The following is a 72,089-nucleotide window of genomic DNA, read 5'->3' as shown; positions in this document are numbered from 1 at the left end:
AATAAGTACTCTTAAGTTTGCACAGAGAGTGTCCACTGTAGAGCTTGGTGCTGCTCAAGTTAACAAAGAAAGCAGTGAAATTCGTGATCTTAGAGAACAGGTAAAGCTTTAACCTAGGTTTTATTTAGGACGATTTTTTTACTGCTTCTTAAAGCAGCTTTCTAGTACAAAAATTTTAATTTTTGTGCTACAAAGATGTTTTTAGAAGCAAGAAAAAAAGCTGTTCCAAATGAAGCCTTAGTCTTCATTTGAGATAATTTTCTTACTGCTTTTTAAAGCAGCTTTCAAGTACAAAAATTTTTTGAAAGCAACAAAAAAAATAGTGGCAAAAAATTGTTCCAAACGAAGCTTTAATAAACTGATTTGATTTATTAGATTATCTGCATGATTAGTTAGTAAAGCAACTTTGGGATCCATCCTGACAAATTTCAGGTAGATAATCTCAAGAAAGAGCTGGCAAGCAGGGAGCGAGAGAAGGCTTTACATTTGCATAAAATGAAGGAAAACACTTCATTTTCAGAGAGAAAACTGCCGATCAAATCCCCTCTTCCAAGATCAAAATTCAGCACAGAAAATTCTGTAATGCGTCTACGGAGATTGAGTCTGGAAGGTTGCGGGCATGATGACAAAAGTCAACATCAAAACAAAAACTCGGAGTCAGATGTAAGAATTCATAGCTAAAGCTGTTTTCATTGGCAAACTTCATCCTGATCACTTCTCTTTTTTTGAAGCAGCTGCAACAAAAATCACAAATAGAAGAAGAGCAATTAAAAGAAGTTGCTCATGAAGAAATCAAAGCGAATGAAACCATTGAAAAGTTGGTTCAAGTAAATGAAATAGAGGGGGGATTGCCTAGTTGTTCTGCTATTTCAAATTCTTCTTCTGTAAACCAGTTGACTACTCTTGGGAGCAGATGTAGGCAATTGGGAGAGGTGGAGACCCCTGATACTAACAAAATTAAGCTGAATTCTAATTCTTTCTCGAGCTCGAAAGGATCACATATACGGAAATCGCTGAAGACAATTGGCAAGTTGATAAATGGATCTGAGAAGAGGTAAATTGACTCTTGAGTCCTAATTTTCATTTTTCATGTATTAGTTTATTTGATTTAACTAAATCTTTTTGCAACTGACCATGCAGGAACTATCAAGTGTCATCTGTAATGCCATGCAAGCAAGATAAAGACTTGAAGGCCTTAAAGAAATCACCAGCAACAGTGGAAAGCAGGTATAAGAGGAGGCAATCTTTAACCAATGTGCAAGCATTTGAAATCAAGGGATCTAGGAGAAGCTCCCTTGGAGGAAAATCTGTTGAATCATGTGAGTTTTTCTGATTAATTTGGCCAAATTTTGTCGTACTTTAATTTAGTTATTTTTTGCTAGGACATTGAAATTCAGAAGCAGCCAGTAATACTAACTTAACTATTTAAACATGCATCATGATCATATTTTATGCACGACAACTTATAGCTTCCTTAGGGTGATCTGGAAAATGTTTTAGTTGATCCTATCAATGACTAAGAAAATGATCTTCACTTAGGATTCAAAGCAACTAAATAAATTAAGTGAATTGAAATCTTCAGCAAATTACTTAATAATTGAGAGTTAAAGACAGATGATTTTAGACTAGTTTCAACTTTAAGCAATGCAAGTTCAAAATATCACAAGATTGCAGCGTATGTAAATTATTTTTTAAGTGATGTCTAAGGCTTCGTTTGTGATGGCTTTCTTACTGCTTCTTAAATCAACTTTTTTTGTAAAAAATTAAATTTTTTGTACTAGAAAGTTGTTTTAAGAAGCAATATGAAAGCCGTCTCAAACGAAGCCTAAATGTGAAAGATTCTAACACAATGCTAAGCTAATCACTATGACACTTTGGTAGAAGGTCTCAAGTATGAGATCTAGAGAGCAAGCAATTGTAAATACTGAAATATGAGTGTCGAGATAACTAGAAGATAGTTGCCACAAGCTGTCTTTTGTTTTGAAACTCGGTGCTGCATGAGCACACAAGAGCAAGAACAAATGGAAGAAACTAAAACTTTTATTTTAAACAATCGAAGTTTCTCATTACAAATGACCCACCACTATTAATAGCCATGGAGAGGGGGGTGACTGAAAGACAATGAAAACATAAATAAAAATAATAAAATAAGGGGGAGGGTGGCTGGCCACATAAATGAGGGAGAGGGAATCAAAAAGGCATGAAAAAATACTATTATACATAGAGAAATCACATATATATTGCAAAAAATAAAGAAAAGTAGTAAATGAATGTAGAAGACAAATGGTGACACATAGATTCAAGAAAGAGGAGACGATGAATGGTAAAGCTGACTAGAACCCAATAGCATATAAGATCTCAAATACGTCACAAAGTACTCAAAATATATGAAAATGACGTGATAATCTCACCATACATGAAAAACACTCGGTGCATAATACTCCCATATCCCATAAGTACAAGCAGTACCTATTTATTCATGGGAAAATTTTGTGTTGCAAGTTCCTGGAACAAATACTGTTAGAAGTGGCTTCTTATTGCAGTTCTTTTAGAAATAATGAAGACAATCACAATAATTTTGAAGGGAAAAAAATTGAAAGATATTGATATGATATGCACAGACAAAACTAACTACAATGTTTTTAAGCATCTTTTTTTAATAGCATGTGCTTCATTATGTGTCATAACAAAAAGTCACTCATGATAGCATATATGTAATAAGCCCTTCATGTTTTTTCCCTTTATTCAGAGCATAGCACTAAGGTTTCATTGAGACAGCTTTCTTAATGCTTCTTAAAGCAGCTTTGTATTACAAAAATTAAAATTTTTGTACTAATAAGCTGCTTTAAGAATAGTAAAAAAGCTGTCCCAAACGAAGCCTAAATTTATAAGCTTGATAAGATTCACAACCATCCAGAGCGCTTCTAATGAAAGACGATTTGGGGAGCTCCTAACACATTTTTTTCTCTTATCCTTGCCTGGACTCTTGAATAAGGTGTGAAAAACATTAAAAATATGACTTTCTATGACAGTAAAATCATAATCATCGACTTTAGAATCATCCAATAACATTAAGAAACATTGCAACTAAAACATGAATCATGAACATATTAAGAAAGACACTTATCTGCTACGTATGCTGCGTTTTGATGAAGATTTTCTATGTTATTTCTTAAGAACATAATAGTTTATTTCATTCTAACATATGAGCCATAACAGATTCAACAGTGGGTATCCCAGGCCCAAAGACTCCTCCAGCTTTTCCTGCACCGGCAAAGAACACAAACAGATGGCTGTGAATCTTATTAACTTGATGATGCTCCCCATGACTAGGATTGAAGCTGTGACTTTGACGCAAGCATTTGCTTCTTTTCCTTGCGAGGTTCAATAATGTATTATTCTTTAGATGACTTTACAGCAGCAGTTATTCGCTGCAGCACTCTTTCATTTTTGTTTTTCTACTTCATTACCAATGAATAAAAAGGCATGTATACCTTGCAGCAGAAACCAATATATGCTTCCTTTTATATTAGCGTTATATTCTCAGAAATAGGTGAAGACGATGGATCTTAATTGTATTGTCAAAAGTCCATTCTTGAATGTCGTCATGGTTAGATCTTTCTCTGCTTAGACAAACTTGAACTATGCATATAGAAATGTATGAGTTATTTGATTGGATGCAAATATAAAATCTAAAATTTTTTTATTTGTTATGATACAATTTAAATGCATTAAAATGTGGATAAAGATGTGTGTGGGTGATGCAAGCGGATGCGGGTGGGTGGTTTATTCCCGTAAATTTTAATTTGTTTTTCCTTTAAATTAGACAACAAAAATTTAAAATGCATGAAAATAAAATTCAACATCGCACTAATACTGTCAATCAAAAGCCCCTAAAATATAATTAGGTCTCTTCCTAGTTTTTGAGTTTTTTTTTTTTCTAAAAAGATGAAAGTTTCTAAAGGAAGAGGTGGCTAAATTTTTCTAATCATTGCAAATATGGGCACCTAAGACTATACTACTAGATTACTTAAACCTTTTTTCTTGGCGTTTTTAGATTACTACAACATTGTGTGAATTATAGAGGAATTAAGTTAACCATATTTTTAAACTATGGAAGAGAGTTATGGAGCATAGGTTGCGGCGTGATATTAATGTTTCATAAAATCAATTTTGATTCATGTCGGGTAGGTCAATTATTGAAGATATACATTTATTGAGCGGTTTGATGGAGAAGTATAGAGAGAATAAGGAGGATCTACATTTGATATTTATTGATTTAGAGAAAGCATATGATAAAGTTCCAAGAGAAGTGTTATGGCTAGAAAAGAAAGGGATTTATAATGCTTATATTCAACTCATTAAGGATATGTATGCATGAGTTGTTACTTGTGTTCAAACACAAGGTGGTTTTACTAAGTATTTTCCTATTTCAATTGGATTACATCAAGGATTAGCCTTAAGCCTACATAATTTTGCTTTATACATAGATGTTCTTGTGCGCTCTGAAATATTCCATTTTGCATTCCCTGCCTCTTCACATCAGTCTATTTCTTTTCTTTGTTTATTTGCGATGGCAGAGTTTTAACGGATTTATGTTCCAGGTGAATTTTCAGAAGGCATATTGGGTTTTAGATAAGACACTACCAGAGATTTAGCCCTAATTTTGCGAGTACTTTATGATATGAGTTCTGGTTTATTAAAGGCGCAAGCCCTATAATTAATTACCCCTCCTGATAACAAGAGAGAACTTTCGATTAAAGCTAGTCGTTAAAGAGGTCGTATAGGTTATAAATCTAGTGTATATAATTTTAGGGTTTGAATTTGATTTTATGATTTGAAATTTATCATCATGAACTTAAAACTAGTGCTGGGGGAATGAAAACAAGCCCGATCAAGATCCCATGGTTTCGTCATCCCCGGTTGTCATGATCCCTGGCCTACTTAATCAGAGGAGGTTGTCGACCCAACCTGATAGAAGGCACCTGGCCTTATCGGCAATCATGGGTTGGTTCGTCTAAGAATACATTGTAGATCTAGGTTGGTGTTGATTTAAGGGGATATATCTAAATCCACCTTAGCTAACAGAGAGCTTTGTGCCTATTGAATATACCATATGATTCATTACTCAAGGGTTTGACGCCGTTGGGGAACATACGAGCTTTGGCCGTGATCGTAATATAATTGTGCCATTTTGCAGCAAAACTACCCCAATCAAAGGGCGCATGTCACGTCCCTGCTGGCAAGAGGCTATCTGTGGATAAAGCTTAGTGATACACCCAAAAGAACATTCGCTCTTTGTGAGATGAGGTTAATTTTAAAGTTATCGCCCTTGACAAACAGTTGCGGGAGGTGAATAGGTTTTAGTTTTAAGTTTTTTAGGTGTTAGATTTTATTTCAAGAATTTGGGCTTTTATTGGATTTAAGATTTGATCCCTTCGGTTGAAATTTAATGTCAACACGACCATCATCAGGGTGGAGTTTGAAGTCACTTGTATTCTCATAGAAATATGGGAGGCATTTTATGATTTAAATCAGGTCGACACCAGTCGTTTCATAGATGAGGATAAAACTTGAATATTTAACTAGCGGAGCATTCTCAATCATTGGCATTTGCAAATATATCACATTTGTCAAAGCATATAACAGTTTTGTTTACTTTGAAAATAAAATGAGTATTTGACCATGTGTAGCATTCTCGGATATTTGTATTTATAATTTTAACACTTTTGTCAGAGCACATTAAGGATATGTTGCACTTCAGTTTAGTGGGACCATATTTATTACATAAAGGGGTATTTTAAATATTTGAATATGATTCATTGTGCCAGTGATTTCATTTAAAAATGTCCAAGATTTCATTCAGAAAGGTCTACAAACGTCTTATGTCCTCTTGTAAAAGTATCTTGCGGATTCAGTGACTTTACTCTAAATTAGGTTTTAATTCTAACACATAGAAGATATCCCTTTGTCATTATTATCCCACTCAATATAGCTTGCAGGGAATGCTTATTCAATAGGCATTAGGAGATCGTGCTCTTGTTCATGGGAGAATTATCTTGCTTGTTATAAGTTTTCCTATTCTCTTTTAGGGTTTAGGGTTTAGGGTTTAGCCCTTGGGTCAACTCAAGTTAGGAATTGGGCTAACCCAAAGTGGTCAAAATGACTATGGGTTGAGTCATTTCCCAACCTAGACCTCCCCATACCCAACAAACACCTCCATTTGGTGGTCCAAGGTCCAACACACCTACCCTAGTCATCCTAGCCCTTGAGTTAACTTGGGTCAACCCCTAGGCTAGCCCAAAGTTGTTAAAACCTCTTTGACCTGAGCCATCTTATATTACACACCCAATTGACACTTGCATTGGGTAGTACTTGACTCATCACACCTCCCACATCAATCCCATGACTTGGCTTGACCCATGTTGCACCCAACCTGATCCATCCATACAGGTTTCGATCAACTTGAGCCATCCAAGTGAATTGGCTTGCCTCCTACCCAATTGAGTCCATGGTTGAGTTCACCATACCCCCAATTAGCTTTCCACCTAAGATTGACCAAGCTAGTGGCCAGTTGCTGACGGAACGAATGAAAACCAACTCTTATGGTCCCCCCTTCACGAGCTTTAGCCAAAGCTTCCCAAAGGCCTAAACTCATCCCCATTAAGCTTAAAATGACTCCCCAGGTTGTCTCCTTGCACCTGATAGCCATCCAATGGCTTGCCCGGGCCATCCAATGGCTTGCACGAGCCATCCCAACTGTCCATGGCCACGGGGGTCACTTGAATAGGGCAACTTTATGCAGCTGAATTCATTCACTCTCAGCATTTCAAAAACTCTCCCTATAGTTTCCCACGTCCTCCTCTCTCATTTCCCTGCTCTTCCAGGCTATCAGTTCGAGTGTACTTTGGTGAAAACTTTCCTCCACCCACTCAAAGTCATATCTTTGGTCATCCTCTGGTTGAGACGTCTAAAGGAGAAGTGTTGCTCTTCATCCCCTGAAGCTTCTTGATAGAAAATCACATACATTGGGGCTTTCTATGTTGTAAAATCCTATTCTCGAGCTTCTATCTTGGTTGTGTTGGCCAAGTGTGAAACAAACCGTCAAGCCATTGGAATCTGACAATTGGATTGATGGTTTGTAGCATCTTAATCCTTCCCATGAAGTTTGATTGAGATTTGCCAACGGGATCTCTCAGATCACATCAGAAATATTATATGGCTTCAGCCACCTCTGAGAGGTTGAAGATGTAATCCCAGTCATTGATCTCGATCAACGACCTAGATTAAATCTTGTTGTTTCGGAGTAGCATTAATCATAGCTGTCATGTCAATGATCTGACGGCTATAGTCGTTTCCATGTTTACATAGTCAATGCCAATGATTAGCTTCCTAATCAGAGCGCACCCGCATGTAAAAGTCTGCTAACTATGTAATTTCGAATCAAATAAATCTAAAAACCATGAGAAACTTTAAATTTTATTATCTCCCAATCCACTTGACCAAATTAGGTATTCTTAGGTTCATTGGAAATATCTCGTGGAGATATTTAAAAGCCTTATAGTCTCAGGTTGTGAAATTGCATGAAACTCGGTGAATTCTAGTAGTTATCCTAGGGCTATTTTTGGTATTTCTCCTAAAATTGAACTCACCAAAACTTGAGACTTTGGCGAATTGAATTTAGGCATGTCTATGACATGTCCAAATTTTCTTCCCCCTATTTGATTTTTCTAAGGGCATGTTTGATTCAATTTAAACTTAGGGGTCTTGGTTTGACTCCTAAGTTCAAATTGGCTTAATAATCTTTCCAATGAGAATTAGGATTTGATTGTTTGTCTATTGATTGTGCATAGGATAGAGAGTTTAAAGCCACTAATTTCATCTCTCCCTTTCCCTAAATAGCGAGTTAAGATTTTTCTAAGGTAACCCTATTATTACCTTGGATGGTTTGGTTAACCACCTTAGGGGATTCAATTTGGACCTAAACCCAGTGGGCATGGGCCTTGAGTTTAGGTGAACTCATGACCCAAATTTCACTGAAAATAGAGCCCATTTGTTCCACCAACAAGGGAATCCAAAATTCTCTCATAGATTTTATCTAGAGCTTTAATTAAATCATAATTAATTCATATAAAATCTAAAAAATCTATATAATACACCAAATTGCTCATAATTTAACTATTAATTCAATAAAAATAAAAGCCCTTTGATCAGATCATTAATTTAGGGCTAATCTAATTTTTAATGAAATTTGACCTTTAATTATTTTAATTAAATAAATATTTTTAAAAATTCCAAATACCATTGGACTCTTGGGACTACCCCCTAAGTATCAAAATCCCCAAATCTTTTCTAATTAAATAATTTTAAAAATTCAATTAATATCCAAACTTTGAAAATTCATAATTAATTTTAAAATTTTCAAATTGAACAAATTTAAAGTCATTTAACTCTAATTAAAATCTAATATTATTTAAAAATGTCAAACCTCCAAAGTTAAGTCAAAGTTAACTCTCTAATCAACCTTAGTTCAAATCTAGTCAAACTTAAAAATTCATAACTCGATGTAGAAAATTTTAAATTTGGCAAACTTAGAGTCTAATTACTTATTTTAAAGTCTAGTATTTAGAAAAAAACATTAAAATTCTAGAAATCACTTAAATTTTAAAAGTCATTTTTTTGCCCCTTAATTAATGCAATTAAATAATTCAAATAATTTCAAAAATTTACTTAAAATTTTAGAAATTTCTTATTTACACATTCAAACCAGTAATTAATCAATTGGTTTAAAAATTTATCAGCCTTAATCCTCAACAAATTAAATTAACTTAATCAATATCAATTAATATTAGGTAACTCGACCCTACGAGATTATTAAATTAGCCCCAATGATGGAGAAATAAACTTCACGGCCCCAGTAAGGAACAAATGTAGTAGTTAATTAACCTTTAAAATACATTTTAAAATGAACTATAATATATTAATACTTAAACTTAAACTAAATTTTTCTTTTTGACCTTTTAACAATCCCGAACACTAGACAATATTAACAAACTACCCAGCCTAGGACATATCAAAGTCACATAATCTTTTACACACACTTTAGATGGTTTGCTAGGATAACCTACTCTATATCTAGTATAGGCTGATTTTTACTTTTTTTGCTACTTGTGAGCCATATTTTTTGAGTTTTTACTACATTTGAGTATTTATTTACTTGATGCAATATATAAATTGATATGATGGGCATTAGATTTCCCTTATGTTAGGAAAGATATGATTGCTCATGAAGTTTTCTGTAGGTGTCCATGCTCATGCATGGCTATAAAGCAAGGGGGCAAATTCAAAAGCTTTTAAATTAATATTTTTTTATACATGTGCTAAAAAAATGCTCAAGACCCCCTTGAGATTAAAAGAACATGACCAAGTGTGTTTATTTATTTAATTTAATGTGTGTGTGTGTGTGTGTGTATATATATAACTGCTTGGGATATGCTTATTTTAATTTATTAGGATAATCGTGTAGAGAGTCTAGTTTTTGGTTTTAAATTTGATGTAATGTATTTGATTGAGTTGCAAGTTAAGAGTTGTGAAAGTGAGTCTTCGAGTTGGGATACTACATCCAAGTTGCAATCTAAAGTGGAGATAACATCCCTTAGGGGAGAGTCCTGATCTTTCGTTTAGAGATCTAAGTTAGGATGACTTTGATAGTCAAAGGTAACGAAAACACTCCTTTGGAGAAGAGTTTATTTTCATTTGGATAGCCTGAATCGATGGATCCAGGGAGCTTGAGGAAGGATAAGGAAATGAAGATAGAGCGGTATCTCACTCAAGGTCATTTGTATCAATCCTAGAATTAAAATATGGGTTATTGTCAATGGTACCCGATCACCTTTAGTTTCTTTAGACACCGAGTTGTAATTAAATGGCACTTGCCAATGGACATTTTCTATATTTAATTTATTTAATTGATGGACTTACATTGCTTATGCTTAGAACTGCCTTCTTTCTCTAGATTTTTTTATTGCATGTCGTATTTGATTTAGCCTGGATACGCGGAGGCTCGTGAGGATATGCTAAAAATTATTTCAATCTAAATAAAATTTTCAGGCTAATATAACAACTCCAATGATCTAAGAAGTAAGTCCGGGATCACCGGGAGTTCTCATTTATTCATATTTTTACATTCTCTTCCTTATTAGGTTTAATAACCCATATTTTGACCCAGATAAATAATTTTTTTTAGAGTAAATATAACTCTAAATTACAAACCGTCTTTGCTATAACATTAGTAGCATCTACTGGTAGCTATGGTGAGTGCATTCATTGCGGTCGACGACATACATGTCAGTGCTACTTATTGACAGGGTGATATTTTTTCTATGGATAACATAGTCATAAGGTAGTAGACTGTCCTCATAGGGGATTTGGAGGAAGAATTGATTCTGGTACAGGATAGTCCATACATGCTGTAAGATAGAGGACTGTCGGCTAAAGAGCATATAGTGAAAGATAAATAAATAAGATAGATGAAAGAGCTATTAGTGGTAATCATAGGGATACTGTTGCACCATGACCGACTACACCTACTCCAGTGATATCACATGTGTATAACTTATAGCATATAAAAGATCAACAACAACCTGAAAGGTCTAATGGTAAGAGATTTATTTTAATGATTAAATGACATAACATATCATGCATAATTAAATGATATGTGATATAATGAACTTTATAACTTGATTTGATTTTATTTTTGATTGTATGGATTTGATTTATCTCGATTTTATGCTCGAATCCTTAAGTGGATGACATTTTCTTAAGATGTGTAGATTGTAATAACCCGTATTTTGACTTAGATAAATAAATTTTTTTATAGTCAATATAACTCCAAATCATAAACCATCTTTGTCATAGAACTTATATTATAGTATTTTAATTATACAATTTTTTTCATAATTTTTGGGTACTGGTGAAAATCTTTAAGAAATTGACACCTATTGGTGCAAGTGAGGACTTTGGGACCGTCAGGTGTCCATTTTGCAAACTGATTTCATCAATATTTTTTAAATATTATGATTTATTTTAAGGATATTTTTTTTTTTAAATTTTTAAATCCCTAAAAAGATTTTTATGAATTTTATACTAAAAAATTGATTAATTAAATAATTATATTATATTATATTAAAATATCTTAAAGCATTAATAAGATTTTTTATCTAAAATCCCATTTCCCATTTGATTTTGTAGAGATTGAGATTTTGAACATATTGAGTATTTATTTGAGATTTTTTATAGAATGATTTTGAAAATATAGCAATTTTTGTTTACTTAAAAATTTATTTTGACGTCTAAAAATAATGCTTCAGTTCAACTAAATATTCATAATGTTATTTTATACAATATTTTGTAATTTGGTTAAATTTTAAAAATGTGAATTTTTATTGAGTTTTCATTTGGACATTTTGGCATTTTTTGAATTATGCTTAATTATGCATTAATTACTACAATATATTATAAATGAATGTGGATATGTGTTTGATATTAGTGTTATAGTTTTGCGATAATAATGTTTGTGTAAAAGACAAGTAAATACTAGTTGATCCGTTAGTTGGACATTGATTTACCTATACAAGATGGTGGGTCAGCGAGCTTTCATTTAAATATTGTGATTTGGTATTATCCTCTACTGATTCATGTGATATTAATTAGGACATATAAGGAGATGATTACTGTGCCGATGGATAAAGAGTGACGACTATGTTTATTATGCTAACGGTTTACTAATATTGATACAATATTAAAAAACACCGTAATAGCCAGGACTTCTTACTTGTTTATTGTGACTATATAAATGCATGTTCTTGAGGTATTATTCTTATTATTGTACGAATTTATTATTATTGCACGAATTTACTATTATTGCAATATTCTATTACTTCTATCATTGGATTATTGTTATTGCTAATTTAGATACTGATGCTAAACATGTGATATATTAAGCATGTGATATAGAATAACTATATAACATGTGTATATTTCTATATAATTTTACTGTAATGATTCGATTTCAGTAGTCTTTTATGATGTTTTGATTTAATGGTTTATCTAATTTATGTAATGATTAGTATTATGGATACGATGATTGCCTTAAGATTTGCACTTATATTAGTTTATTGCTTTACTTGCTTTTACTATATTATTTTACTATTTATAAATTCTATTACAATTGTATGTGAATTTTACTATTTCTGTACTAATTCAATGATCATATGAATGTAACTACTATAATATATATGTTAATATGCATATTTCTCATTTGTCGTGCTTAAAATTCAGTTGTAAGATTTGATGACCTATTAAGCTTTTAAAGCTCATTATATCTGGTTAAATGATTTCAGGTTGGGGCAGGGGAGCAAGAGTGTGAGGCTAGTTAGGATTTTTCAGGTTCTATTTCTTTTTATTTTTCTTTTGTACTCAAGACATAATAGTTATGATATAATTGTATAGGTCCTCAGTATTATATATGATCTTTGGGACTGAATATATATGTGTATATTGATGTTTTAAGTTATAGAATTTATTTTGCTATTTATTATTTATAAATGATATTAAATAGGTCTGATTGTTATTTATTAAAAGATAAATGAATAATTCTTTCAAATTAGATTCCGAGCGTCACATTAGGCACCTCCCCGCTTGTGAGTTCTGGTAGGCCACTTGACCTATTAAGGTATAGTCATGTCAAAGGGATGTTGTGCAATCTTTATGATAAAAATATTTTTAAGTCTGATTTTAAAATTACTTCATATAAATTCTTGCATTTATCGAGTCAATTAACATGTATTACATTAGAAACAAAATCAAAATGGTCTAAAATTTTAATTGCATTTTCAAGCATATTCACACTATATAAAGTCAATGGGCCTTAGGCACCTCTTATGATGTAATTAACAACGAGAGCTTATGATCGTAGGAAATTTAGAGCCCACATCTAGTTTTCAGAATTGATTTTTCAAACTCAATTAGTCTTCTTTGGGAAAAATTGAAATCAACGATGATCATTATCATCATGTTCAGATGATCGATAATAGGTGATTTCTTCTTCTCTTGAGGAGATATATCATTTATCGTAGTAATTTCTTATATGAAAATAATGATGTTTCATCTAGATTATAATAATTAAATACTAGTAGAATTTTATTTTGACCCTTTGAGGTTAATATAGTTCTTCCTTGTATTTGATTATTACAATTCGGGTGAAATTTTCAGCTTCATTATCTGAACTCATTAAGGAATGATGTCTTTGCCTCTTGGGGTAATATATCATTCATAATGATGTGTTCGACTTTGAGAATGAAATTCTGAATTAAAATTCCAAAAGAAACTAAACTTTTAAAAACCATTTTTTCAAAAACTTTCAACCCAAACATGATTATTTATATAAAACTTTGGTATCTCTTACAAACTTATCTATATGTGTGATGGATCTTTGTATAATGCTAAGATATTAAAATCTCACTCTATCATCATGAATATTCTAGTACATGATAATTTGACATAATCTATGAGAAATGATCTTAGGCTAAGGACAACTTTTACTATAACCTCAAAAGATCATTCACATCAATATCCTTGGAACATTTATAGTTGGACAATCTCTTTTCAATTCATTTGATTATTAAATTTGAAAGAAGTGGGTCAAGACTAGGGAAACTCTGGTTGCAAACCTAGAATAGATATTCATGTTAAAATCCTAGGCATGATTATAGTAATATGAATCCAATCAAACCCTACTTCTAATTATCCTTCTCAAAGCTTCCTATAAATATAAACAAAAAAATTACAAATAAATTTTCATATTAATTTTAAATTATACATATAATCATCAATTGGACTTCTACTCCTTAGGCAAAGTTTTAGTCATCACCTTGAAATGATAGTAGAAACCTAAAGATAGATCAACTTTCACTTTTGATTTAGGATGCTCCTTGTATTTACCCCATCCTAATAAAGGTGCATTCAATTCCTACAGGATTTAGGCTTTGTTTGGGATGGTTTTTTTTACCGCTTCCTAAAACAGTTTTCAAGTACAAAAATTTTACATCTTACATATAAGCTCTTACATATAAGCTAATTATAATGCCCCAAGAGAAAGCAAATTGGAAGAATTACATTTTTTCTATCTTATAAATATCTACTCAATCCTATTACTTTCATTGCATTAATGTAGACAATTAAAAACATAAATATATTCAATATTTGCACGTTGATCCGAGCCCAAAATAACATATCAATAGCCATGATACTATATACAAAATAACCCATCACTATAATTACATCATGATTATAAAAAAGAGAAAGACCAATAGATTCAATAAAAAAAAAAACTTAAGCCTACAACCCAAATCAACTTCACTCCTCTAGTTCCTTACTCTTACCTAAAAATATGTAAAAATCACAAAATGAACACAAGTAAGTCACCAAAATATACAATTGAAACTAATACAAGATAATAAAAATAAAGTTCATGTAATAATTCAATCCACAACAGTGTAACATATAATTATAAGAATATAGTCATCAATATGAGTAGTAGCATGTGTATCCAAGGTTTTTAAAACCAACCATAAAAAGTTGGTTCAACCGGTTGAACTGTGAACTAACCGGTCGGTTAATTCGATTAATTCCCGAAACTGGGATAGCAGAAAATCAGGGTTGAACCGGTCGACCTGATGGTCGGACTGTGAAACCGATGAATCGACGTTGATTTTAAAAAAATCATTCGGTTCAGTTAAAATGCGATCTCAGTTGTAGGAAAGATATTGAGCTAAGTTTGAGGAAAAATTAAGAAGTAAAAAACCTAATATTCCTATTCCTATCACATTCTATTATGTTCGCTGCTTATCATTCGCATGAATAGGCGACGCTCGGTTCTCATTCTCGGCTGCTCGACATCGCTTTTCGTTTTTTAACTGACTCGATGAGTGGCTACAACGAAGTCATTATTCCTCTTCGGTATCACACTTCCTTCTCCTATTTACTTCAAATCCTATGATGTAAGTTTTTTGAACCCTAAATTTTCTAGTTTTGTTTGTTTTTTTTTAAATGTTTGTGAAGGATTTCTGCCAAGGATTTAATAATTCCTTTACTGTCTTAATGCCCTTAAGAACGATCAAGCTGGATGCTTGTTTTGCACTCTCTCAGATGTGTTATTTAGTATTTACTATTAAAATATTAAAGAAGATCAAGATTGAAGCTTGTTCCCTACTTTCTCTATGGTGTATTAGTTTTCGTTATTCTTAGAGAAGATCTAAGCTCTTCTTATTTGGTTTCATGTAGGATTTATGAGTTGTTAGTTTAGTTGTGAGTGTATTTAGAAGTTAAAAGTGGGCACAATATGACCAAAAACTTTAAAGTTACTAATTACATAGTTTCTTCTTACTCAGTTATTACGTTAATTTTATTAATTTTTTTAAATATTATTATTTGTTACGCCATCCAATTCGACCTCGGCTCGGGAGGCATGTGCCCCCCCCCCCCCAAAAATTTTAAAAGAACCGCACCTAATTTTCATAAGCGAAAAAACTGCTTTAATTAAAAAAAAAAAGCCTAATTTCTATTGCTTCGCTAAACTCGAAGACATAATTTATATTTTCTCTCATGGTTCGCTGCTCGCTTGACGCCGACTTTGAGGAAGATTTGTTTGTGGTTCTTTACTTCGCCTGCTCCGCTCGACTGTACGACGTTTGTGAAGAAGACTGGTCGAATCGATCACCTGCTCGGTCTCCCCAAACTGAGGCTAGCTTCCCGTCGCATCCTAAGGTATGGTCACGTATGACATTGATGACTTCAATGCTGTCTGCGTCCATAAAAGGCTATGGCTAGCTTTCAGAAGGTATCTGTTTGCCTTCTATTGATGCTTTGTTTTGTTGATGTATACTCTAGATGTTGCTATGTGATTTTTGATTTTTGATTTTTTTGTTGTTTGATGCATTGATCACAAAATCCCATAAATAATCATATGGTTGCATATTTATATAAAAGCTTGAATGGCAGGGGAGAAAACATCCATTAAAGATCTTAAATCATTGCTAAAGCATGCTCATTTCGCATATATTCTGATATAGGAATATATTGAATAGTGAATAAAAAGATTAAAAAAACGTTTAAAATCTGTTGGAATTATTTTGAAAATTTTATAATGCACGATGAATTGATACTGTACTCATCTCAAAATGAATTTAACAGCTTCAAAATCAAAATCGTATCAAAATATCTGATCCATTGAGTATATATATACTTAATCCATTTTATAGAAATCGATTTTTAGCACAATGCTATCTAATTATTTGATTAGTATTATATAGAATTTATGCTCCTCTAACTAAATTCCAATTCAACTACGCTTCTTTTTATAATTTCCTCAAATATAAATTGCTTCAGCCGCCGCTAATAGACCCGTAACGCAATGCGCCATAGATTCGACTAACGAATTCAAGTTCCATTTTTCTACTCAACCGGGACGTTCCATTTTCGACTCACGGCGATAAGAGAAGAAATTACGCCACGTGTCCCTTACCCCGGAATAACTCATTTGCTATAAAACCTGCGTGCTGCTTACCAGTCTGTAGCTGATGCTGCGGCGAGCTCCGAATGATTACGTCCGTCGCGGGAGGCGGCCATGGAATCTCGATGCCGCCTCCTTTTTTTGTTTTGTTTTAATAGTGGAAGGGTCTCTCTCCTTTTTTTGTTTTTTTGGGACTTATGATCTCTCTCCTTTCACTTGCAATACTTTAATACCTCTACCTTTAGTACAGCGATAGCGCACTCTCAGTCTTTTTCGGAACAGCGAAAGACAATAATTTCCACATTTTTCATGATCTCGGCGAAGATCCAATCATTTCAGTCATTTGATCCGTTTTTTTTTACGATTTTCTCTGATCTTCCTGCCTTGTCTCGATGTCCGCTTGCTGTCGATCGTCTCCAGATCTCACTCTGCTGTATGAGGATCGGCTACGGCGACATCGCCGCCGGACGGTCGCGGTTCATGCGCCGGCAGCGCATCGATCGCGACTTCCGGCGGCGGATGCGGTGGGTGGATTGCTGGTCCTGGAAGCTGTATGGCTGCGCTGTTCTGAGCATAAATGGGGGAGGAGACGGGGCCATGTACGGGATCGAGCGTTTACAGAAGTACGATTAAATGCTGTTGGGGAGAGGATTGGGGATTTTGATGGGCAGGGGCTTCCTATGGTGGCGGAGGCGGAGGAGGAGGAGGAGCGGAGGAGGCGTGCCGGAGTGGTCGCGGCTGCTGTAATGACGGCGGTGCTTGGGACTGGGAATCGGGTGTTCTATAAGCTCGCACTCGTCCCCCTAAAGCGGTATCCCTTCTTTCTAGCGCAGCTCGCCACGTTCGGGTCAGTGCCTCCTTCCTCATCGTTTCTTCTCTATTCTTTTTCTTCTTGTGAAATCAATCATGGGAACGCTATCTGATGCTACGAATCATTGCTACTTTGGTACAAAAATGAACGTGGAAGGAAAATCTTCTTTAACAAATTTACTTGTCCCATAAAAAACTCGTATTCACTTGCTGGTAGTTGAAGTTTTCTTTTATATATTTATTTACAGAAAGTAAAATTTCAATAATCCCCCAAAATAGGAAAATTACTGTAATCTTGGTTTTATAAGATGTCCATACCTCGTAATGGTGTAAGGCTTGTGTCCCGTTTAGTTATGTTGTTAGGTAAATGTTTGGGCGGCTGAGATCGTTGTGGGGTTTGATTTTTGTCAACTACAATGTTAGGATTCTGAGTGTATTCTGGAATGTTCTGCTTTTTGGGCGTGGCAGATGCTCCATTAGTTGTCTTACGTGACCGTGGATCCCATCTCCTTTCAGTTGCTATATAGATTTTAGAAACTATTTCATTCTGAGGAAATTTTGATACTGCTCCACCTTTGCTCTTATTGGAAGAATTTTGGTATATAATTTATGCGGAGAATTTGGTGTTTGGTGAAGTAAGTTGATAAGGTATTTTTCTATAGCATAAACATACAATTGGTTGAATCCAAAATACACCAAAACCTACCTGAACTAGTAAGTAATTGTGGGGAAAGATTTTAGAGCAATATTAATTGGGAAGGTGATACATCTCAATACATATTAATTGGGAAGGTGATACATCTCAGATAATCCTTGAATGGACGGTTTTCTATTGTTTTTGTGTGTCTAGAGAGATGAAAAAAAAAACCAATTTTCTAGTATCTCTATTGCAGGTATGTGGTGGTATACTTCTCTATCCTTTACGGCCGCTATCATGCTGGTATTGTTACGGATGAGATGCTTTCTCTACCAAAGATTCCATTCATGGTTGTAGGTTTGTTAGAGGCTCTCGGAGCAGCATCAGGCATGGCGGCTGGTGGTATGTTTATTATGATGTTTGTTTTGCAGCAGAAATGTTCATTTCCATTGTTAAATTTGTCAAGTTTCTGCATTGCTGGTTATTGGTTAGTTTATCTTATTGCGTTAAGTTTCTAGAAAAAATAAACACACTGGACTTGGAACTTTATAATAGTAGTTTAATTCATCACATTTTTTTTTTTACAACAATCATGCTTGCCTTGAAAATTTATATTAGCATTGTCTGAGAAAATGTCATTGATACACTGGTAAGTGGTTTTCTTAGTATTAGTCAGAGAAAGCTCTTGTGACGTAAGGGCTGTTTGGTTGGATGTTCTTAAAATGTTTGCATTTTAGAAATGCAAAGTAAAAATAATGTAATGTAATTTGATTTTAAGGTGTTGTTTCTTTGGATGCAAATCAAATGCAATGAAACATTTTTTGTTTGTTAGTTAGATCCAATTTAAATATAATGAAAAGGTTCTCTCTCTCTCTCTTTCTCTCTCTCTCTCTCTCTCTTTATATGTATAATATGATGGGGAAGTTTAAGGAGGTTGGGTGGATGAAGGTATAGGATGACACCATAACTGATGGGGATGATGGCATCATGACTAGATTGGGATCATAGGGTCGGGATGGCTTGTTTGGGGACAATAGTAGTGGGATCAAGTTCAAAAAATCAGGATGGTAGGGCCGGGGATGATAGTAGTAGGAGGGGTGAAAGCTAAGTGACGTTAGACGATGGTGGCGGGGCTGGATTGGGGACATCACAGCTCGTGTCATAGGGCAGGTCAAGGATCACAACTTTTTTGGAATTCACCTAATTGAGTTGAATTTGAAATTCACAAAAACATGAGGATTTTAGGGATTGCAAATCCCTGAAAAAATAGTTTGCAATAATTTTACTTCATATCAAACACCTCAAAAATAAAAAATCATGTATTTCTTTTACTTCACACCTCTTGATAAGAGTTGGAGAAATATTTATTTTGGCTGGTAATATTTCAATTGGTACGCAATTTATACAATCCTATGTAAGCTTCTAATACAAAACATACACAATTAGGGATTAAAATTATTTGCATGTAGGCTTTATCCAACTTAGTGTATGCTTTTTTGTTGATGATATTCTTCTTGTTGATAAGACTAGAGAGGGAGTTGAAGGTAAACTTGAATTATGGAGGTCAACCTTAGAGTCTAAAGGTTTTCGCTTTAGTAGATCTAAAGCTGAATATATGGAGTGTAATTTTAGTAGTAATAGATCTAGTGGGGGATTATTACTTTGGGCAGTCAAGTTATTAATAAAAGTACACGTTTTAGATATCTTAGATATATTGTTCAGAGTGATGGTGAAATAGATGGGGATATTATCAGTAGAATTCATGTTGGATTGTTGAAGTGGAGGAATGCATCGGGCTTATTGTGTGATAGAAAAGTCCCCCTCAAACTTAAGGGATAATTCTATAAGATGGTGTCGAGACCTGCAATGCTTTATGGTGCAAAATGTTGGCCATTAAAAGAGAATCATAATACTAAGTTAAGTGTTACAGAGATGAGGATGCTCAGGTGGATGAGTGGATTTACCCTTAGAGATAAGATACAAAATGAGCATATACGTGAAAAGGTTGGAGTAGCTTTAGTGGAAGATAAGATTAGAGAGAGACGCCTTAAATGGTTTGGTCACATAAAACGACGGTCTTTCGATGATCCGATTAGGAAATTAGAGGTATTATATTTGACTTATATTAAGAAAGATAGAGGTAGACCTAAAAAGATTTGGTTAGAAAATATTATAAATGATATATCTTTATTAGATTTAAACGATAATTTGACTTTTAACATGACATAATGAAGAAAAAGGATTCATGTAGCCGACCCCACATAGTTGGACAAATGCTTGATGTTGTTGTTGTTGTGGTACGAACGAACACTCATAGGTGAGACTACTTCCTTCAAGATGATAGCATGCTCGTGTTCCCGCGGAGGAGACAATCCCTGAATTGGATGGAACACCTCTTGATACTGTTGTAGGAGTTGCTGAACCATGTATAGTGCTTTTATATTCTTCCCATCTTCTTCGCCTTCTAAACTCTACAGCTCCACCAAAAATCTCATTCCTTCGCCATTTCCTCTCTTTGGAAGTGGCTCCAAAATCACAACCATGTCATCTATCAATGTAACCATTAATGTTGAGTTGACAGGAGCCAGATTCTCCATAGGTGAGATCAGTGAATTCTTGTTCACTTGAGATTGAAAAACTATATAGGCTTTGGAATCTTGCCTGGTATAAGCAGGATTTATTAAACAAAACTTTTCATCAGATTCAGCTACTCTAGTAAATTTGTTCATACCTGCTTGATAGGAATTGAATGCTATTGATGTTGATAATATCCTTTAATATGAAGATCCAACATCTTATTTATCAATTCTTCTAGGTTGGAAAACTTTTCCTCCATCAATGACATTCTGTCCTCAAACGCTGATTTGAATTGACCAACATTTTCTTTAAGATGCTTTTCCAATGCATCAACTTTCCTTTCCACCATGGGTCCCAAATAGTGTTTTGATACCAATTTGATTGGAAGTGCTTGCAGAAATTTAGAAAAAAGCTTTAGCTGAAATTTGATTTTAGCAATTTCAGAAAAACCTACGACAAACAATCAGGGGTCTAACACACAAGAACACTTTTTTGATTGAAAGTTTTATGAAAGAAAAGAGAAGATACAAGCAGATCTTCAATTGGAGAGGAAGATCCAGCTCTCTCAAATCTCTAGCTGCCGGCTATAGCCTAAACAACCTAAGAACAATCTAAATTTAGTAAACAACACATAACCCTAATCTTAGGAAAAACACCCTACTTAAAGCAAACAATAAACATCAAATACCCAAACAACCCTCCCCCAATTGCCTCTTATTTCCTTAATTATTTCCCTCCAAAATCTGTCCCCAAATTTGCCCTCTTCAATTAGAAAACATTTCCTAATTAATCGCCTTCAAATCTGCCCTTATATATGTTTTCTTCAATTAGGAAACATCTCCTAATTAATCCCCTCCAAATTAGCCCCCAAATCTTCCCTCTTCAATTAAGAAATATTTCCTAATTAATCCCCTCTAAATCAGCCCCCAAATATGCTCTCTTCAATTATAAAATATATCCTAATTAATCCCCTTTAATTAAGAACTATTTTAAACAACTCCCTATTGATTAGGAAACTTCTTATTTTCCTCCCAATCAAATCAGCCTGTCCTTCACAATTCTCCTAAATTTTAATGATCAACCTAATTGCTATTTCATTATGATTCATTTTTTTCTAAAATAATACTTTTTTTTATACTACTTTTGTTATGACTTAGCTGAGTACCTCAAATGCCAAGTTTGGAACAAAAAATTGGATGATAGTAAATTTCTTTTTAACAATAATTAAAACCTAATTCTCTATCATAATTTAAACATGTATAATTCAAATTTATTAAAAATTTTAAAAAATCATTAAATTGGAATCTAAAGCATTGGAGCTTTGCATCTATAATCATTTATGCCTCTTTTTCTATATACAAAATCTTCTCTTATGTTAGTCATCTACTCTATAGGAGTCTTATCTAAAATTATTTCATTTTAATGGGCTGAGTTCAATCATCAAATTCAGTGGCTAATTATAGTTCTATGATATAACAATTTAAAGTATTACAACAAGAACAACAACAACATCAAGCCTTTATCCTACTACGTGGGATAAGCTATATGAATCTTTTTTCATATGAGTCATACTAACTAATCATTAAACTTTCACTTATGAGAATTCATACACGCCATATTTGGTAAAATAAATGTATCATTTTATGAGAAATAATATTTTATATTATATTTATTGATAAATGCATCACTTGCAGAGGACTTCTAAAGTTTGTACCAATTAAGGCCTGGTTATTTCCATTTTTATTTTCTTTTCCAACATTTTTCATTTTATGTGCATAGATCACATCCCATCTAGTATTATGAGTGAGTGAACTCTTTTATTTAACAAGCATTTATATATATTTCTGATGTGAAACAAAACATGCGATGGAGTTACTTTAAGAAATTAAAGAGAGCAATTTAAACAAAATAATCCAAATAAAATTTTCACTTATGGCAAAAGTTTGATCCTTGGAATTCGTGGTTTTTAACTTGCTTAGGCTAAGAAGAGAGGAGTCGATTAACCAAACAATTTAAGAAAATGCAAAGATCAACTGTAAAAACTACGACGATAAACAAGAATCCATGATTTAATAATGAGAACTTTCACCTTTGAAGCCCAAACGCTCAACTAGTCTAGGCTTTAGCGGAAGAAGAGTCTCCACATTAGAACCGAGGTCACTCCGAGGAAGGAGCCTAAGATTGTCGTTCTTGGATTGGTGGTCGGAGTGGTTGAGGATGACGGTCGTCCAAGGATGATCCAACGTCCCTTTGATCTTTGCTCGTCGATCACATCAACTAATGTGCACTGGATGCGGTCGATGTAATCTTCAACAGTGTCGTCGAAATAGAAGCCCACGTCAAAGAACGGTGATTGGAGGATGTCAACTTGATCTTGGTCGTCATGCACAAACCCAAAGTTCCACTCGGGTTCCGCCATACATTCTTGCCGGGCGGGAAGATGCACAAAAGAATTGGGAAAGAGAGGAAGAAGGCGGCGGGTTGGTGGATGAAGGCTAGATGGGCTAAGGAAATAATTTCAGCAAACTGAAATTATTTCATGTTGTAGTACATGGGAAGGAATAATTTGAAAATATAAAATTAATTCCAAAGGAAGAGGGGGCGGTAATGAGAGGAGGGAGTTGGGGCTGATTTTGTGGAGCTATTAAGGTGATTAGGAGAGAGAGGGGCCCAATGAAGGGGCCGGCCAAGAGAGAGAAGAGGGAGGGGGTAAATTTATGCGAGTGGGGACCACAAGATTGATTTCAGAATTTAAACAAAATCTGAAATTAAAATTTCAGTTTTAATTGAGGGGAGGGGAAGGGGCGGCGTCAAGGATCCAGGGAGGGAAGAAAATTGCAATTCTTCTAGGGATTAATATGCCACGGCTTCACCTTGATTTCCCACAGCACTTGATCACAAAGATAATGGAGAAGGCCTAGAACTCACAAAGAGATCTAGCTCTTCTCAAAACTCACTAAGAGATTTGAGAGAGAGGTGCACTCACAAAGAGAATAAAGGAAGATAATTTTTTCATTCATCAAAAACTAACTATTACACGAGAAAAGGGCCTTATAAATAGGCCTCAAAATGACAAAGAAGCAAAATACTAAAATACCCCTTGGGCTACAATAGCTACCAAATACCCATGAGGGCAAAAATGGAAAAACATAAAATAAAAATAAACTACTACATAAAATGATGAAAATAGAGATCATGATCGTGGTCGTCGATCTCCGGCATCTCCTGAAGGTACATGTGTTGAAATCGCTGCTGATGTCCCCATCAATTTCATTTCAATATATTCTTTTCCTTGTCTTATTTTATATTTGTATTAAGTTTGTACAAGTATGAGTTTCAATAAGATACTTTCACATTTAATGTTTATTAGCGTTTGATAAATGACATTTTAATGATTTCTTTAGTGTAATTTAATATTACTAACATTATCAATTATTCATACTATAGATCATATACATCATTGTATTAAATCTTACAAAGAATTGCAATTGCTATAAAATTGAAATATAAACACTTGCCTCCATTATTTTTAGGAGATTAATTCTCACTTATAGGTTACTTCAATGTTGGCTTAACTATCATCAATCCTTCCTTAATTCAAAACCTTTGCATCATGTACATATTTATATCAATTTGCTTACTTAATTCAGAGCTAACCTTTACATTTAAATTTTTCGATTGAATTAACAATAGTCATAATAATTAAATTTTGGTTTAACTTTAACCTTAATTGTAAAGGAGAAGGGAAATTTTATTTTCTTACTTTTATTCCTCTTCTTCATTTTAAAATTTGGATATAATTCCATAAAAAATTTATATTGCAGCGGTTTAAATTACGATATAAATTTTCTTTTCTTTTCCCAATTCTTAAAAACAATGTATGCTTTATGTATCTTCTATAAACCGCATGCTTGACGTTTGCTGTCTCGATCATTCTTTCTCAATCTCTTTCTTCTTCCTTCTTTCTTCCCTATGTCAACCTTGCTCTCCTTTTTCTAAGAGGTGTTGAATAGATTAAAAAAAAAAGGAAAAAGAAAAGAATTTTTTTGAGGATGCCTCGTTTATGAAAAAGATATGATCCTTCATGTCACACCTTAGAATTTAAATTAGAAGAATTCTTTTATTTTATCTTTAATATAACAACATTATAGACTTTTATATCTTTTAAGTGTGACAGAGATGAGGATGCTCAGGTGGATGAGTGGCTTTACCTTTAGAGATATGATACGAAATGAGCATATACATGAAAAGGTTGGAGTAGCTCCAGTAGAAGATAAGATTAGAGAAAGTCATCTTAGATGGTTTGGTCACATAAAACGGCGGCCTTGCGATGACCCGGTTAGGAGAGTAGAGGTATTAGATTTGACTTATGTTAAGAAAGGTAGGGGTAGACCTAAAAAGACTTGGTTAGAAAATATTAGGAATGACCTTTCTTTATTAGATTTAAACGAGAATTTGACTTTTAATAGGACTCAATGGAGAAAAAGGATTCATGTAGCCGACCCCACGTGGTGGGATAAAGGCTTGATGTTGTTGTTGTTGTAATTTAACAATGATATCAGCTGAAGCTAATCTAGTAATCAAAACATCAATATATATTTGTATTTATTACTCATAAAAATCATATACAATATTCTTGAATCATACAAGCACAATATATCCTTCCATTTCTGGTACAAAAGAATAACTTCAACAAAAAAAAAATTGAGCCTGAGGAATCATGATCTGCCTCACACTTCTGAATCTCTTACTTGACTTAAAATCATTTAAATTACATATAATGAGGTAGAAACCCTAGTAGGTTACTAAATCCTACAACTAGACTCAAAATATGGTAAAGAAACAATATGCATGTCATCAGTCAATTTATAACAATAGGAATCAATGATCATGAATCAATGCAAAAATAGTAAAACTCACATGCAATAGCAGTAAAGTCTGTAGATAATAAAATAGTATGGTACGGAAGTTAATAAAATTATTTAGTGTAGAAACTATTAAATTAATACGGGTGTCAAATCAATAAAATAGTTCTCGTAGTAGTATGATACAAAGTAGATGCAGAACTTGAAAAAAATCTTGGTTGAATATTCAATTTCAGTAAAACAAAAATTAATAACAAGTAAACGATGAGGAAGAACTCTAAAGAACACTTTTCATTGGATTATATATGAAGGAAAAAATAAGATACAAGTGATCTACAATTAGAAAGGTAGATCTGCTCTCCCAATCAACTTAGACGTCACTAGGGGGGAAAAGAACTATAGCAAAACACAAAACTCAACAATAGCTTATCTTAAACCTTAGACAACTCCTTAAATAGCCTTAGAACACAAAATCATAAATGCAATTTTCCTAAACAATTAAGCATAATTTAACAAACTTTCTTAAACAATTAAACACAATCAGGAAAATTTCCTAAACAACTCACCTTTGATTAGGAACCTTCCTAAATAATTTCTTTTAATTAGGAACTTTCCTAAGCAATCTTGATTAGGAATCTTCCTAAATAGGTCCCCTTCCTAGTTGTGGCCCCTCCCCCCCAACGTATCATAGTACTATTTAATCAGTAAAGAAATCATATAAATTGGTAGAATCAAAGACTTGATGAAGACCGTCAAAATCATAATCACAAGGTCATTATATCCATAATTGGTAACAGTGGATCAATAACTAGTAATAATATTAGTGATTCAGTATCATAACCAGTGATTCTCTAACATCATCTTCGGTGGAAGTAATAGTAGAGCTATACAATAACAGTAAAGCAATGCCATAATAGTAGTATATACAATGATAAATAAGTGAACAATGACAATAAAGTCGTACAATAATAATGAAATAGTAACATGCATTCCAATAATTATACTAAACAAGTAAAGAGTTATAGCAAAGCGATATTTTTTCATTAATAAGTTAGTTGTTAATAACTGTTGGCTTAGTAAACAGAGTCTTCACTTCTTACTCGTTGGCACAACAATAACTTCTTATAACTCTCAATCAGTGAATCACGTGAATTTGTAAAGGATAACACCAAATCATAATATTTAAAGGAAAACCTGTCGGCCCACCATATTGTACAGATCAGTTAGTCTCCAATCAACCTCAATAAAATTAGCTTTTACTTGTCTTCACATATATTAGCACAGTATTTTATAACAACAATGATGACCAGTTATTACTCAACAACATACCAATATTCATTCACAATACCTATTTTAGCAAAATATGTCTAATAAACTCTCAATTTTTTTAAGGAAAATTCATATAAAATAAAATATCTTTCATTCTCCTTGGTGAAATTCAGAATTATTGCACTCAAAATGTCCATAATATTTAATACAATAATGTATAAAAAGTTATGTGGTGAAAATTTAATAAAATCATAAAAAATGTCCTAAAATTAGGGGTGTCAAAACGGGTCGATGGGTCGAACATGAGTTGACCCGAGTTTAAACGGATCAACCTGAACCCTACTTAATTTTGGAAACAGGTCAGTATTTCCAACATGGACCCAACCCACTCGGATTACTAGGTTTACCCGACCCAACTCATGAACCTGAATGCAAACAGGAGGGTTAGGGTTCGAGCTACAGCGCGGATGGTGGCTGGAGAGATGCCGATGTGGCCTACGGGTGCTGGCGGGGTCGATAAGATTCAACAAATAATTATAAAATGCTTTCAAACACCCGCATGGGCCCCGATGAGCGTGTTTTGGATACACACGTGACGTCTAGAGATGTTGTGCGGGTAGATAAATGAACCTGATTTCGAGCCCGATCCTTCTATGCAGGTAAATGGGAGTCGAGACAGCTTGAACTATAAAACAAATATACGATTGCGGGATCGACCGAATTATTTGTTTTATACATTCATATTAGGCCTTCAACAAAGAAAATTCATCAAAAAGATAAAAAGCATACGAAATTTGATCCTCTGTCGACAGCTTGACAGAGTCAACAAGGTTCAATCCACAAATGAAAATGACCCCAAACACTCCGATGATGGCCATGTTGAATGTAAATCTCAACAGGAAGGGTTAATTCCAAATATTTCAAGCTTCACGCAAATATCCACAAAATTCAAAGCTCCCAAAAATCCAAAATTCAAAAAAATCCTAAAATATTTAAAATTGAAATAATCCATCAATCACTTAAAGCAAAACTCATCCACCTTCCGCAACAATTTACCAGGGTGGACAAATTGAAATATACTTCAGCTCACATAGAGCTAATGCCTAGTTGAAAATATCACTAAGATCCATTCTCAAATAATCTCCTATCAGTAAAGACGTGGTACATGTCCACTAACCGGCGATTTTGTCATCAAATGGCACCGCATGATAAACGGTTATGACCCGGGGCCCTCTGAACCGAATGATTTTGCTGTAAAATGACACCATGAAATAACAGTCATGACCAGAGCCAATACATTCCTTAGTGGAATTAAATCCTTGAGATATGAATCAATAGGACTGATCGATAGGGCACAAAGCCCTCTGTTAGTTAAGATGGATTCAAATTTGTCTCCTTAGATAAACATTCCCCCCAGGTCTACAAGGTCCCCTTGGACGAAGCAACCCATGGCTGTTGACAAGGATCCTTCTATTAGGTTAGGTCGTCTATCTCCTCTGACTAAGTAGACCAGGGATTACGATAACCCGGGACGACAGAACCATGGGATCTTGATCAGGTTCATCATCCATTCCCCCATCATTTGCTTTAAGTGCAAGATGGTGAAAATTTCTAATTTTAAATATCACATCTCCAAACCCTTCAAATTCTCGAATTCCTTAAATCCATGCTGCTACTATATGCCAGATGACCTATATCTCTACTTATCTGATATATGACTAACCTTAATCTAAAGTTCTATCTCATTATCGGGAGGAGTAATTAAGAACTTAGATCACAAAGTCCTCGCAAAATGAGGGCGAAATCTCTAACCCTTCAAATTCTCGAATTCCTTAAATCCATGCTGCTACTATATGCCAGATGACCTATATCTCTACTTATCTGATATATGACTAACCTTAATCTAAAGTTCTATCTCATTATCGGGAGGAGTAATTAAGAACTTAGATCACAAAGTCCTCGCAAAATGAGGGCGAAATCTCTGGGTAGTTTATTATCTACTGTTGACCTCCGTATAAAGCACAAAAGAAACAAACAGAAAATGAAACCTCGTATCCAGTCCTCTGCCAAATTCCGAGATTTCTGCCAAAATCCCGCTGAAATACCTGCGTACGCGGCGCCGAACCAGTCCAGATATCCCGCTGCGATCGCTTCTCATCCCGGGATTTCTGCGTGAAAACAGCGACGGTGGCCTCGATCCTACTCCCATTCAAGTCTTTAAATACCGAGCGAACGGGGCTGAAGTATCGCAAGCCTCTACTCTTCTCCCGCTCCAGCTCTCCTTCCGAACTCACTCTCTCCCGATCTCCCCCCTCCGACGCCGCTCGACTCCGCTCTTTCGAGCGACTTTCCCTTCCAGTCGGACCGGAACCTACGACATTTTGATCGGAACTAGAACAGGAGCTCGCGGGTTGTGGAGTTAACTTTCTCCCTTTTGGAAAGCTTCTCCGGTTCCTTCGTTGGTGTCCGACTTCGCTCCTCCGACGCTTTCCCCTTCCTGTCACGATCGGAAGTTACGACATTTTGGTCGGGTGCAAGAACAGAGCTCGCACGCTGTGGGGATAACTCTCTCCCGATCGCACGCTTCTTCGGTTCCTCAGTGGCTGTCCGATCTTGCTCCTTCTACGACTTTCCCTACCTGTTTGATCGGAAGCAAAAGTTCTCTCTCGTTATCGGGAGGGGTAATTAACTATAGGGGCTTGCTCCTATAGGAAACCAGAACTCAGATCATAAAGTCCTCGCAAAATGAGGGCGAAATCTCTGGGTAGTGTCTTATCTACAAACCCATCTGCCTTCCAAAATTTACCTCGGAACTTAGTTCGTTAAAACTCCCTCGCCGAATAAGAAAAGCGAGTGGAGGCCGAGGCCGAATTTTCGGAGCCCACATCTACAAACCCATATGCCTTCCCAAAATTTGTCTTGGAACTTATTTTGTTAAAACTCCCCCCCGCCCCCCCGCCCCCCCCGAAGAAAAGCAATCAGGCGGAGACCGGAGCCGAATTTTCGGAGCCCACACTCATTCCCTCTCCCTCTCTCCCATTTCCTTGCTCGGCAAGTTGCGACTGTGAATGAAAATGAGTGACGGCGAGTGGACAAAAATATAAAAATGATTTTTAGTGGGTATCGTCGCTGTGCCATCACAGAACGTTGTAGCGCTATATGTCGAATCCAGAATTACTGTAGAATAGAGGTTTCAATGCCGCAACATCCATTTTGAGTGCCAATGCGCTCCAAAACCCTGCACCTCTACGCTTAAAGGCATAGTGCCGCTACGCTGTAGTTGAAATAGGAATTCATTTTCTTAAACACTTTTCATATTTTCTTGGTTATTACACCTTAGTGTAGCCGTGTCAATATTGAACCCGATCTTAACCTGTCCAAAAAATTTTGGGTTTGGGTTGACCCGAACCCGAAATGGGTCGGGTTCGGGTTCAACAATTTGACCCGTTTCAAAAACTGGGGTTGTCCCGTTAACTCGAAATTGACCCAAAAACCCATTTTTGACCTGGCAACCCGAGATTGACCCATTTTTGACCCGAAAAGCGGAGATTGACAAGTTTTTGGACCCGAAAACTAGTAGTTTTTTGTTGGCACCAGTCGGGTCGGGTCAGGTTGACCCGGACCCAAAGCGGGTCTCGGGTTCGGGTCCGGAAAACCGACCCGTTTGCAAAAACAGGTTGGGTTTGGGTTGACCCGAAAAGTGCTGGGTCAGTTTGGGTTGACCCAAAATTGACACCCCTACCTCAGCATTATAAAAGAAAGAAAAAAAAAGGAAAAAAGACTCATGCAAGCACAATTTTCTCCCATATTTTGTTCTTGTTTCATCCCGAAAACCTTTGCTTCTCTCTCCTTGTCGGTTCCTTTCCCAAAATCCATAGCCAACATTTCAGAAGATCCGCAACTAACGTCCTAGAAGACCCCTAAGGCCGATCGCACTTGATCTCCAGCCTGCAAACAAGCCTGAACGCGCTGGCCACCCTCAGCTCTTGTACGCGATCACACATTGCACCTTTATCCCAACTGTCCTAGCCCGTCCACAGTTAATTACTTGATTCGACCGCCCAGCCCGTCCACATTCATGCGACTCGACGGCCTAGTTCGTCCAGGCCCTATCCCGTGCGAAACCGACCGTTTGTCCTGCCCCGGTGCATCCGTGGCCCCTGCACCCGCACGAAATTGCTTTCGACTGCCGAGCCGATCCCGCACGGCCCTTGCCTTCATTGTTCCACCTCCTTTTCTATTGGCTTTGACATCCGTCTCCACCGATTGCCCTGATTCTTTTTGTGAGTCTGACAACGTGCAAAAATCCCTATCACATTGAAGGGAATCAATTGCAATTAGAACACTTGTATAAGAAGGCAATGAAGACCTATGCCATTGTATTTGATCCGGTGAGGAATAAATTAATTTGAAAACCTAGTGCCGTCGTGATCCGGCCAGGAAGAACAAAGGCAAATGCCTGTTGAACACCTCCATATGCGGCGTTGGGATGTTGCTAAAATTTCGAGGAATTTTCTAAAAAAAAATATAATCATATAAATAAATTTGTAAGTAGTAAGTAATAATACTATTTTAAAATATAATAAAAATACAAAAACATAATAAAAATATAAAAAAATGGAGAGGAGATTTTAAATTTGAGGGTAAAAAAATATAATTTTCCTCAAATTATATAAATATTTTTAATTAATTACTTAATTAATTAACGTAATATCCCCTTTTATTTTTTTCATCAATTTGTTCAAAGAGCATTTAAAAAAAAAAAGAAAGAAAGAAAAATGATAAAGCCACATTGAGACGCCACACTTCTGAAATAAAAGAAAGTTTGCACTAAATAACATGCTTTTGTACAATAATCTAACTTCATAAAGCATAACAAAATAATTTTGCTATACTTCCACTTGATGTTGGCTCCAGTGCTTGCAAGCAAAAAAAAAAAATGTAAATTAAATATTTCATAATATGCTAAAAAGATGAAGAAAGTGTATCATTTAATGCTGAAACTAAAATAGTGCAGAGTAAATAATTACTAAATTAACAAACTTCTAATTGAAGCCATAAGTTTATCTTAAACCAAATTAATAGACAACTTCTAATTGAAGTAATAAGTCCTAAATCAAATCACTAGACATCTTCTAATTGAAATAATAACTCAAAACCAAATTAATAGGCAACTGCTAATTGAAATAATAAGCCCTAAATTAAATTAATAGGCAACTTCTAAATATAGTAATAAGTTCTAAATTAAATTAATAGGCAACTTCTAATTGAAGCATTAAGCCCTATCATAAACCAAATCACTAGGCAACTTCTAATTGAAGCAATAAGCCTTAAATCAAATCACCAAACAACTTCTAATTAAAGCAGTAAGCCCTAAATCAAATCTCTAGGCAACTTTTAATTGAAGCAATAAGCCCTAAACCAAATTACTAGCAAACATCTAATTTAAGTAATTAGTCCCATCTTAAACCAAATCACTAGGCAACTTCGAATTGAAGCCATGAGTCCTATCTTAAAGACTTAAACCAAATCACTAGGCAACTCTCAATTGAGATAATAAGCCATAAATCAAATCACTAGGCACCTTCTAATTGAAGCTATAAGCCCTAAAACAAATTAATAAACAACTTCTAATTGAAGCAATAAGCCATAAATCAAATTAATAGGCTACTTCTAATTGAAGCGATAAGCCTTAAATCAAATTAATTGGCTACTTCTAATTGAAGCAATGAGTTCTATCATAAACCAAATCACTAGGCAACTTTTAATTGAAGCAATATGCCCTAAACCAAATCACTATGCAACTTCTAATTGAAGTAATAAGCTCTAAACCAATAAATTTGGTAACTTCTAATTGAAGCAATAAGCCCTATAAACCAAATCACTAGGAAACTTTTAATTAAAGCAATAAGTTTTATCCTAAACCAAATCACTAGGCAATTTCTAATTGAATCGTTGGGCAACTCTTAAAAGGAGTCCTAAGCCTCAAACTAAAAACAATGTAATTGGAAACTCCTACATGGAGCAATAAGCCCCATCCTAACTAACTAAATCTAATGGGTAAACTCCTAAATGGAGCAATAAGCCTAATCCTAACTAAACAAATCTAATAGACAACTCTTAAAAAGGGAGTAATAAGTCCTATCTTAAAACAATCTACCAGGAAACTCCTAAAATGGAGCAATGTCCCATCCTAACTAAATCTATCAAACAACTCTTAGAAGAAGCAATAAGCCTCAACTCAATCCACAACAAACCATAGCTAACAATCAACCATCTTAGTTTGCATGGGATTCTTGAGAAGAGGCAACCCATGGTTGCTAATCAGATTCCCTGGATGTTGCGGTCTATAAGACATTAACATTGGTAGACTGAGAATCATTGATATACCCGGGATGATGGAACTAGGGGATTTTGATCGGGTCTATCTCCATCCCCCATAAGCTTCTCCCTATTAATTAAAATAAATTTTGGATTGTCAAACTTAAATCTAAAGTTATATCAAAGTGACTCAATCCTTAATCAAGAGTATTCTCCCAAGAATGAGAGGAGTAATTAACTATGAGTGCTTGCGCTCATAGGAAGTTGAGACCCCATACTTAAATAAAACCCAATATGAACATTGAGGAAATTTTGGTCATTTAAAAAAAATCAATCTATCTTAGAAAAATGGAATCCTAAGCCTGGAAGGTGAGATTCACTCCAAAATTATTTTTCTTGAGCAAACAAGTGGTCTGTGTCATAAGAGTCAAATTGTCGTCGAATATGTTGAATCACCTCGAAGACAACATTGGAAGTGTCAAACATGTTTAAAGGCAGTAACGAAGTTGTCAGAGGTCATCAAAGATAACATCGAAGTTGTATGGCTTCACCTTTTATTTCTCTCCGTTGAACGAGATCACTCTGTTCTTCCTCTTTGTGTTGAATGGAAAACTATAGAGCCTTATAGATTCCCTACTTATTCCTTAGTCTCCATCAAATAAAATCACCTTCATCGACTCTTCTTTTTCTCTGTGCTGAATTGGAAATACAAGGAGCTATATGGATTCTCTTCTTCTTCCTCCTCCATTTCTATTTATAGAATTTCCCACAAGGACCCTTCTCCTCTCTGTATTTAATAGGAAACACATGAAATCACACGGATTCCCTTCTTACTTTGTCTCTGTCACATAATTGCTGCATGAACTCATTACCGATCCCTCTGTTCAATTGAAGCCACAACACACTTTGTATGCGTGATAAGTCACACACGCTCGTTCACATTCATCACCTCACTCATGCTCATACCTGCTTGATTAGGGAAGACAATCTGTCATTTTTTTGAATAGGCCGGTTCATATCAGCACTGGCCCTTACAGGTGCATCTTGAAGGCTGGTGAAGATTGCTGACGAGTCTACAGTGAGTGCATCAGGTAGGAGAGGCAGCAGCTGGCATGGTTTGGCTAGGTAGCAGGATTTCTACACTTAATGTAATCTAATCAAAAAGTGGTTCGCGTTAGATGAAGTTGTCTCTTTGAACAACTTGGTTCAGGAATTTTCTCTTCCTTTTGAGATCATTAAGCGTGCCAAAATAGCGTATGGCATGAATTAACTTTAGTGAATAATTGTCTGAACATTTCAATGCATTATGTTAAGTTTTGGGAATAATGTATCCGTATTGATGGTGTACGTTCAATTTGGAAAATCAGAAATGAGGATCTTTCAATGTGTGACACTTATTATAGATTTTTGGATTTCAGCTTATACATATTTGCTTGAAAAATATTGTGTTTCTATCTTTATGCATTAAATTTTTCTTCAGTCCTAAAATCAATTTGGTAGTGTCGTAAACAACACTTGTGTCTTTACGATTAAAATTGTATCACATTTTCTTTGAGCAGCTGTTCTATCAGGGGCATGGATTCCGATATTATCACAGGTGATAACCTTGCTTGTCAATACTAATTTTTATGTGGAAAGAAGACCTATCCAGGATGCATAATGATCCAAACCTTGCAGACCTTCCTAGTCTGGCAACTTCTCTTGTCATTCTTATTTCTAGGAAGAAGATATAGTGCCAATCAAGTACTTGGATGCGTTCTTGTTTCTCTGGGTGTAATAATAACTGTAGCTAGGTATGCCATCCTACTCCCGTACCTTTTAAAATAAGACTTCTGCTGCACTTCATATCATTGTTTATAGCTCTGTTTTCTTTTATTAAGTTTTTCAATTCTTGGTTTGACCGTTCCTCTATACGTTGACATGTCATTGTTCAGTATTCTCTGTTATTTGTGTTTGTCAAAATGTTTTCTTAACTTATTGCATTGTTTGGTAAAACAGGTAAGACAAGGATGTTTATCATATTTACCTCTCTCTATATATAACGAATGAAAAGTGATGTAGAACGGGTGAAGGCTTTGTTAGGGAGAGGATCTCCTCTCCAAAATCTGAAGGAAATTTTGATCTCTTTGCCCAGAACCTGAGAAGACTCTCAGATTTTCTCTTGAGAAAGACGAGAATTGCTGGACAGCAATTTGCTGTGGTAGAAAAAACAGCAACTAATAGGTTTCTTATTGCTGGAGACGTGAGAGCAGGGGTGGGAAAACCTGGGCTGCAGTATTAGAAGGTAGAAAGTTCCATGTGGGAGGAGTAGGAGGTGGAGACCAGAGAAATTCAAATGTCATCCTGCTCTTGAAGAGGAAACACACTCTAATCCCCGTTAATGAAATCTGGAAATAACTTCAGCTAGTTTTGTTTTCCAAAAGCTGCTTGGAAAATTCGGATACCTAGGCTTAGGAATTAATGACTTGGGGGGGAACTTTAATGCTCCAAATCAATTCCTGTAATAGCATAGGAAGGAAGATATGGAAATTCTGTTACGTGGAGATAATCCAGAGAGAATTCGGCTTGATTTGGGAAGAGAATAAGTGGGGAGAGGAGTAACCCAAGGGAGGCCTTGAATGCTTCGGCTAACACCAGGTTAGCCCATTAATTTCTTTCCCCAAATCTGCATTATCCTGTGAACAGATTTTGAGGAAATCCACTAAGGGGGAAACGGTGAGCTGAGAGGAAATTAGGAAATATAACTTAAAGTTATTCTCAGAGATTTGGAAATTAATTTAGAGCCAAGAGATGAATGAGTGTTTCGGCTAAGTGGAATTGGGGAGATTTAAAATTATTTCCTAAAGCCAAGAGGGGAGATTAGAAAGTAATTAATAAATCAAGCCAATGGGGGCAAGGTTGGGCCGGCGGCAGCCAAGGGGGGAATAGGAGTTTTAATGCATTTAATTGTGATTACACAATTGGGGGTGTAGTTTAGGAAAGAGATAATTAAACCCTATTTGAATTTGAAATTCAAATAAAATTCATTTAGTAACTTTCCAAAATCGGAATGATAAATTAGGAAAGAATTCAAATTTCAAATTAGTTGAATTTGAATTTTGAAAACTGCCCAAAATTTAATCACCCAAATTAAGTTTGAATTAGATCATGAATGAGATTCAATACTTTCCTAAAATAGCTTTCTAATTTAGGAAACTATTTGAAATTCAAAATTTGAATTTCAAATGATGAAAATAATTTCCTAAATCATTTGAACTCTTTAGGTAAGCTTTAAGATGACATTGACTCCTCATTCATGGATACAAACACGGGTGGCCGGCGGTGGAGGAGCTAATGGGGGAAGGTGGCCGGCGGCCAAGGGGAAAAATTTGTTGGAGCTTGGTATGGAGGTGGAAGAAGATGAAGATAACGACGAAGAGCAATAAGAAGGAACAAAAGCAAATAAACAAAATATCAAAGATACAACCGCGAGCCCGGACACATCCTGCGGCTGACGGGTACTACGCTGCCCTTCTCCAAGGGACTTCACGCCACGAGCCCGGACCCATCCTGCGGCTGGTGAAGACTCTGATTCCTCTCCATAGGAATCCCACTAACGCTCTCTCACAAGAAGAACACAAGTGTGTAAAACTTTTTGTCTTTTTGTTTGCATGCTTGAATGGAAATTTACTTGGATGTAGAAAAGAATAAAAAGAATAGTAATGGGGCCTCCAAGAAATTACAAAACAATGTTAAAGATTTGATATAATCTTTATAAAAGTGGTGTAATCAAAAAATTGGGAAGGGGCCCCAATTTTTGATCACAAAATAAAAACTTTTCTAAGTAAAAGAAAAGACATAAAAAAACACAAAGTAGATGAATAAACTAATAATTATTCATTAGATTAATTCTTTATTTTAAACATTCTCTCTTTCTCTCTTTGATTAATTTTTCTTTAAAAAATTTATAATATAATTTATTCATATCTCAATTAAATTATTTTTATTTATTATCTACAAAATTAAATCCTTATTTATTAATTTTAATCTTATCTTTCCAAGTCGAGTGTCGAACTAGCTTTACCCGAACTCATCCCCACACTTGTCCCTTGCTTTCGCTGTCACTCTCTTGGTTTCCCTTGTCGCCAGTAATGGAAACTTAAGAACTCTCTCTATTTCTTTTCTCTGTCTTCTTTCTCTTAGTCAGCCCCTTCTCGTTCAAAGCCTCTTATATTCGTGCAGTTCAAACAGAGTGAGCGAATCAGGGATATCTCACACGAGGAGTCACTGATTTTCGCATTCAAATGCGTTTACTCGCTCATTCGCACGATCCAGTTTCGCCAGTTATGCTCGTTATCATGATTTTTCCCGCTCAACTCGTCTGCTTTGTTTGTTGTTGTTAGATTAGGGTTGGTTCAGTTGAACCAACAAAATCGGTTCTTACAGCATTGCACGGCACACGCTATTTTAAATATTGCATATAATATAAAATAATTAAAAAAATATATTTAGTAATATTAAATATCATTAAATAGCAAACAATAGGTTGATTAAAGCAAAATTTAAGCATAAATATCTTGTCAAATAGCAAAAATGACATTTGAAAATCCCACAAAAACTTAAATCAATAGATTTGAGCAGGATTTAAGCATAATTTCTCCTCAATTATGCCAAATAGCAAAAATGATAGCTTTAAATCCTACAAAAAGTTAAATTCATTAAATTTTTTAATATTTTATTAATTTGAGGTTTAATTAACTAATAATTAATTATGATATTAATATATAAAACTTAAAATTTTTAATTTTAATTTATTATTTGAAATTTATAACATGTTAACAACTTTGTGCATTAGCATGTTTGAAATTGCAAAAGGTTTTAATAGGATATCTGCTATCAGAAACTTTATTGGAGTGTATAATATTGGAAGGATCCCACTTGATTATTTTTTTTAATAAAATATCTATTAATTTTCCAAAGGTTAGAACTATCATGGTGGACTGGATCTTCAGGAATACTAATTGTAGCTTGGCTGTCACATATCCTAATTATTAGTATTTTAATGTGGATGTTTCGATTTTTCAAAAATTTCTTAGGTCACATTGTTTTACAAATTTCATGAGCCATGGCTTTAAATTCTGTTTTAGCACTGCTTCTATCTACCGCTGCCATATTTTTACTTCTCCAAATGACAACATTTCCTGGTATGTGTGAACAATAGTTAGAAGTGGATTTTCATTCATTTATGGACCTAGATCAGTTAGCATTATTAAAGATTTTAATACTCCTATCTGGTTCCTTTTTGAAAACTAGACCTTTTTAGATGTTCTTTTTAGATACTTAAGTATCCTATATATTGTATCAATGTGTTCCTTAGTAGGAGTATTTATAAATTGGTTAACAATATAGACAGAGTAATAGATGTCAGGATGAGAATGGGAGAGATAAATACAAATTTTCAATCATATTTTGGTATTTTTCTTTATCAATTTGCAGGGTTTACCATTTGATTCTATATTGTTTATATGATCTATAGAGTTTTTATGAGTTTTCATCTCATCACTAGTTTTTTTTTTTAAAGTTCCTTAATATAGATTTCTTGAGAGACAAATATACATTTTTTTTGATAATGTGATTTTCATATCCATAAAATATTTTAGGGCTATTGAATTTTTAATTCTAAATTAATTGGCCAAGATCCTCTTTTTTATCTTGATTTTTTCTCATCTTTTCCACTTAGAATAATATCATCAAGGTAGACAATAATTAGAATCATTTGACCATTGGTGATTCACTTATAATTAAGATGTGATCAACTTGTCCTTGAGATTATTCATATTTATTAATTATAATGACAAATGTTCTGAACTAAGCTCTTGGTGATTGTTTTAGACCATATAAAGCTTTTTCAAGTTTATAGACTTTACCTTTATTATCAGTAGTCTTAAATTCAAGAGAAATAATTATATATATATATATATATATATTAAGATCTCTATTTAGGAAGCCATTTTTTTACATCCACTTGGTGAAGAGGCCAATGAAGATTCACACTCAGAGAGTGGATTACTTGAACAGAGTTAATCTTAACAATTTGTGCAAAAGTTTTTTTTGATAATTATTGGCATAGGTTTGAGTAAACCCTTGGAACAACCAATCTAGCTTTGTACCTTTCAGTGCTCTCATCAGCCTTATATTTTGTAATGAAGATTTATTTGCATCCAACAGGCTTCTTTCAATAAGATCAAGAGTGTCCATTTGCCTTTTTTTGTTGCTTTCATTTCTTTATGGACAATATTTCTCCATTGTGATATTTTTAATGCATCTTGAATGTTGTTGTGGGTGTGGAAAGATTAGTTATTAAAGTATGAAACTAAAAAGATAAGTTGTTGCAAGAGATTAATTCACTGATCAGATAATTTGTATAAAATTTTGTCATCTTTATTCTTCTTTGTAAGAAATCGAGATATTAAAGTCAGAATTAGTATTACCTTTTGTAGGATGATTAGAGCTTGGTTTAGACAGTTTTATTATGAATTTTTTTTTGGTTCTTCAATATTTTAAAATTTTTATGACGTTTAGTATAAACTATGCCTTTATATTTGGTTGGCTGTATATGATATAGAGAATTGTTAGTGTGGTCTGGTTTCTCCGCATTATGTAGGTCAGGGAGACTTGGAGAATAAAGGTTAGTGAGATGGATAGAAAACTTGAAGAGTGTTCGAATTTTCCCTGTGAATGTGAGTTTTAGGGAAGGTCTTGTCTTCAAAATGTTACATTTATAGAAATGTAGAAGCTGTTATTTTTAGTATTGTAACATTTGTACCCTTTTTGGTTAGGTAAATAATCAATGATAACACACTTAATAACTTTTGGATCAAGTTTGTTTTATTTATAAGGTGGGATATAGGCAAAATCAGTGCACTAAAAAACATTGAGTGGAATGGTGGAGATGCATCTATTTATGAGATTTGTTTTGATACAAGCTTGGTAAGGGTTTTAAATTTAAGAATCTTTGAGGGCATTCGATTAATAAGATACACAATTGCTATGATAGCCTCTCCCCATACTAGTTTGGAACATTGTTAGTAATCATGGTGGATTTAACAATTTTAATAAGATGCCTACATTTTTCTTAAGCAATCCCATTCTATTGAGAAGTATACATGCAAGAGCTTTGGTTTACAATCCTTGTTGAAGAAGACAGTCCCCAAGAGTTGAATAGAAATATTCTTCCCATTATCAGTCCTGAGGACTCAGCTTTTGGTTTTGAAGTGAGTTTGTCTATAGAGATAGAATTTTTTAATAATGTGACAAGTTTAAAATTTGACTTTCATTAAAAAGTTCCATGTTGCTTTAGTGCACGCATCTATAAATGATATAACCCATCTAGGCCCAATGATATTGTTTACATGGAAGGGTTCTCAAGTGTCACTATGAATGACAGGGAAAGGTTGAGAGGTTTTGTAGGGTTGGATAGGTTTGGTTTTCCTTTTGTTTTGTTTGCAAGTTTTATGCTAAAATAATTTTTTTTTTTTATTGAAAGAAGATAGGATTAGAGAGAGTCGCCTTAGATGGTTTGGTCACATAAAAAGGCGGCCTTCCGACGACCCAGTTAAGAGAGTAGAGGTATTAGATTTGACTTGTGTTAAGAAAGGTAGGGGTAGACCTAAAAAGACTTGGTTAGAAAATATTAGGAATGACCTTTCTTTATTAGATTTAAACGAGAATTTGGCTTTTAATAGGACACAATGGAGAAAAAGGATTCATGTAGCCGACCCCACGTAGTGGGATAAAGGCTTGATGTTGTTGTTGTTGTTGTTGTATTGAAAGAAGATAGGATTAAGTTTTTGAGCTACAAAAAAATTGAATGATAGGTGGAGAAACCACAACATAATTACACTATTTTCAGGACAAGATACATATTGAATATAGTTTATTTGTAAAATAGAATTTTCTTTGGCAGCTTGGAGGTAGTGTTCGACATTCTCCTTAGTATTGTCAATCATTCCCCAAGATTGTATATCAGGATTCAAATTAGAATAGATAAATTTTTTTTACACAATTTATATCCTTACTAAGTTTGCTGATATATAAGACATTGTAGGAATGTTTAGGAACTAATGAAACCCAGTTTAGTGATATGTAATTTGAGATGTTGACTCTTCCAATGCTTTTAACTGAAGAGGAAAAATCATTGGTAATCCTTAGAACAAAGATATATTTTGTGAAATAGGGATATATACCGGGCCATACGTTTTGATTCTTTTAAGCGCACAATCCATTAATGGGTATTGCGAATGTTTGAATTAAAGGCATTTACAATCATACCTTATTGATTGGTTAATCCGATGCTGATGTTAGATGCAGTTGGAACTGGGCTGGTTTTGCATTACCTGAACACCTTTTTCAGCATTTTCATTTGCTCTTGATTGAATGATGGAAGTATGGAGGCACGTTTCTTTAGAGTTTCTATGCTATGTTATAATTCCATGATTTTTATTTAATATTTTACTTTTGAGGAGGAACTGTTTTCACCCTTGAGATAATAATCATTATTTTCTTCACTTATGAACATCATGATTGATTGGGCCGATTGAAGATAGTTTTGCTAATTCAGTTTGTGGATGAGAAGCTTTTATGATTGCTGGTGTGGCTATGAATGATTATTTCATGGCTGATGGCGGGGTCAAAGAGGAAGCCTTTATCGAAGACCATTCCATATTTAACCATAGTTATGATTATAATGAAGAATCTAATTAGGTCAACGATATTTTATTGAAAGTGAGGGGAGAACTCGCAATCAAAATGCTCTTTTGTGTGGCATTTGCGAGAACTTCATGATCGTGATGTGAGTGAGTCTGAGGCTAGCAAAACTCAAGATGAGTTTGATGATTTCACTAAGGTGGGCTCTTGACGAGCTCTAGAATGTTTGATAATTTGTGTATGGACTAGTTTGGTGATTTGGATATGAGAAGTGTTCAACGATCTGGATGCGAGATGAGATCGACATGGTGAAAATTTGTTTGGTGGGCATTGGGCAGCTCTCGGCAAGATGAGATCAACGAGCTGAGATGAGTTAACGATGAGTGTACAATGATTCTTGAGGCACACTCTTATTGGATCTAGGCTTGGCTCGGACGAACCCTTATGATGAGCAAGTAAGGGTATATGGATCACACATTGATACAATGTTGAAATTGTAGACAAGAAATATGAGAGAAGAATTTATTCACTGGATTAAAATTATATAATTGGTGTATATTTATAGGTGTTAAACAGTGCCAATTACTAGTCCTAAAATTGGGGGAAAATAAAATATAATTAATGGGAGACAAATGAGGATGAGAAATGACGGATTGATGAGTTGGACAGACATCTTATGCTTTACGAGGATCTTATGTGGGCCATGGTGATGCTTTTATAGAATTTCAATGGTATTCAAGGAGCACCACTCATGCACAATCTATTATCATATACCCTTTCAAATTTCTCCTAGACGTATTAGCTAATTATCATTTTGTTAAACAAATTCATAACATTATTAATTTTCTTAAACTTTTATTCTCTTCAATATCCCCACGAATTGAATGACCAATGCAGAGGTTTTATAATCCTAAATTATTTTGAAATTGATTGTACCTCTGCATTTTTTCTAATGGATAATTTTAATCAGACATGCTAACATTATTTCTCCAAGAGATAAGTTTTACTCAATTATGTGCCAGGCGGTAAGAGTCATGCATTGGTACTTACAGACATGTCCTTTGTTCTGTCTAAATTGTTTTCTTTTCCTAATTCGAACCATACACTTCATAGGATCATTCCATATTTAAAACTTCCTTCATATCGGTTGCTCAAATCACGTAGTAGCTATTGGACAAGAAGAAACACTTTTAATTAAATCTTTGGTTCGTGCTTTAAAGGAGTCCTCCATCCTCTTTTGAAATGATTTTCTATTTACTTTTTCAGTGGCTCTGGTTCTGGTATTTCATTGCAAAATGTTGGAATCTTTTGGATTCTTCTAATGATTTCTTCATTTTTTCTCCAAGCTGCTGACACAGTTTTGAAGGTATAAAAATCCCTGTTGATTTTGTGGAACTTTTATTTTTTCGCTCTATTATCTACCAACTGCTGATGCATGTAAACATGTTTCCCTGCAGGAAAAAATATTTTTGGATTCGACTAAATGGTTGAAGGTATACATGCTGGCATCACTCAAACTTTGAAGCTCTATACTGCGTTTTGATAACCATGCAATGATGCAAATGTCTTTTAGTTGTGGACAATATGCCATTTTCCAGAAGTTCTGCATTGTCAATTAAAATACTCGCACTACTATTTGCAAATTTTGTGCTCCGGATAAATCAAAATTCCTTTATAATGCAGGGAGGATCAGTTGACCTTTTTGTTGTGAACTCTTTCGGATCTGCTTTTCAAGTAAGAGCTTTTCTAGGATTATTCTTTAATCATGTGGAAAATTCAAGTGCACTCACCAAACATTGTACGTAGGTCTTCAGAGCATAACATTTTTTTTTTGGTTCATATTCAGGCCATGTTCATATGTCTTCTACTTCCTTTTCTGTCAAAGTTGTGGGGAATTCCATTTTCTATGCTACCGACATATATTAAAGATGGGGGAGCCTGCTTTCTCAATATAGGAAAACTGGCAAGTGGTAAGTTTATGGTATTTAAATAGTTGAAAGTAATTTTCCCTTTTTCCTTGATAAAATAACTGAATTTTCAAATGAAAAAAAAAAAAAAAACATTTCGTATCTTTCAGTCCCTTCTTCTCCGAGAGAAAGATCCATACAAATCAGCATTTTGTCCACAATTGCACATCATACCATAAAAGCTTTCTGCCTTTCTTTGATGGTCTATTCCTCGTTTTAAGGTCTTTGTTTTGCTATTGATTGGATTTCTTGCATTTTATATGATGTGCTGTTTCTAACTTCCAATTTTATTTTAGATTGATGCAACGCAATAACATTCTTATACCCACTCGTTGAAGCCTTTTAAACCTCACCTGTTATGCGAAGTAAATTCAGCAATATGGATGCATTTTAATACTTCAATTTGCACGTGTAAGCGCAACCAAATATTAAACTGCATATCTTTGTTTTCTTTGCTTTTGTTTTTTTTATTTCTTCCAACCAAAGAAGGCTCTTATATTTAATTTTTATATGAAACTAAAAATTTAAGTCAACTACAGTAGTTCAAGTCAATCTAATTGGCACTAATCAGGTTAAGGGAAGTAAATAACTTATACCGGTGCCTGCAAACTATTTTCATTGATATTCAATGGCGGTGCCCAAAATATTTAAGAAACGAGCTCAAATGAAAACTTGGTATTCAATGCTCTTGTTGTCTTTCATTAAGATCTTCCAAGCAAATCAATAATCAGAGCAACTTAGTTGCAAGTTTAGGCACTTAACATAGTTTGAAAAAGTTACTCGTTACAATGCATGGGAATAAAAGTGATATTATAGTTTAGGTCCTATATAAAAATTACAATTATTTTATTATTTCCTCATGCATTGCATGGGGCTTTTTATTATAATATAAATGGTGATAATGCATAATTTAGTTTTGTAGGGTAAAGTGATAAATATTTTGATATTTAAAGCATCCAAATAAAAGTATTTTGAAAACATAAATTGAATTAATTAACAATTAATTGATTTAAATATATACTAGAATATTTAATAATCAGTTAAGATAATATTTATATTAAATCAATAATTCAAGTCACAGATTTATTTTGTAAAAATTAGAGTATTTAAAGTTCAATTTAATATTATTTCAGCCTTTTCAGTAATTAGGAGATGAAATTCTTTCCGATTTAATTTATTATTTAGTAAATATGGGGAGAATGGATTAATAAAAACTTGTATAGAATATATATTTGGTAGATTTGATAGATTTGAATTTTCCTTTTCTTTGATGGCTTTAATCTATACATAGAAAATAACATCTTTCTCTGTGTGTGTATAGGTAGAGGTAGATAGGGAGGAAATTATACAATAAGGGATGGTGGGTGCTCTCTCCATTCATTAGACTTGATTATATAGATAATTTCTCTTTTTGCACTTGATATATAACAAGAAAAAGTAGTCATGTGAAGAAAAAGTAGTCAATGTGATGCAAGCAAGGATAGGAATCACTATTATCTTAATAGTTCTAAAGATTAGGAGTTTTATAACAATTTATAAATAAAGATTAGTAATTTTTTATTCTTTTAATCATTTTAAGGTGATCCATTCTTATTTTTGTGGACTTAAAAAGTTCACGCCCGGTTTGTTTTGGGGAATCTTATTTATGGTTAAATTTTTAAAAGATAAATTATATTTTAGATCAGACAATTCGTGTGATAATTGGTTGATTGACCGATTTAATCAAACTAGTCCATTATAATATAAGGTTTGAGCTCAGGAGCGAGCAATCGCGCTATTGAGCGAGCGGGTGAGCCAACCGAGCCTAAACAATGGTTTCTCACACGAACAAATGCGATCCTCCGTATGTATAGATGGAAATTTCTCGCTTTCGAGCTAAGTTGAAGGAAGAAAGTGTCGTTCGGAGAAGGAAGAAGCAGAGAAAAGTTGTGTTTGATGGCAGATTTTGTTCGATTTGAAAGAGTCGAAGGTAAGAAAGGAGAAAGAGAAATTGTGTTTGATTGAGAGGAATATGAATGATTAGAAGAAGAGAAGTTTGTAAATTCAATCTCGACAAAGGAAAAAGAGTAAGTGCTTTTTTTTAGAGAAATAGATTATGATTTTAATTTTCTTTAAAAACAATTAGTTGATTTTTATTCAACAAAGGGGGGGGGGAGGGCTGTGATTTGTGTAATTTTAATACAACACGGAAGAAGAAATTTGAGGTAAGCAATATAAGCTATGTAAACATCATTTCGATCATTTTCATATAATATGATAGGCAATGTAATTAAAAAAATGACTTGATATTTTGAAGGCCTTTGACATTGTTTTTGGCCACATTCTATGAATTTGACGTTGTCTTTGATAATGTCTGATGCATCGATAGTAATTTTAGAGATCGGGCTCGCGGTTCGTATCCTTTTATTTTTATTCCTCCTTCATCTTCCCTACAACCGCCGACCACCTTGCCTTCAACCCCTACTGCCGGCCACCTTACCCTTTCCACCTCAAGCCACCGGCCCCTCCTCCCATACCTCAACCGTATGGCTCCCTAGCCCCACTGTCACCCCCTCCCTCCACCAAACCAAGCCTGACTCCTCCTCTAACCGCAGTGATTTGTGTAATTTTAATACAACAAGGAAGAAGAAATTTGAGGGAAGCAATATAAGCTATGTAAACATCATTTCGATCATTTTCATAGAATATAATAGGTAATGTAATTAAAAAAATGACTTGATATTTTGAAGGCCTTTGACGTTGTTTTTGGCGACATTCTATGAATTTGACGTTGTCTTTAATTACATCTGATGCATCGATAGTAATTTTAGAGATCGGGCTCGCGGTTTGTATTGTTTTATTTTTATTCTTCCTTCATCTTCCCTACAACCGCCGACCACCTTGCCTTCAACCCCTACTGCCGGCCACCTCACCCTTTCCACTTCAAGCCACCGGCCCCTCCTCCCATACCTCAACCGTATGGCTCCCTAGCCCCACTGTCACCCCCTCCCTCCACCAAACCAAGCCTAACTCCTCCTCTAGCCGCTGGCCTACCAATGCCAAGCCCAAAACGCCGACCTACCCATCCATATCCCTCTTGATTCACCTTCAATTACACCATTACTATTTCCCTAATTTAGTCCATATCTTATTTGGAAAGTTTCCTAATTCAAATTCAAATGAATTTTGAATTTTAAATTCTTTCTTAAATAGCCTACATCTATTTTAGGAAGTCCCTTAATCACCTTAAATATGAAATTAATTTAGATTTTATTCTCCAATCAACAATTAATACAAGGGTCCACATACATCGAATGTGGACACCCTTTTCCCCTCTACCTTTTGGCCGGCCCCCTCCCTCTCCTTTTTTTCTCTCCAATTAAATTCCTACCCTCTTAATTAATCCCACTAATCCCCGCACAAGCCGCCGGCCCCCACTCCCTATCTTCCTTGTTTGCCACCGTCCCTTCCCATCTCTCTCCCCTCCACTTTAATTATTTACCAAATAAACCCAATCCCCAATAATTTCTCCACCACTTAGAGAATTTGAATTCAAATTTTCCCTCCTTTCCTCTCAACTTAATTCTAATTTTAATTTCTAATCAAGGGAAATTAATCGAGGAATTAATTCCCTCCTCCCCTCGTATTTGCTCTTACTACTTCATGCACCTCCAAGGAATAAGCTTCGCAAACCGGCCTCTCTCCATGAATGGCTGATCCTGAAAGAGGCCACGACTTCGTGTATGATCTTCAAGGACGAGTAGATATTCTCTGGCCTCCCTTCTTCAACGTCAATTTGGAGATCGATGCCACAGTCGACGACTACGTCGACCGAATCTTTTTCACCTTGACGTCTGCTCCCGAAGTACACCAAACCTCCGGACAGTGGCGAGTTATCGGACATCCACCAACTTCTTCCTCTCCGGCTAACTTTTCATTGGGTAATGTTGTAGGTGTACTCTTTCTTTTGGTGGCATCTCTAGGTTTGTTGAAATTATTTTCATGTTGAACCCACTATCAAGAGTGAAAGTGAGGGGAACTCGAGGTGAACTTTCTATTTGTTAAACGGTGGATTTTGTTATTTTTGCATCTAGTGTTACTGCGATTTTTGTTCTTATTTTAAAATTGTCATGTTAATCTTTCTTTAACCGCATGCCAAAGCACAACTGTAACTAAGAAATCCTAGACTCTTATCTTGATGAAATATTGAGTATAAAATTATCAAAGCGTAACAATTTGTTATTAATTCTTAAGCTATTAATTCTTAAGCAATTCTTATTTCTATATATGTTTCACATCAGAGGGTGTGATCTTGAGTTTCAATATCATATAAGGTGGGGGTGAAAGATGTGTGAGAAAATCTGACTCTATTATTCTTCTAAAAGAACAGTAGTCTCTATCTCTCTCATTCACTTTTTCTCTCTCTTAAAGAACAAATCTCATAGTTCAATTGCTATGTTTGCATGTTTTATGCTTATGATCAAATCATCTACAAAGTTTATGAATTTGGTGTCTTGCTTTGTGTAGATTATGACAAAAAATCTTGATTTCTAATTAAATGTTGCATGTTTGAAAACAGGATAAAATAAATCATGTTTGAAAATTTCGTCGATCTATTTAGAAGGATAGTAATCTATCCCTCTACAAATATATATAAATATATTCTTCTGTTGTGCTGCTTTATGTAGTAAATACATGATGACTTCTAGTTCAATATTTTTCTAACTCATATGCTTTTGTACTTAATATTTTGTTTATTGCTTAGAGTTTTCAACTGTGTGCCGTCTATCTGCTAAAAGATGACAAGCTAAACTCTTTATATGCAAGTTATGATTTACACAAATATCTTATTTACCCTGGATAAACTTATTAGAAGAACTGTCTACTTTAGCCTAGTAAATCTCTTCACTTCTTCTTTTTTCAACAGTTCGAAGTTTTTATTACTTTTGTATGATATCATTGACACTACGATTAAATTTTCTTAAAGAATAACATTTTCAATTTTGATCGATTACAGGATGTGAAGGAGCGCCAATGTTGCCACTTTTATTTGTGGTGGTTAACATGGCCTTTAACATATCAATGCTACATGTCGTTAAGGTCTCTTCAGCTGTGGCGTCTTGCCTTGCCTCGACTTTCTCAGGTGCTTATGTGTCTCTTTTCCTATCTAATAAACTGTATTTCCCTACTATTACTCTCAAACTTAGATGTACTTAAAGAATGATAAATGATAAATAGAGGTGTACATTACATGGGTAATTATTAAGCTTTTGACTAAAAAAATTAGGAAAACAGAAAATTAAATATGAGGTTGTTTGGATAAAACTAATTATTTTAAAGTGAAAACAAGAAATTTTATCATTCTTTGAGAAAAAATGCAAAACAAAGTAAGAACAAAAAAAAAAATGTTATATAAAAAAGGGCTAGAAAAAAATACATTAATGGGACCAAAGGAAAGCCTTAGGCTTGAAATATTTTGGAGAGTTATGGTAAAATATCTTTTTATTCTTTCCTCTCCTAGTAAATAGAATTTAAAACTTTTCATCTACAAGTTCTTTTTTGCTTGAAATGCACGTAAATCGAGACAATTTTGGAGCAATTGGCCTATTTATGTCATATTAGGTTTTAATAATAATAATAATAAGGATAACTTATTATCATTATTATTAATTCGATTAATAAAAAAAATCAAAAATCAAATCAAAATTAGGGCGAATAAATGTTACCTCGTATCATCAAAATCCGATGAAATCGTTGGAAATCCAACTAAAAACTTCAAAAAATCCAATCAAAATCCCCACAAGAGCTGCTTCTCATCGCTTCGCTTAAATCATTTGATGTCGCTATGTTTCGTTCTCAGGTTTGTCTATTAAAGCAGCAACGAGCAGAGGAGTTCGATTAGATAACACATACAAGCTTCCACTTTCGGTTCTCCTCACACTTGCGGTCGAATCACACTGATTCTTCCTTCAACCATTCGTCACTCAACCTCCTTCACGCGACAACCAGTTGTTCGAGCCATTTGAGCGTCTTTGACATTCGATCCAACGTTAGGTTGGAGACCTCCATGCCTTTATGTGCAAATCAGTCGGATTTGAATTCCGCTAACTTCCCAATCCCATACTTAGCTGCAATTAGGTATTCCACGACCTGTAGCCCTCACCATATGATCCGACGCCCAAGTTGAACCACAAAGCTTCAATTTCACCGCCTTCGTCAGATCGACTCCCTAACTCAATTGTCGATCCACCTCACAGCCACAAGAATTGATCGTATGTAAAACTGTGACATGTGAAGGCTTGCCCGATCTAGATATCCTTTCCAGACCTAGTATCCATAGTCGACCGCCGAGATCCTATTTTATCTCCCCAGCTTACCTCTTTACCCTCCAAGAGCTGCAACCTAGCCATCCCCTCCCTTCATTCACACCTTTATCTTAAATATTTTATGAATTATTTTAAAGATGATTTCTTATATTTGAAATTTTTACTCATTTAAAATATAAAAACTAAAATTTTTATCCACAACAGAATCAATCGCCGCACTTAATACTCAATTTATTGAATATTCTCTTTTTCATTTCTCTTTGGTGGGTTACAATTTTGATTTCACAACAATGCCCGATGTCATCTCAACATCGACGTTTGACGTCGTTACAACATCAACATTTCAAAACAATCTCCATATCAAAGTGTGACATTGTCTTTACATTGATGCTCGATGCTAGCAATTTCTACACCCACAACTTGACATCTCATCTTTGTCCAACGCCTTCTCAACTTTGACGACCAACGTCCTCTCAACATCGACGATAAACGCCTTCTTAGCATTGACTCACAATATTTACTGCATAACATCAATGCCCAAATCTCGAAAACATTGTTATCTCCTCGCTCGATGATTGATAAATGGCATTGACGCACGACTCTTGACATCATAATAGCACAAATTTGAGTTAAATGACTTATTATTTCTAAATTATTTTTAAAATTATATTTATTCAATTTCAATATACTATTTTTAAAATATAAAAACTATAATGTCGTGTCCAACCCGTTTCCATGTCCTATATTTTCAATAATTAACGTGTCCCATGTCCGTGTCGTGTCATGTCCGTGTCGTCGTGTCCGTGTTTGTGCATCATAGGTTAGTGGTAATAGGTCTGTAATAGCTTGTTAGTTGTTTTGTCCTTCAGTTATAGCAATGAAATAATGGGGAATTGTGAGTGGATTACAGCTTTTGATATACATCTTGACAGAAATCAAAATATAAGCTCTGTTTTTTTTCTCTCTTGCTTGGCTATGCCATATCCTGCCCAACTATAGAAAAAGGCGAATCTTACCGTTCAAATATTGTAATCCCGCCCAACAATAGAACGAGGTGAATCTTTATAATTTTCAGCTTACATAGTAAAGCTGTTTCAATTGGGCTAGGTCCTATGCTTTTCCCTCTCCAGATTTTTCATATAAAAAATCTCTCTTAAATGTTGTAAGTTATATATTTGTGTGTGCGCAAGGTTTTCATGCAATAATTTTTTTATTTATACATGTTAGAGTTCAACTTTTTAGCTCTTACAAATTAAATTCTACAAGATTTGATATAGTTGTTGCGATTTGAACTGCATCCATAAGTAGCTGATGTCGTTGTGCATCAAATCGATCATTTTTTAGGATTATCCTGACAGCTAGAATACAAATTACAACTAAAAAACACATCTGCAACTTCACCACTTGCATCTGCAGGGAGGCTAGACGCAATGAACTAAAGCACACTTAACAACTGGAGATTCATATATTAATGAAAGTTGATGCACAAAGCCATATAAAACTGTCATGTCCAGTTGTTGAGCATATGTGCTTCCACAGGAATTGGTTTATAGGTTCAATGATGCACATCATTATTCTTCGTAGATTTTTTTTTAATGATGTTTCCTCTTTTTGCCTTTTTCTCCCGCTATGGGCTCCACTACTTGGGAAAGCTTCTCCTGAGATCGAGGGAAAGATCTTTCATATTATTTTACTATATTAAAAACTACTTAAAAACATAAAACTTCAAGAGTTACAAATGAAATAGATACCTCAGTATTGAGATCTGTCATTCTTGTACTGGAAGGTAGATTTTAAATCTTATTTGATTAGCCTATTATGACTTACAGGTTAGATCTTACTGGTCCTAATGGATTGCCAACGTCAATTATGTCTAATCTATTTACTTTCTCTCCATTAGAATAGTATAATCCATTATGGACTATCATGGAATGGGTAATCGATACATGGGAATAAAAGTTTAAGTGCATCTCCAATCGAACTCCAAACACATAAATGACGTTACTCGCGAGCTCGAGCCGAACGACAAAACTTCTAGTATTTGGTTGCGCGTGAACAGTGTGACGCCAATATCGGCATTGCACTGTTCACCTGTGTTATTTTTCTGTCTCTACTGGATTTGCCGAAGAAACGCGCCAAAGAGGAGAAAACGGTTATCTTCTGTGAAGGGCGCAAAATGTAGTTCGATTGGAGATGAATCACGTCATTTTTTAGTTTCACTGTATTATGGAGTGAAAAATGAGATTTTCGGTTGGAGATGCCCTAAGAAGGCACTTATGGTTGGCATAATTCGTATAAAGGAATGAATGGCAGCCTTTTTATGATTTCAGATCTGATCAATGTTAGATAAAAGATAAACTGGATAGAAATCATAGAACTAATATTCATTTGTGGATACAGCTCAGCATAGAAGGGCGTGTCAGTAAAATTATTAAAGAAAAGGATCCTCCAAATGGCATTCCAATTATAATAGTCCTTAGCATAGTACTTCAGAAAACATTCTATTTATGCCCCTTTGTATATAACACCTAACTATATATGGAACTCAAACCACTTAGAATTATGTAGAGAAGATACATCCAATGTATAGGAGAATTCTGAGCTAAGTTCAACCGAAATTATGGAGGAACTGTTTGAATAAATCTAATAGAAAGATTAATTAAACTAATCAATAAACTATGACCGTTCTCCGAGTGAAAAGGACCTAATTGCTCTTAATTACAATATCGGTGCTGGACTTTTCTTTGGTAGTTCGCTGGTCTAAACCAGCACGTCATTGCTTCCTTTTAGCTTTTCTCCTTATTTTCTCTGAGTGGTATTCAAAACCCGTGGCTTTTTCCAATGGATTTCTTTGCAATATTTTTCCTCAATATAATTATGTTAACCAACGTGTCCAATTAAACTTCTATCCAGTCGTAATTAATCCAAAACAATATATATTGGAATTAAAAGAGAGAAAGAGAGAGAGAGAGAGAGCTAATTAAAGACTTCTTCAATGTATATTGTTTTATGCTTATTCATAATAATAAATGTAACATTGGTCTCAGATCATAAACATAGTCACTAGTAAAATAAGGGGAAAATGTCGGCAAGAGAAGTTCACAAAAGCTTTTGTGTATGTATTGCATATATTTGACATCAAAATTGAACAATTTTCTCCTTGTGATGGTACTAACAAAACTTTGAATTTGTCTTTACAGTGCCTCTCTCCATCTACGCCTTCACACTTCCTCTCCCCTTCATAGGGGCTCCGTCACCGTTGCCGGCAGGATTCATGTTGGGCGCAGCTGTTCTTGTCGCCGGACTTCTCATCTACACATGGACTCCATCGCCGGCAAGGCCAACAACCAAGCTCTCACCGGAAACCAGGCTACGCTAAGGCCATGGAAAACAGTGTATCGAACTCTCTATCATTCTCATTCTTTGTTCCCCTTATTGCATGCTCATCCATCCAAAACCTCATTAGCCGTGAATTGGGCAGAACCAAAGTTCTCCCAAATGCATTCCTCATTCAATAAAAGGGAGGAAAGCTAGGCTTATAATAACTGAGAGACGAATTGAAATTGACATCTTCGTTAACATCAAAGTTCAATCAATCATTTTCATAATACAAACAGATTAGAGATTTGAGGGTGGAGGGATATTCTCACTCATTTGGGAAGTGGGAGGTTAGAGAGATGTCTGTCATGGTTGTGTCGTAAGGTAGCAAACAAAGGATGAGTAGGAGAAGCATGATAGCTAGAGGGATGAAGAGGATGAGCAGTGGCGGCGGCGGCGGCAATGGTGGCAGCAAGAGCGGCAAAAACAGAAGCGCCGCCGTTAGCGCCACCAGCACCACCACTTCCCATACCGCAAAGTATCTTCTCATCAGTCTTTTTTTTTTGTCTTAGTCACAGCTCTGCTACCAAATTAGCAAAATATATATGCCAACGATAGGTCTCTTTCCCCCTCTTTCTATATAGCCGCATAGATTTAGGCATTCAATGAGATTGTACGGCACGTCCCTATAGGAATTTCCAAAAAATAAAAAATAAATGTTTTCCGGACTTTGGAGTAAGAAATTGAGAAATTGTACCTTAAAAGGGAATCTTTGGACAGGATGGTGAGGACGGGGGAGGACTAAGGAGAGGATTGTTTGCTTTGGAAAAGCTAAACAATGGAAAGAGACCTGTTCGAAGTAGTTGAACGTCTCCTTGCTGGTACAATGTATTTGGGCTTTAAATGAAGCTTGTCGCACTTGCTTTCTTGGCAATTGGGAGTAAAGAAATCCAGCTCGGCCCACTTGTCAAATATATTTGTTATTTTAGGGGTGGAAATAATGAGCGGAGAAAGAATATGATGGGTGGTATAAAGGGCTGTCAAAATCGGGTCACGGGTCGGGTTCTAGTTCAATCCGAAATTGACCCGACATTGTTCAACCCGATCCGAACCCGACCCATTTTTGCAAATGGGTCGGTTTTTCAAACCCAAACCCGACCCGCTTCGGGTTCGGGTCAACCCGAACTCAACTTGATTCGGGTATATTTTATTAATTTTTTTATTTAATTCAATTTATTTAAATCTAAATCAAATTAAGGTAATATTTACTTCAATTAATTTAAACTAAATCAAGATTAATTTAATTTGGGCAATAATGTTTATAATTTTTTGAAATTTCATTTACTTATGCCATAAAAATCTATTAAAACCCTCCTAAATTAATTAAAATGGGTTAAACCGGGTTGATTTCGGGTCAACCCGGACCCGACCTGGTTTTACAAACAGGTCGAAATCCCTAAATCGAAAATGAAATTTTCGGGTCGGGTCAAATATTGTCACCCCTAGTGGTATTCCGAGATATGTTTTTAATTAGTTTATCTTAGCTTGGAATTTCTATAAAAAAGGAAGATATTTATAGTTATTTTATGCATAAAATGTTATATTTTAACAATATTTGTTGTCATAGAAAATTTTTATTTTGATTTAAAGTACCAGAAAAAATTAAAGATTTGTAATAATTTGGAAGATGTAGTTATAAATTATGATAAATTTTGAAGATAATTGTTTTTTTAAATGGAAGACTAATTTCAATGCATTGTAATTTAGAAGAGAGCATGTTAGAAAATATTTTTGGAGATTCTGATTTTTTTTCCTTAATGTGCTGTGTATTATCCCATGCAAAAAAAAAAAAATGTGTATTATCCCATGCAAAAAAAAAAAATAAAATAATAAAATAAAAGGTTCGAATGGCCTTATTATTTTATTCTATTTGTGCAGTTTTGTGGGAAGGTTAGACTGGCTAAAAATATAAGGGGCTACAAGTTATTATAAATTTTTAATATATATATATATATAGTTGTCAAAAGGAAATTACTTGAATCAAGCATTAATCGTGACGTAATATATGAAGCAAAATATTTTGAAATTAAATTTATGATCAATTGAAATCTAACGTTAGTAAATTAGTGCTGAAATTGAGTGTATCTATGAAGATGCTCTCTTTATTCACTTGAAGGGGATGTTGACCTTAAATTATAGTGTGCTTATAGCTTTTTAAAGAACTCTAGAATTCTATTCGAAGATTGACATTGATGATCACACTTAGCTACCACTATTGTTTGTCTGTCGTCATTCGATTGTTGTAGCTTATCTGCTATTTTGTCCAACCATTATTGTCTCATTGTCATCGCACTGCTGTCATCGCCTCATTATCATTATCTGATTGCCTTTGTCCAATTGTTGTTGCCTGACCGCCCTTGCTCGACTATTATTATACAATCACATCCAAACAATCCAACCACCACAACATGATTGTAATAATCATATTCACTCTTCAGTATTTTCTATATCACTTGCAATATTCTTTATATTTTTGATTTTTTGATTTAAAAATCTTATTTGTCATCGCATTACTATCATCGCCTCATTATCATTATATGATTGCCTTTGTCCAATTGTTGTTGCCTAACCGACCTTGCTTTTTTTTTTTAACAAAATAAACTGACATTAAAGATAAAAGGTTACACCACAAGACTTCGACCAGGCCACATCATTAGAGATACAATCAACGAAAAAATCAAATTAAAAAAGGATCCACACGGTCTCAAATTGACTCCCAGTTGCAAGGGAGGACCATCCAATAAAGATCCAAAAAAGCAAGGTCACCACGGTTGCCCAACCCTAGCCATCATAGGTGCATGCAGACTAACTACTTCCTCATTGTCCAGATCCAAACCAACGAAGGTAGTCGAAATCGTAAGAAAACCCAACAATAAGGCATAGTAAATCATTTTTTTTTCGACTTCCGTTTACGATTTCTTATAACAGTATCCAACGAACCAGTTTCCAAACTATCATCAAAGTTTTCCTCCCCTTCAGGTAGTTAATCATCGTGTAACCAATCACATTGCAACTGGACACTATTCCTAGCTAGGTGGGCTTGTAAGTTAGCATTAGAAATGACAGAAATAGGTACGCAAACCAGTGAAGCAACACCATCCCCAGGACAATGAACCACCTCAACCCCACCTGAATTAACATAACCACCATCAGTTGAAGAAACTGAGATAGCCTCCAAGGACTCCACACCACCATTAGACAAAGGAGAAGCAACATAATTCACTCCGCAAAGAGGAACTATTAAACTCGCACTGCCAGGCTTCACAGACAGAGGGTCCCCTCCCACCACAACACCACAGGCCTGAGAACCATTCGAGCAGTTCACGACAATAGAAACAGGGGCAGCAGGGAAAAGACTGGACAAATCGGACTGGAAACTGCGGGAACAACAGCATTAACCAAAGCCAAATCTCCCATCAAATTAATAGACAAAGACACAAGCAAAATCGAATCAGAAAAAAAGACTTCCTCCTCTTCAATAATAGGGTGAAGGAGTAGTGGAGGGAGGGCTTGTAGCACCCTCAGCATTAGAATTCATGCTCGCATTATCTAAAATAATACCAATGGCTTCCTTACACTCACTAGAACCAGCACAGACAACATTTTCCTTAACCGAAACAGCAGAATCCTCTGTCAAAGCCTTAGTAACAACCTCACAGCCAACAGTCCCTAAAACCGGATTAACCATTGGATTTAGATCCTCCCTAACCATTGCCTCATTAATAGCCAAAGAGGATACACCCAAAACATGACTGTTAACATTCCCAGCCATAAGGGTATTAGAATTAGACAGAGGAGCCGGAGCACAGTGACCTCTAAGATGGCCCAGATGCTTACAAGACACACAGAAATCAGGAAAAACCTCAAATTGCACCTTTTAAATATACCTAGAAACCTCTGGCCCGAGCCAAATTTGAGAAGGATATGTTTTGGTAATGACTAGTTCCACCAACACACGCACTAGGGATGGCTGAAATCCTATCGAAGTGGCAGAATCAACCTTCAAGGGTCTACCGAACATAGAACCTAAGGCGTGTAGGATACGGGGAGAGTAAAGATGAGGTCACATATTAGGAAAGGAAATCCAAATCGGTATGACCGGAGATTCACAACCGATGTCGAGGAGCAAAGACCATTTAGTGAGCTTCATGAAACAATTATTCACTAGATAAGAACGATGATAGAAAACACGTCTATAATATAGGTCTTTGGAAAGTTTAACCAACACATGTGTCTGATCAAGTACTGTAACAGAGAACTCATAACTAAGTTTCATCGAGAAAAAAAAATTGCGAATAGCGCCAAGAGATGGATGACACGTGGGGAAAAAAACTAACCAAAGCGAATTGAAAAGGCACAACAAGAGCTTTAATTTCATCCTTAGAAATCCACAACGATGGTAAACCACGAAAAGAGCCTTGACGGAGCTCAGGGAAACATTTCGACGAGGAAGAACCAGAAAGGGCTTCAACAAACGACCGAGATTTAAATGAACCATTCAAAAAGCCCGGATCAGCAACCTGTCAGATCGCCATTTGGGCCACAAAGGGCCGGAGGAGGAAAGACGGGGTTGACGAGCCGGAAAAAAAGAACGGAGAAAGACGAACAACAAGAGGATAAGGAAAGGCAACTTGAAGATTCCAGACGAATGCTGACTGAAAATGGAGGCAGAGAGCGTAAAAAACGCACCAAAAGAGCAGTTAGGACAAAATCCTAGCAGAGCGAAGGAGCCAACTCATGTTCTTCAATAAACTTTTCTACCTGACTATTATTATAAAATCATTATCCAAACAATCCAACCACCACAACATGATTGTAATAATCATATTCACTCTTCAGTATTTTCTATATCACTTGCAATATTCTTTTTATTTTTTATTTACAAATTTTATTGTCAGTTGCCATATTTTTTTATGTGTACTAAACTTTCGTTCATAATTAAGACATTAAACAGACTTTCTCTATCTATTGCCATGAATATTTTAGCATGAAATAATAATATTCATTAATTTATATTTCTCAACTGTAAAAATATTTAATTAATTAACATGTCTTCATTAAGAAAATATTTTAGCACCATCAGTAATAATATACTAATATGCATGTTAAAATAACAGTCCATTAGAGTCATCTTTGTATCTCAATTGGGATAAACTATTATATGATGGCAGCCACGTCTTGAAATTTAGAAGATATTATTTGGCGAATAGTAAGGATTTCAATCTCTTAATTATGGGAGATTGCAAGATTTTCTAATCATAATAATATAAAACTTAATTAAATATAAGTAACATAATATTAGAAAACAAAAATTGATCAGTAAACTTGTATTAATTTCTTTAAATTTGATATTTTTATAAAATGTGATAATAAGGTTTTGTTTGGGATATTTTTTTTATTATTTTTTAAAGTAGTTTTTTTTTTAGTACAAAAATATTTAGTTCAAGAAATTTTTATTTTAAAAGTTGCTTTAGAAAGCATTAAAAAAGTGTCCTAAATGAAGCCTAAGACTTCGTCTGGGATGACTTTTTTATTGCTTCATAAAGTAGCTTTTTAGTATAAAATTTTATTTTTTTGTATTAAAAAGTTGTTTTAATAAGCAGCAAGAAAGCCGTCCCAAATAAAACCTAAGGCTTCATTTAAAATAGTTTTTTTTTTTACTATTTTTTAAAATAGCTTCTACATAATTTTTGCACTAAAAGTTTATTTAAATAGCAGTCCAAAATGAAGCCTGAATTCTATTAAAAAAAAGTCTGAATTCTTTAAATCACATAATAATTTTCTCTTTTTTTCAATAAATGGAAACTGATATTGACACCTGTCAGCATTTTTTAACCCTATTAGTTGAATGTTTAGTTTGCCTGAATTTTTAATAATATTCTTATACATTATTATATAAATTGGTATTACAAGTTTATCATGAAACTTTAAAATATCAAAAAATAATATCAAGATCTAATAATCCAAATTTGTGTGCTGTCATTTTTTTTTTCTTAAATGGGAGATGCAGTAGAGCAAGCAGTTGGGATGCTTGGATTTATATTAATTCTATTGCTAGTGCTCTAACGAAAGGCCTTCTAAAATTTGTCCAAATTAGATTTAATACATTTAATAGTGCTCTAATCAATTTGTTCTCCTAATTAAACATTAGCTGTTAAACATATTTGGGGTTTGGTTTTGCAGTGCTCTAGCAATGGATTAATTATTTTATGCGGATGCTGAACATCATTTGGAGACCAATCAGAATGTGTCACATCTTCCATTCGCTCGGTGCCGCGGCTCAGTACCGCTCGGTATCGCGGCTCATGGTTGGTCTCCAAACGGTATTCTGTGTCCGGTCTCCGTACAAAATAATTTACCCTGACAATGGGAGTTCTCTTAAGTATGTTCATCATCTTTGTCTTCCCCTCTCGCCCTCGCTCTTATCACTCCTTTTTTTTCTCTTCTACTCCGATCTTGATTTCCCAGGCTCTTAACTCCCTTCTCTTTCCTAAGGTCACTTAACCCAACCCTAGTTTTGTGAGGTGTAATGGGTCTCGTTGGCTTTCTTCATTTACATGTAAAGTCTACTACCTCGTTCTCTTTGCTAGGAACTTTCCCTAGTACCTTCCTTCAACAGTCCTCACCTTCCTCCTTCATAAACCTCTAAACTAGAAATGCTAACTTACCTTAATTTTTCAAATATTTCAAGTTTTACCCTAAACTATGTTCCATGTCATGAGGAAAAACTTCACTTCTTAGACGAGGTGATTGATGAAGGTGGTAAATATTGGGATCTGTCTTTTGTTGAGTATGCAATTGGACAACAATGCTTCTATAGTAATCTTCTCCAAGTTGTTCATAAACTGTGAAAACTAAAATTTACATCTGAGCTATTATAAATTTAAAATGGTTTCTTCCTTTTTCAAGTTTACTTAGTTTCAAGACTTCTATATGATGATCAACAAGGTCCCTTGGTTCATTAATGATAAGCCTTTTATTTTACAAAAAATTAAACCCAATTTAATAAAAGAAAATTTTTAAAATTGATATATCATTAAATTTATCTTGATCGGACATGAATCTCGAGGCAAAATCAAGCCGGAAACTTCAAAAAATAAATTTGGGATCACTTGAACTATGATTTCAGTGAACTTACAGTCAAACTGAGCCTCTTAGAAATACGAACTCAACGACGCCAAATTCGACTTAATCCGAGCACAAATGAATCCAAATCGAGCACCCAAAGTGCTATTGGAAAGTTCAAACAATAATTTGAGTTACCAAACGGTTTCCAAATATGACGTGCTTATAATCGAATCGAGCGGCTTGATGAGACGAATCGAACGAGCCCAAGATCACTAAATTCTGACATTAATAAGACTTTCAAATGTTAAACGAACGATACACGATCAAGGGATTCAATATCGGCCGTCCATCTGAATCACTCCACCTTTGTCCCTGATCTCTCACCTACTTAAGAGCCATGCACTCCAAAAATCTATAAATAGACCACTCATTTCTCTTGAGGGGGGACCCAAGCAAGAAGGAGAAAAGAAGAAGATTAGGAGGGAAGAAACTCCTCGACCACCGACGCTGGAATTCTGCCCGACTCCCGAGTGATGACGGAATTCTGCCCAACACCCGAGTGACGCTAGAATTCTGTCTGATGCCCGAATGACGCTGAAATTCTGCCTGACGCCCAAGTGACGCCGAAACTCTGCTCGATTTCCAAGTGGCGCCGAAATTCTAAGTGACTTTGAATTTAGCTCAAATATGTAACTTGTTTGTAATCGGATTTCAATCCGGAAGTGAAGCATTACAATATGATCGTCCTAAATTTTAAGGACGAGTCAGCCTCTTTTACCTCACCTCAAACAAATACTAGTGGAATTATTTCATCTGGGTGTGACCCGTGATTTTTTTCTCTCTCCAGGATTTTTCACGTAAAAATTTTGGTGTTATTATTTCTCTTCTGTTTGTGTGTTAGATATTCGTATAACGTTGAGACAAAAATTTTCTAATTCTATTACCATGTATATTCTAGTCCACAATAGTTTGGCGTCATATGTGGGAAATATCATCCCACAATTTCAAGTGTTGATACGATGGTCAATAGGCGTAGCAGTCGCATCGTTGGAGCTTCTCGCTCGAACTCACACCAATCCAGAAATCAGTCTATGAATTATAGATGCCCGATATCTTCCTCTTTTTATCCTAGGGGTAAAATGCTGCTAGAGAAGGAACTTCGGGACCTTCCTTAGAAGAGAGAATCCGAGAGATTGAGGAATCTCAGAATGAGATCCTTCAAATCCTGCGAGAGACTCGACGACTGGCATTAGCATCTCAAGAAGAGATTTTTCTCCCACGAGATCCACCAGGGCTTGAAGATGTTCAACCCAAACATCTTCATGGTGAGATTCCCTTTTCTCCGCCATGGAAGCACCCTCCAACATATCAAGAAAATGAGCTTGCTAACACTGCAAGCTCTACTCATCCTTGACACGCAGGTTGCCAACCTCGTATTTGTTCGGACATCCCCGAGGACTCAGACCAACCGCACGTTGCTAACCTCCCTCGCAACACCCTACGTCATGAACTGTGGAGATTAGTATGTGAAGAGTTGCCCCAAGGAGATGTGAGGCAAACTCTTCGATAGCAGAGCTTTCAAGAGTCATCACCTTTAACTAAAGTCATTCTTCAGAACTCCATTCCGGTTGGCTTCAAACTACCGAGCATTGAGTCCTACGACGGGACATCTGACCCATATGAGCATATCGATCACTATAGAACGATCATGCATATCCAGCGAGCCTCGGATACACTCTTATGTTAGGTTTTTCCTGCCACCCTTAAGGGACAAGCTCGAATGTGGTTATATTCGCTTCCATCCGGAACGATCCCTTTATTTATCAAATTGGCCAAAGTCTTCATCGAACAGTTTGTAGCCAATCGAAGAATTGCTAAGGATTCTTCCCACCTCTCCGAGATCCGTCAAAATGAAGGAGAATTGTTGAAGGAGTATTTTTAGTAATTATCTGCCGAGGCATGAAAAATTTCAGGAGTATATCCTAAATTATTGAGAGGGGTTTTTCTTGGAGGCCTTCATCCTGACCCCTTCTATTCATCACTCATGTAGGATACTGTTCATTCATATGCTGACCTGATTCATCATGTGGAGGTACAAATTTCGGTAGATGAAGCCATAAATGCTCACAAAAAACATTTTGAGCAAACCAATGGGAACACAAAGGTGCACATGGGATAGATAATTCATCCTCACAATAGAAAAAGTAAGGGAAGAGTAATCTACCTCCTAGGCCTCCATTGTTATGATGGGAACCTCAACAAGAGAAAAAGTATACCCCACTCAATACATCTCGAACAAATATATTGATGGCTGCTCGAGATCAGGATATAGTGAAATGGCCGAATCCTTTGAAGCCGAACACAGGAAATCCAGATTAGCACTGTCACTTTCATCGTTGTCATGGTCACACTATCGAAGCCTGTAAACAACTCAAGGATGATATTAAAAGACTTATTCATTAGGGTTATCTTCGAAAATTTATTCGAGATCCACATAATCGAGAGGAAGCTTATCCTGCTAGGGGGCAAAATCAACAACAAAGACAACCATTGAATAATATTCAAATAGTTGATGAGATTGAATGACCACGCACTTCGTGCATTTATATTACTACTTGTCTTGTTTAATTATGTATATTTTATGTTAAATAGGGTGTTACTTTAATATCTCTAATGTCTTCTTCAAAGTTAAGCATTGTATTGTCCCCGTACATATATCTTATGTATTGAATACATTATAACTTGTATATCCCTAAGTCATATTAGGGACTTATTGTATTATCTTACATGACATAGTAATATGTTATTCACTCTGTTTTAATATTGTTTCATTTTAAAGGATAAAAAATAACAATAAAAACTACTGATAAATATAATCTCTTTATCCGTGATTTGGAAATATACAATCTTTATTGTATCTCAATCACTACATGATCAGTCCTAGGAAGATTTGATCCGACCTCTTCCACATAGGTTAACATCATCGAGCAAAGGCTCTGACATACAACCTCAAATAGGTCTTTCATCATTGATGGATTCTCTCGATCTCTTTCACATAGGTTAATGTCATCGAGTATGGCTCTAACATACAACCTCGGATAGGTCTTACATCATTGGTGGATTCTCTCAACCTCTTCCACACAGATCATCGAGCAGGGCTCTGACATACAACATCAGATAGGTCCTACATCCTTGGTGGATTCTCTCGATCTCTTCCACACAGGTTAACGTCATCGAGTAGGGCTATGACATACAACCTCGGATAGGTACTACATCATTGGTGGATTCTCTCAACCTCTTCCACACATGTTAACGTCATCGAGCAGGGCTCTGACTTACAACATCGGATAGGTCCTACATCCTTGGTGGATTCTCTCGACCTCTTCCACACAGGTTAACATCATCTAGTATGGCTCTAATATATAATCTTGGATATGTCATACATTCTTGGTGTATTTTCTCGACCTCTTCCACACATATATACAAAATCTTAGCAGGCTAAAAAACCCTAAAAAAGCATGGAAGTCACATTTATCAAAGCATATCTCAAAGAGGCATAAACAACTTAGTTTTCTTTGGAGGATCAGTTCATTTTAAATGAAAAATAAACATCGAGCTCATACAATATTCTTAACTTCATATACAATATCATTGGAGTTATATTATAAAATTGTACATCAATTTCAAGTGTATATTTATTCTCATTAGAAGTTGATATCAAAAAATATATTTATATCATCCATACAATGATATATAATGACGGCACACTTCCGTATGGATGCATATTACCTTTACAAAATGCCACCGAACACCCACCATCATCGGCCCTTCATCTGGTGTATGCCGATGGTCCTTTACTTCATATCAGTCATTATCGACTTCTCGCTCAACTATTGATAGCAGCACACCCTCCAATTCTCTCCTTCCATACTCCACTCGACCTTTGACTGCCCATGAACTTCTTCTCAAATAGCATCGAAATTCTATCAGTCTACTCACCACTTCTAGTTATCCACCCGACGCTGAGCTTCCTCCATTCGCAGGACTTTTGCCGGAATTTCACTCGACATTGAGCTTCCTCCCGTTACAGGACTTCTGCATATCGCGGGACTTTCGTCGAAATTCCACCTGACACTGAGCTTCCTCCCGTCACAACACTTCTGCACGTTGTGGGACTTTCGTCAGAATTCTACACGATATTGAGCTTCCTCCTGTCACTGGACTTCTATCCGTCATGAGACTTTCATATGACTTCCAACCGTATGCTGGCAATCGTCGATTTTTCCCCGGCCGCAAGATCTTGAAAAGGCATGTAGAAGACGAGAAACGGTTGCAAAAAGTCCAACGTCTATGCAAGAAGAGGGGCACTGATTTTAAGTAGGGAAAATCACCTGCAAAAAAATAGTGGAAGGCCTTTAGAGTAAAAAGAAGATCGGGGAGAAAGAAGAAGAAATAAAAGAAAATTCTAACTTTTATACGATGAGAGGGGCACTAATTTTGCGTAGGAAAAGTCACCTACGAAAAATAATGGAATGTCTCAACTGCTAGAAAGTTAGAATGAGCGAGGAGGAAGAAAAGGAAAGGCCTAGAAATTTGTAACTTCTGCATAAGAAGAGGGGCGCAGATTTAAGTAGGAAAAGTCAGATACTAAAAAATAGCGGAAGGCCTCACATGTCAGAAAGCCAGGAGGAGAGAAGAAGATGGGGGAGAAAGGAAAGAAAATGCTAAAAAAAATCCAACTTCTATACGAGGAGATGGGCACTGATTTTGCGTAGGGAAAGTCTCCTACAAAAAATAATGGAATGCCTCCAATGTTAGAAAGTTAGAATGAGGGAGGAGAAAAAAAAATTTCTACACTGAAGAGAAGCTCTAAATTTGAGTAGGGAAAGTCACCTACGAAAGATAGTGGAAAGCCTCTAGAGTAGGAAGAAAAATGGGGGAGAAAGAAGAAAAATGGAGAAAAAATTATAACTTATGTACAATAGGAGGGGCGCTGAGTCAAGTAGGGAAAGTCACCTACTGAAAAATAACGAAAAGCCTCAACTATCAGAAAGCCAGAATGAAAAGAAGAGAAGGTGCAAGTTTTCCCCTAGCCCTAGGGGGGCTATTTATAGTGTTTTTGTGGAAGAAGAGGGAAGTTTCCAGAATTTTCTGGAATTTTCAAAATTTTCTGAATTTTTCAGATTTTTTTTTGGAATTTTTTGGATTTTTTAAGAGTTAAAAAAAATTAAATAGCCGGCCGGCAATTTCCAAACCGCCAACGGCCAAGAGGAGTGTGGCGGCCAAACGGCGCGCGCATCGCTACCTAGCGCGGGTCGGCTGGGTCGCGGACTGGCCAGGCGAGGCCCGCTTTGGGGTCCTTGTGGCCATTTTTTGACTTTCCGGACTCAATTTTGACACTTTTAAAGCTATTTGGGGCTTCTACATGCAAGATCGGATTTCGAATCACATAAAAAATTCTCCGAAGTCTGTGACGCTTATTTTCTGACTCATGGAGCTTCGACGTTCAAAAATAGTGGGGCAACCGATATATCATTAAAAATTATTTTGATCGGACACGAATCTTGAGGAAAAATCAAATCGAAAAATTCAAAAAATAAACCTGGGATCACCTGAACTTCAATTTCAGCGAACTTACAGTCAAACTGAGCATCTTGAAAATACGAACTCAACGACACCAAATTCGACTCAATCTGAGCACAAATGAATCCAAGTCGAGCATCCGAAGTGCTATTTGAAAGTTCAAATCACAATTTGAGTTACCAAACGATTTACAAATATGTTGTGCTTATAATAGAATCGAGCCGCTCGATGAGACGAATCGAACGATCCCAAGATCACCAAATTTTGACATCATTAAGAACTTCAAATGTCTGACGAATGGTACACGATCAAATGATTCAATATCGGTCGTCCATTCGAATCACTCCACCTTTGCCCCTGATCTCTCACCTATTTACGAGCCATGCCACTCCAGAAATCTTTAAATAGACTCATCATTTCTCTTTAGGGGGGCGACCCAAGCAAGAAGGAGAAGAGAAGAAGATTAGGAGGGAAGAAACTCCTCGACCACCGACGTCGGAATTCTGCCCGACGTCCGAGTGACGCCAGAATTCTGTACAACGCCCGAGTGACGCCGGAATTCTATATGACGCCCGAGTGACGCCGAAATTTTGCCCGACGCCCAAGTGACGCCAGAATTCTGTCCGATTCCCAAGTGACGCCAGAACTCTACCCAATTTCCAAGTGATGCCGGAATTCTAAGTGACTATGAATTCAACTCAAATACGCAACTTGTTTGTAATCGGATTTCAATCCGAAAGTGAAGCATTGTAATCTGATCATCCTAAATTTTAAGGACGAGTCAGCATCTTGTACCTCACCTCAAACAAACACTAGTGAATTATTTCAACTCGGCGTGGCCTCGTGATTATTTTCCCTTTCTAGGGTTTTCCATGTAAAAAATCCTAGTGTTATTATTTCTCCTCCGTTTGTATGCTAGATATCCGTATAACGTTGAGACAGAAATTTTCTAATTCTATCGCCGCGTATATTCTAATCTGCAACAAAAATAAATTCCTTTTTGGATTAACATTCAATACCTTAAACTTGCTTGTCTAAATCTAAAATTTATTAAGATTATGAGCAAAATTGGAATCCCCTTAGTAGTTAATCTAATAGAAATAGGTTATCCATTGCTAGAATGAATATACAAGTTTCCATGGATCTGTTCTAGATACATTCACTATCACCTTAAAGGGGAAAGACTATATTCAACCCTATGTTATATTAATGGAAGCCTAATCCATCTGTTAGTTGCGATATCTTTGCACATGACACAATAAACTTTTTTAAAACTTCCAAAAATCCACCTCAACCTACTAACCTTGTTCCTCATGGCAAAAATAGATGTTCTAGAGGTGAAAATTTTCAGAAAGAAAGTTTTTCTAAATTTGACTCATCTTCCTACTCTCGAACTACTCTCTCCCTCTACTGTTGCTTCAGACCTTGACCTCCATGCCCCATCCTTTCAGATAGTAAAGATGTCGAATCTCCTTCCTCAACAAATAATGGTGAAAGTTTGATTAAGTAAGAAAGTTCCTAGTCTTCCTCTGAGAATGATGATCTTATATTTGAATGTATGAATAGTGCAATTAAGGCTTCGTTTGGGACGGTTTTCTTAGTACTTTTTAAAACAGTTTTTTAGTATAAAAAATTTAATTTTTGTATGAAAAAATTGCTTTAAGAAGCAGTAAGAAAATCATCCCGAATGAAGCCTAAGTCTCAAGGAAAACAACACTTCCTCTATAAATTCCCATTTATTAGATAACATTTTGCAAGCATCCATCATTCCTCCCTCTAAGAATAGGAAGGCCAAGTAAAAAGTGGTGCTATAAGCCTTTGCCTCTATGTTTTAATGTCCTATCCCCAACATAGTGATGTGGAATGTTAGAGGGCTAAACAGTCAAGCCCATATAAAGAATTGTAGAAATTTTGCTAAGGAACTAAAAACTGACTTGCTTTGCTTGTTGGAAACAAAACTATCATCATGTTTTATCTTAGATTAGTGTCTCAAGGGGGGGAAATTACTCTGTCTGGATTCCAGCGCCCAATGAAAATGCGCCACGTCCGGTACTGGGTTTATACCGAGCGGTACTCGGTACTCGGTATCGCTTGGTACCTGAACGTAAATCAGACGGTTCTCCCGTCCGTTGCTCACACAAAAAAATCTCTCCTCATGGGGTCGCAATCTTATTAAATGGAATGCTAGCAAAGTCACTTCCACAAATAAGTGCTGGAGAGAGTTTTTTTGCACAGCTTGTTAAGCCTTAAAGATTTTATTTGCATGTAAAAAATGGATTGGGTGACCCAATCTATTCATTTAAAGAATAATAATGATGTAGATTGATGTTAGATATAGTTATTTCGGTCATCTGATGTTTTTCATATTTATTAAATAAATATATCTATAATATGATATGAAATATTTTTTCAAGCGGCATAAAAATAAATTATATAAACAATTAAATATCTAAAAAATAATTTATTTTAATATTTTTTTAATGAGTCAAATATAGATAGAAGCTAAGAACGGGAAGGAAGACTTGAACAGGAGTATCTATCTGTTACAATCAAATCCTTCATGGCTCTCAATTCAGCACATTAACAATCAAAGTTAAAATGGAGAATTGGTCAGATTTGAGGAGAGAAGCCCAAATCTGAAGTCGCCACTTTTCTCAAATTACTCCAATGCGAAATTTATGTTAGCAAGATCAGTGATTGATTGATGAAACATAAATTTATAGTTGATCTTGCTTTGCTTGTTCTCAATGACTATGATAGATTTAGTTCAGATTTGAAAAGTAGTACATAGCAGTACACAACAACAATAGATGACAATACAGAGCAGTATACAACACCAATACACAACAATACACAATAGTACACAACAGTACACAACAACAATATACAATAATACATATCAGTACATAGTAGTACATAACATTATACATCGTTACACAATAACAATACACAGCAGTACACAATAACAATACACAATAGTACACAGTAGTACACAACAAAAGTATATTTGTTTCATCATCAGAGGACGACATTGTCAAACTGCATTCGAGCATCAACATAAATCCATGAGGTGTCAGATGTCTTCATTGGGCCTCCTTCAAGCGTCGAAGTAAAACCCTAGCCATGAGTAAAAATGCTCAAGAGATGCGAGTGTGTTATGTCGAAACATGCGTAAGTGATTATATTTAAATATATATATATATATAATCTTAAGAATTATATTTAAAAATTTTAGTCGTGTTCGACACACATCAGAGCTGTGTCAGATGCATGTTTGTACAGACAAATGCCAATACTCAATATGATTATGCATCATAGTTGTACCCTCTTCTCATAATTGGCCCACTTACCTATTGAATCTTAATTTTGCAATCAGACTTTCCATTAATACCCAACCATTAGTACAAATTACAACACATAAAAAAATGATCTTAACTACCTACTATCTTATTAACTTTCTCAAAATGGCCATCAACCTACCAAGCTGACCTCTCTAACTTTGAAAATTTTTTGGTGTTGTGATAGTACCAGAAAAATATATAATATGAATAATTAATATTGTTCTTGTTTTTAAGTATATTTAAAATTTTTGAGATATATTATAATCAACATTTTAATCAGAATGTTTTATGCTCATTTTAGAAAGAAATTATGCTAATATATCTTAATACGAAACACTTCAAGATGAAATTTAAACCCGTCTAATTTACGTTGAGATTAGTGATATATATGATATTTCAATATTTTGTACTCAGTACAACTAAGATAACTTTAAAACACTGTTTTGAAAATCGGACCAGACTGGTCGGTTCAACCGTGAACCGATCTAGTGGCCGGTTCGATCAAGCTTCAGAACCGGCTCTGCATCGAATCAGATCAAATTAGATTGAACCGACGGTTCAACCGGTGAATCGTTGAACCGGTCCGAGTTGAAAAGAACCGGCCGATTTATAAAAACATTTTATTTTTGTTTTAATTAAAATTTTAAAAATGTTGAGATAATGCTCAAAGCAATTTTATTCAAAACACTAAGTACAAATTGATTCCTCCAAGAGAAAAAGGAAGAATGTTATTTCAGAATATATTTAAAATATTCATAATCATAATTTCTATAACATATAAAAAGTTACGTGGTGAAATTTTTTCCAAAACAAAGTTATCATCGTTTTTCGATAATAAAAATACAAATTTGAGAAATGATTTAAACTAATCGGTAAGTCAATTGGAGTTTAATTAAACTTGAATTGAGTCAATTGGGCTGAAATTGAGCCCAAATTCAACTCGATTTAGATCAATTTGGGTTGATTCGGTCTGATGAAGCCAATTTGATGAAATTGGGCTGAAATTGATGAGATTTTATTTAATCAATTGGACTGAAATGAGCTCAATTCAAACTTGATTTGAATCAGTTTGCATCGATTTGAGTTCAATTTGATTCCATTGCATCAATTTGGTGAAAGTAAATCCGAATTGGCGCCAAATGGATCTTTATATAAACAAAATTCCGATTCAATTTTTTTTCTAACAAATTATTTGCCTCAAATGAAGAGCACAAGCTTTTTAGTTGCCTTCTACCAACAAAACATATACGAAGTCCAACTAAACAAACCAAGGCTTATTTTTTTACTACTTTTTTTTTTTCAAGAAGCTAAACTTGTTCGGGTTTGAGAGCTCTCCGATTGGGTGGCGTCGCGGCGTTTCCCCGCCGTCGGCGGGGGTTTTTCGGTTCTACTTGTTCAGGAAAGTTTTTTCTCCTCTGTTTTATAGTTCTCTTCGGTCTGTGTGGTTTTTCTTACCTTTATTCCGGCATTTTCGGCATGCCTCCGTCTATTTTGAGAGATCCTAATTTTTTTGGGGGGGTTTCTCATTCTAAGTCTTTTCTTCAAGCTCTTGTTGGTTCTACTTCTTCCTTTCCTGATTTGAAGCAGTCTACCTTCCGTGGTCTTCCTGCTTTGTGGGTTTCTGATGAAGAAATTAGGGCTTTAGCGGAACCATTTAGGTTTTCTTTGGTTGGTTTCTTCCCGGCTAAACGTCCTCCTCTTGATGCGATTCGAAATTTTTTTTTAACCTAAAGTTGAATGGTGAGGTATCAGTTACTGTTCTTGTTTCTACCCATATTTTGATAAAATTGGAGAATGATTTAGATTACTGTAGAATTTTTTGTCACCGTTCTTATTTGGTTTTCAATTGTTACATGAAACTTACGAAATGGTCGCCGACTTTGGATATCGGTGTCGAGTCGCCGATCATACCGATATGGATCTCTTTTGCTCACCTCCGTCCACATTTCTTTGCTCCGAGGATCCTTTTTGGGCTGGGTGAGTTATTTGGCAAACCTCTGAAAATCGACGAAGCTACGTCGGTTGGATCTCGTCCTTCGAATGCCCGTGTTTTAGTTGAAATCGATATTACTAAAAATTATCCTAAGCAAGTGTGGTTAGGATCTGATTCGTTAGGGTATGCTCAAGAGGTAGTCTTTGACGATTTTCCTCATTTTTGTGGTATTTGTAAAAAATTAGGGCATATTTCTGGTAAGTGTATTTCGGGTACTGTTCCTGTTCTTCCTTCTGTTGTGGATGTTCCTGTGGAAATTATTGCTCCTTTAGGTGGTGTGAATGACATTAAGGGTGTAAATGAAGTTGCGGTTATTGTTCCTGAAGTAAATTCTGTGGGGATGACTTTGCCATATGTTGAACCTGTGGTTTGTGCTAACGATGTTGGCTTGTCACAGGATAAGTTGGTTGTTTCTTTGGATGTGAATAACTGTAACGGTGTGCCGCTGGTCGTTGATAAATCCTTTTTATCTCCTAATGCTATACCTTTCGTTCCCGTGTTGCTGGATGGGGGCGTTAGGCAGGGTGTGAATTTGGAGTCTTCGGCAATTGCTTTGGTGCCGGAAGTTAATTATGCTAATGTGAATGTTGAGACTTCTGATTGTTTGCCTATTCATGATATGAATACTATTGGGGACGATAAGGTGATAGAGAATGCGGAAGGTGGTGCTGGGGAAGACATGCTTGCTGGTGTGGATCCGAGTGGGATTGAGGCTGTGTG

The 72,089-nt window shown here is 35.3% G+C and overlaps 2 protein-coding genes across 2 annotated transcripts in view; both read left to right on the top strand.

Moving 5' to 3' along the window:
• LOC110094364 (kinesin-like protein KIN-14A) overlaps positions 1 to 3,511 on the top strand; it is a 12,462-nt gene extending 8,951 nt beyond the window's left edge. The window contains exons 18-22 of the mRNA XM_028696485.1: positions 1 to 100; positions 433 to 663; positions 735 to 1,054; positions 1,141 to 1,319; positions 3,220 to 3,511. The exon at positions 1 to 100 is cut by the window's left edge and continues 64 nt beyond it. Coding sequence (XP_028552318.1) covers positions 1 to 100; positions 433 to 663; positions 735 to 1,054; positions 1,141 to 1,319; positions 3,220 to 3,299 — 910 coding nt within the window. The 3' untranslated portion in view covers positions 3,300 to 3,511. The remainder of the gene's footprint in view (positions 101 to 432; positions 664 to 734; positions 1,055 to 1,140; positions 1,320 to 3,219) is intronic.
• A 13,138-nt stretch (positions 3,512 to 16,649) lies between these two features.
• On the top strand, positions 16,650 to 53,614 carry LOC110094362 (protein CLT1, chloroplastic). The gene is made up of 10 exons (XM_020819582.2): positions 16,650 to 17,417; positions 18,274 to 18,419; positions 34,609 to 34,646; positions 34,727 to 34,842; positions 43,001 to 43,100; positions 43,192 to 43,227; positions 43,418 to 43,468; positions 43,581 to 43,704; positions 48,698 to 48,823; positions 53,207 to 53,614. The coding sequence occupies exons 1-10, from the start codon at positions 16,963 to 16,965 to the stop codon at positions 53,383 to 53,385; spliced, it is 1,371 nt and encodes a 456-aa protein (XP_020675241.1). The 5' UTR covers positions 16,650 to 16,962; the 3' UTR covers positions 53,386 to 53,614.
• The last annotated feature ends 18,475 nt before the right edge of the window (positions 53,615 to 72,089 follow it).

This window comes from Dendrobium catenatum, unplaced genomic scaffold (assembly GCF_001605985.2).
Source record: "Dendrobium catenatum unplaced genomic scaffold, ASM160598v2 fragScaff_scaffold_745, whole genome shotgun sequence".
NCBI lineage: Eukaryota > Viridiplantae > Streptophyta > Magnoliopsida > Asparagales > Orchidaceae > Dendrobium > Dendrobium catenatum.
Note: the sequence above shows the minus strand (reverse complement) of the source record. Positions and strands in the feature narration are given on the sequence as shown.

Coding starts and splice junctions, on each gene's coding strand:
- LOC110094362 (XM_020819582.2), top strand. CDS start 16,963: ATGTCCGCTTGCTGTCGATCGTCTCCAGATCTCACTCTGCTGTATGAG. Junction 17,418..18,273: donor GCGCAGCTCGCCACGTTCGG/GTCAGTGCCTCC, acceptor TCTCTATTGCAG/GTATGTGGTGGTATACTTCT. Junction 43,469..43,580: donor CTTTCGGATCTGCTTTTCAA/GTAAGAGCTTTT, acceptor GTTCATATTCAG/GCCATGTTCATATGTCTTCT.